Below are 72,089 nucleotides of genomic sequence, written 5' to 3' on the forward strand. Positions count from 1 at the left end.
TCCAGATGAGGATATAATGGTAGGGGAAAGAAGGCACAAAACAAGGTGAGAGCTCTCAGTAGGTACACAGCTCTCCACTGCCCTGGGGCCACATGCCCTAAAGGAATCCTTAACCAAGCTGTGCTTTGGGGTAACACAGATCAAATACTGCCTTGTTTTTTTCTCAGCACTTCAGACGAGTGATCCTGTGGAGCAAGATCCAGACCACACTATTTTGCAAAATTTAGGACTTTGGCAGAATTATCTGCAGCCCCAACAGTCATCTGTGCTAAGCCCTCTGATACCTCCTGTGGCTGTCCTGCAAAATACACCTGAGTCCCTAAAATAAAGCGCATCATGTCTAAAGGGTCCTAGTGAGGGAGGAGGAGGCTTCTTGCAGAGATAATTAGATAAACCTCAATATTAACAAGAGCAGTTGGAAACCAAAGCCTGCCTACACACTGAAAACACTTACTGCTACAGTACTGTCACTTGAAAGTTATCTACAACATTTTTCATGCAGAAAAAACATACCTTTGCTGGTGAAATGGTGCTCTTATGGCTGTAAAATATTTAGGAACTTTGTAGAGATGTGGCGATGAACTTTGCCCTTGAAATGTTGGAGACACTATGGCCTCAGGGTTGTTCCTACAGACAGAGCAGGGCTGCAGTGCCGAGGGTAGACATTTCAGGTGCTACTGCAAAGGAAAGAAACATTAAATCACATTAAATAAATATTTCCCAGATAAATACACCTTAAATAAGAAGGGTTTGTTTTTTTAAAATAAAAAAGCTAGTTGTATATACAAGGCTGTGCTGCCATCCAATGAGATCTAAACAGGCTAGAAAGCTGAGTGAAGGTGAACCTCATGAAGTTCAGTAAGGACAAGTGTAGAGTCTTGCATCTGGGGAGGAATAACACCAGGCACCAGTAAAGATTACAGGTCATCTTGCTGGAAAGCAGCTCCATAGAGAAGACCTTGGAGTCCTAGTGGACAGTAAGTTATCCATGGGACACTGGCATCCTGGGGTGCATTAAAAGTGTGTTCAGCAGGTCTAGGGAGAGTCTCCTTCCCCTCTACTCTGCCCTGGTAAGACCACACCTGGAATACTGTATCCAGTTTTGGGCTGTTCAAGAGAGACAGGGATCTACTGGAGAGGGTCCAACAGAGAGCTACAAGGATAATTAAGGGACTTGAATATCTCTACTGTGAAGAAAAGCTGAGAGATCTGGAGCTCTTTATTTAGTCTCGAGAAGGCTGAGAGGGCATCTTATGAATGTCTATAAATATCTGAGGGGTGGGTGTCAAGATGAAGGGGCCAGTCTCTTTTTGGTGGTGCCCAGTAATAGGACAAGGAACAATGGTTATAAGCTAGAACATAAGAAGTTCCACCTCAACATGAGGAGAAACTGTAAGGGTGACAGAGCACTGGGACAGGCTGCCCAGAAAAGACTCCTTCTCTGGAGAGGTTCAAAACCCACCTAGATGTGTTCCTGTGTGGCCTGACCTAGATGGTCTTGCTCTGGCAGCGGGTTGGACTCGATGATCTCTAGAGGTCCCTTCCAACCCCTAAGATTCTATGATTCTGTGATTAGTACTAACTTTAATTTATAATGATGCAAGTACAGCTACAGCTCCTAGTTAACAGAGCTGGCCCTCCACCAAAAAGTCCTTTTTGCTGGTAGACTATCACAGATCTTTACCTTTAAAGCCTTCTCAACTAAATTCACTCAAGCTGGCTTTTTGAGTGCAGAGGTCAGTGGTGTGGTGCAAGCCAGGTGTGATTAAGGTGTCCTGAAACCAGGCTCTATAATTCCAGTGCTAAAAATCACTGACAAGTAAAAAACCAAAAGCCAGAACCAAAATCACATCCAAAACATTTAATGTACCAGGTCATTAAAGTATTCACATTTGGTTGACAAGAACTGAACAGGATTAGGAGTGTCTGAGATTTTTTGTTTGCTTGTTTTTCTGAAATACCTAATGAAATATCAATAGCTGTGGAAAAACTCATCCCAGAATAGATTCAGGTTAAATTAACCAAACAAGAAGCCACTGAGCTTAGGAAAACAGCAATAATGCTAGGTTGGAGAAGAGAGAAATATTTTTCATATATATATAAAAGGTCCATCTGTAAGCAATTGTGCTTATGCTTTAAAGGTGATCAGCTCAGGCTTTTGGAATCAAACAGGAAAACAACCAAAATTCTTAACAGGAAATACATTTTTCAACCTGAAAACAGATTCTGTCAAAATGTCAAAAGGCCCAGATTTAGGTTCTGCTAAAAGAGACTTTTACAAGACCCTATTGGACTGGAAATGTTGAGTTCAATTACCTTTTCACCTCAAGCAGAGGGAAGGAGACAAGCAATACAAACCCAAATACAAAGCTGAAAGGAAATCAAACAGAAATTGAAAAGTGCCAAATCTCATCCTGATCCAACCTTGTGGAACACACAGAGTGACCACATGATGCCAACATTGAGAGGTGTGGTGGGAAGGTGTTGCACTTCAGGTGTTATTTGCACTAACACCAAAAAAATTGAGCCTGGAAAACATATGAGATAGACAATAAAAATAAGTGAAGTGCAGAGCCATTTCTCCTCATTTAACTGAGAACAGACACCTGTAAGCAGGTGTGTGAAATACCTGAGCTGCTGCTGAGAAGCTGGGCAGTTCCTGGAGGTTTGGGTGGAAAAACACAGGAGGAAAGAATGCAAGTTTGAAGAAAATGTATTTCTGATTTAATTCTAATTTCACTCAGTTGTTCTGACCTTCTCTTTTCCCATAACTATTTATGCTTAACTTTGACATTAAGATTTCATTTGGTTTGCTCAGAATTACTTTATTTAGCAATCTGTTGAGATTTTTGAGAACAGACATAAATGTATTTTAAAAAAATTCAGAAGTGTCCTAAACTGAAATAACACATTTCATGACAAAACCATGAAACTTTAAATATATATATATATGTAAATTTTTATATATATATATATATATATATATATATTTGCTAAGAGGCGACATTTTTTGCTTTAAGTTAAAACTATTTCCTGGTTTTCCAGAATTATTTAAAACCAAGCCTGTTGTCTCCCCAGCTGACACAGGTAACACAGCTCACCCTCTTCACCACTTCCTACTTGTTCAAATAAACCACCCCAAGGATAAAGGAATGAAATGGCAGAAAGGTTCTTTGCAAGTAATTATTCAACAAGACCAAAAAAAATCAGTAATTAGGTCATGACTTTCATAGAGGATTAATGAAAACATTTCATCAGAGTAAAGTGATTTTAAATACCAAAGTGTTCCATAATTATTTATTAGACCAGATTTGCTCATGCAAATAGTTCTGTACCCAAGATTCACTCAGAGGAACGTCTGTCTCATAGTGATGTGCCACATTATGAAATGCATCATTTAATTAATCATAAAATCTTGAGCAGTCAAAAATAATGGTAGCCAGCAGCCAAGCTGCACACTAAATCTGCTCTCTAGCAACACATTTCAGTAAATATTGATAGGGTGAGAAAAGACAATTGGAGATAATGTTTCTGTATCTGCAAATTTCCTTTGGTTCATCTCACACGTCTGTGGAGCTTCCTGGTTATAATATGATTTCTGCCACAGGGATTAATTAAAGAGGTCAACAACTTTCTGCAATTATAGTCCGTTTTGGGGCACCTCTGCGTTTGTTGTATTTTTATCTACTTTTATGCAATTGCTGCTTCATTTAGGAATCTAAAGTAAACTTGGGCTTGACACACAGTACCTTAGCACAGAGAGCTGTTCCCGGCGGCTCTTTTCCTTTTAGTTCGCTCCAGGCTGCTCTTCTTTGCTAACACTGCCATCTAATGCCCAAACACGCTCCAGGCTCTCCCTAGGAGGAGGAAACAGGAGGCTGTGATTGTTTTTTCTGCATCAAGCCACGCTGCTGAGAGCCACCCCTTTGTCCACCTTAGTGCTTCTACCATTCATAAGATCAAGCAAGTGGAGCAATGATGAAAGGTTTCAGGTGTTGCCCACCCAACAAACCATCTTACAGATGCTGATAGATATTTGTAGATAGATATTAAAACAACAGAAGTGATGAACTTCCAGAGGCTGCAGAGCCCAGCTCACCATGGAAGCTGACAGAGTGGGATTGCATGAAGGGACCAAGGGATAACCTCGGTGGAAACAAAGGGAGAAAACTAGCAGTGGGAGCAGTGCTACTGACATCCAGAGTTCTCCTGTTCCAGGCTCTGTTATCCTGCAGAAAGGGCCAGCCTGGGCCAGAGCTAAGGATGTTGCTTTGCTTTCATTCAAATACACTCAGAAGGAATATGAAGCTGCTGCATCTGTCCCAGGCAGATCGGGCTCCATGTGACTAGAGCCAACAATAAATCAAGAACATGTGGCCTGGGAAGGTACCACAGAGTGATTTAACTCTTTAAAGAGATGGCATACCTACAGATGAGTGATCAGAACAGAGGCCAACAAGAAAGTCTGAAGAGTGTTCAACAAGCCAGAATTGGTTTTGTAATACCAAGCTCAAGCCAGCAGCCTCCTGTCTCTGCAGTCATTCACCACCAGTTGCTGAGCTGTGCAGTATTTCACAGATGACCCAATGCTGGACTCAGAACCTGTCAATAACTCCAAACTAAATAAGACTGCATATCATGTAACTGACCCTGGTTACAGGTAAAACCCCATGTCAAAATGGGCACTCTTGTAATTAGCAGTAGTTGCTCAATCTGCATAATTACACATGGTAATCATGCTGCAGCATGTTTGAAAGTGCTAGATCCCCAGTAATCCTAAATCATGTGAATATCTTCTGTAGGAACCACTACTTTAGTTATGAATTAATAGTAATATGAAATTGAATTAAATGTACTGATTTTAATGTCATGAATGTGCTCATAACTATTTTTTCCCCTGAGAACCATCTGCAATTTAGAGACTTGCTAATCCTAATTAAATGCACTTTCCTTAAGTGTGTGCAAATGAACAGAGAAATCTGCTCAGTAACACACTTGCATATTTTCCTCTCTCACAAAGGAAAAGAAGAAACTGGTTATTTAATATTAGATCTTCCCCACAAGAGAAAATGAGTGTTACTTCTCCATAATTCCAAGACACACAGTAGTCTGGCTACATATCTCAACTGGTAAATCATTAAAAGCACAGGAGAAAGATCCCTCAAGTGTTTATAATGTTGATCTGAACAGTTACAGTCACTGTAGAGAAAAGTTGTATTTTAGTCATGCCTTGTAGACAGTCCTGGAAGTCTTCTGATGCTCTGCTTGGAGGCAGCAAACAGAACTCAAAACTCAAGTTGTTATGCAAACCAGTTACCCCAGGGCTTCTTCAGTGTGAGGGGGCAGAAACCAGAGCAGACCAGAGTCAGGAGCACATCTCCCCTACCCCTCAGCTAGAGCAGCTTTATCAACACTGAGTTAAAAGCCACCCTAGTTCTATCCACTGGCTCCATTTCTTCTTGGTTTTGGCCTTCCCCCCAGAATCTCTTCACATTTCAACTAACCTAATTTAGGCTGAGAATAGCATTTCTCTCAAAGGAATGGAGGGGGGAGTGGGGGAAGGTTTAACAGCACTAATGTAGCACACAACTGAGAAACCAATTATATGACAAAACAGACATGGTAGCACTGAAAAAATACACCTCCAAAATCCCACTGATGGAAGATGCAAGAGACTTGAGCCAAAAAGACTTTTCAACCTTCAGATGAATATCCTTGTACTTGTTCCATATTTTTAATACCTTCCTCTCAGTTAATGAGATCTGCTCTTTAACTTGTACTTTGACAGCTTGCAAAGCTGACAAATCCCTGCAGCAATGAAGGCATCTGATACCTGAAGTCACTGAAACACACATCTGTTGTCTCCAAGTCTACTAAAGGCAAAAAGAGGACCCTCAGCACCCCTGACAGGCACCAAAGGAAAGCCATGATTAATGGCAAAGATGGCCTGCAAAGCTCACTTATTTCTTACACCCTTATCCACCTTGTCACCCTGCACAGGAAGTTCTCAACAGCCATGTCACACCTTCAGCAGCAGGACTGCAAGCCCCCCTCACTTGCACACCACGGCTGCTGTAAGAACTTGCTCTTTGCAGAGCCACACAGTATTGTTCTTAAGCTCCCACTTTAAAAGCAGTGCTACAGGAGGATAAAAGCTTCACTCAAGTCGAGGAACTAGTCTGACCAAATTCTACAGACCTTATCACGGCAACAAGTGCCAGCCTAGCACAGGAATCCAAAGCTTAACCCGTGATGTCAATGAGGCTGTGGCCACTCATGGAAGTGCCCTTAAATGCAGTTGATTAATATTGAGGATCTCCTCTGATGAGCCTCCTTTCTCTCCAGGATGAGTTGCCTTTCACAAGGCTTTTCTAGCCATCTTCCAAGCCCATAATCTAGTTCTGAGATATGGTCAGAAGTGTTGGGTGAGGTCTCATACCTCAGTCAAGTTCCAAGAACCCATCAGATCTAGATTTTTTTTCAGAATGTAATTGATTTTAAAAATAGTTTAAGCCCATACAAGTTCTAAAGCCCTGCACACACACAAATTCATGCTCCCTTCATAATATTACCAGAAATAATGCATATAAATAACTTTATTTCCTTTCTAGTAAGAAAGTAACTGAAAGAAGAAACAAAAGATTTCTTCATCACTTTAGGAGTTTTCCTCTTAAGCCTCACGGACAGATTTATTGGAAAGTTCATATAAGCAACTGAACAGAGCATGAATATGATTTTGGTTATTGGCAAGTTCTCCTTCTCCCCATTCCCCCCCCAGAGTATGGCAGAAGTTGAGTGAACATGAAATTCCAAGACAACTCATTTTAACCTTTAAAAGCAAGACACAGAAACCAATTTTGCAAAACACCAAGTCTATATTTACATCCACATGTAATAATATACTCAACTAAAGTGAAATACATCATAAATTAAATGAGTAATGGGTGCCTACTGCTTGACAACTTCTGGTTTCAACAATTAAAACAAAATGGAATGAAATAAATAAACAAAAAAAAAATCAACAATTTGTACCTCTATATATGCACTGTTACTTGCAAAGAAACATAGAAAACCAGTAGTATCCCAATAGTTAATACTGATGGGCAAAGTGTGTTCTTAAGTACAGGGCTGTGCTGCCATGAAAGACTTTTCATGTCCGTTTTCATTCCAACCCCAAGATACCTACCCAAAAAAAAAAAAAAAAGCCTTGAGGAAACTGTACCAGCATGAAGGGAGATTAAAAACAAACAAATCTTAGGTCTGTTTGCTGAAACATCTTAAAAACCAGCCCCATCCATTTTAATCACAGAACCCCATAAGGTACACAGATGATAGTTACAGCATGCGTTCTATAAGACTCATTGAAAGGACACGCAAAAAAATAGATTAACCATTTTCCATGTGAATTCATCTTCAAAAAATAGGCTATAAAAGTGCAAAACTAGGAAAACAAAAATCTAGGTTATGTACATATGGCTCAGCTTATGAACAGGAAAAAAGGTAAATAGTGTACAATTTCCTGATACACAGCACTTCATCACGTCGCCAGTTTACAGAGACAGTAAGAATAGGTCCCATATACAGGAACTAAGACATACAACTGGAACATCTCAAGTTGCATAATGGAAAAACAGGAGTTTCTAGGTTTTGCTATTTTACATTTGCTGGATGAGGGAAGAGAGCAAAATGAACAGTGCAAAATTTTTCGGGTTTTTTGTTTTACTAAAATATATGGAAGTCAAAAGCAGGTACAGGAGAAATTAATTCTTAGCTATGGGCTTTATGAGAAGCAACTAGGAACACAAGTCAAGATATGCAACAATTCTGCTTTACTGGCTGGTAACTGGCCATCTTCCCTTTACAAAAATTAAACTGCATGTGCATTAGAAAAAACTTGTTGTCTTCACAAAAAAATAAAAGGAGATATTCTCCCATTGACAGGCTATTTCTCACTTATTTTAAACACCCAGTAGATGCTAAAATTCGACATCAAGAAGCTTCCAAGCACAGTCAAGCAGGCTACACCATAGCCACATCCCTTTTGAAGTCTGTAGATCCCATATTCATATTGCAAGTCTGTTTGTTTGTGACTTTACAGTTTGGACAAAGGTGCAAAGTAGGTTTCCTCTAAATGTAACTGTACTGAGTTTAGTACAAAGCTAAAACATTTGAAACATTCAGATTAGTATCATCTCTCATGCAAGTCCTAGGTACTTTCTGCTGTAAAAGTTTGTAGGTTGGTAGAGATGCTTAAGAGGCTTCTCTGAAGAACTGCAACCAATGCCAAGAGAAGAATCCAACCGTATTTCAGGAACACCATACTGAAATCCAAATGTCAAGTATTGCCTCATCCTTGCATTTAAAAATATGCTGGAAACAACCCCAGGGAAACAGATCCCTCCAACAAATTATGGTCCTAACATATACAAGGCAGATGAGCATAATGTCAGCACCATTGCTTAGATGTTCATAACATTTATAAACTGGACAGTTTCAGACAGTTTATTTGGAAGTTATTTTTAAAAACTAACATAGTTCAACAGAAAAAAAAAATATGAGAAACTTTCACACTTATGAAAAATGAGCATTAAGCCAACAGGATTTCAATTTCTGTATCTACAGTTTACCTGAGGTGCAATGTTTATATATTCTTTCAAAAAGAAAACTCTTCAGCAGCGCTCAAGTATGTAAAAATATAATTCCTACCTAATATTTGGTCAATTAATTCTAATGAAAAATACTTAAAAGTCAATGCCAAGATATACATTCTCCACACACCTTCATAACCCAATTGTTTAGACTACTCTTTATGGCTATTTGGTACAAAATGTTAACAGAACCAGTAATATAAAACTGTAGTGTTTTTATATACAGTACAATCACAGCTTAATTCAGTAGCTTTCACGAATTATTTTTCCTCAAGGGATGAACTGCAAGGTATAACTCCATAGAACATGCACTTGTGTCCTTAGACCTAAGGGAAAAGAGAAAAAAAAAGTTTTGTGGAATACAACTATAAAACAAAACATGTTTTTTTGTTGTGAGAAGTTTAAAACATGAAGGCAATTTCTTCTGCACCCTTGCATGTATATCTAGAAATTGATATTGCCACACAAGTTCTGTGTCTTCTATTTGCCAAATAAAAGCTGCCAATCAAGTCTAATTCTGAAAATTTTCAGGCCCCAAGTAGAAATACAGGCAGGAAACTGAGTTAGCTTAGAAGAGCAGAACTAGACAAAAATATGCTTAGTAGAGAGACAATAAAAGCAGAAAGATTAAAAGAATACCAAGAAATAAAGCAAAGTATTTCAAAAGCTGTCAACTGGATGTCAAATAGCTCTGCTCCCCACATATGTAAAATCTTTCCATAAAATAGTGCGTGCTGGTCTAGGTGCTATAGCATTCAAGACATATCTCTTTAAATATGAATGAGGAAAATTATCTGTAGCTCTGGGTTTGAAAAAAAAAAGATACAGATAATACTTACTTCAAGTCTTATAGAGTACTTATCTCCTTAGCAGCTAAAGATGTTGCAAACACAATGGGGTTGTTAAATTCTGAGATAGAACTACAGAACTGAAGAGATGAAGCTTAGGAATTCAGAACATTGGGCTGTCTTTTCACTTGACCCATTTCCTTAAGAGGCTACAGCCACCCCTCCATCAAAGGAAAAACTATGCGGATCAACCTCTCCAGTAGACAAAGAAACTGTCACAGAGCTATCAGGAAACCCTTACTTCCCTATGAAATAATTGACCAAGAAGAGTCATCTTGTTTGAAGCAATGCTTGCAATCTTCAGAAGTTGTAAAATGAGTAATGTCTACATTTTCAGGAAGGACTGACCAACAAACCTCTTGTAGGACTCATGAGCTGGGATAATGGGCACTTCCTCTCAGTTCTAGTTCTGCACATGATGTTCCCCCACTGCCATGTACGACTGAGGGGGAAAGCCCTTTGCTTGAATGCTTCCCACTGGTATTGTAGCTAATTAATACATTTATCTATTGTCACACTTCCAAGATTTTTAGAAAAGGTACTAGCTATTTTTGTTATGCAAGTGATTACCACTATTCAAAATAACCAATGCTGCTACACCAGTACTTGGTTGACTTCGTAAGAAAGGGGGAGGTCCTATTTTCAGCTGTTCTGGTTCAGACTTTCATAACCTCTCACCATGCTATGCAGCAACTTTTGATGTTATGAGTACATAATGCAACATTTAAGTTAAACAATTAGTTCAAAAGGTTCGTTTACCTTTTCTTGAAGTAAATGATTAAGTCTTCTTGTCACTTGGTCGAAAGTGTGCATTGCCAATGAAGCTTTCATAACTTCTCTTCTGTAGCACGCTGCTGGATAAGTGTTGGTATGACACTGATCTCTTTCCTGACAAAAATAAATGTAAAGGAGTTAGAATTACTTCCTCCTAATCTAACGGGTCAGACATTCAATTGTGAGCAGGTCTAGGTTAGCATCCAGAACCCCAAAATCTCACAGATCATCTCATGATGACTCAAGACAAGATATCCCTAGTCCTATTAAAAGATTATACACAATTCAGCATTCAGAACAAACACAAGAGGAATGGCAAACATTAACAGCTTTGTTCTGAGCTGCATACATGTGATGTCCATCTCTCCAGATTTTGCTCATTTTGTTTGCAAGAAATAAATATCTTTGCTTAACTCATCATACAGCAGGCTTCACTTGAAGGTTAAGTGATGAGGTACATTCTATAGAATGTTGCCTATATATGAGTTTCTGCATGTTTGAAAATTTAATTTTTCAATATGAGTACTTGAGAGGACAACCAGGTATACTACATTAACGCCATCATAGATTATATGGCAATTGTGACACTTAAGGGGTGTTAATATACATTTACTTGAAGACCTTTGTTAAGCAGTTCTCAGTCTAGTATGTAGGTAATCTTATGTTTATCTGAAACCATTAATTTAGATTTATATGTGTGAAATCAATGCCTGTTCCATATTAAGTCTTATTAGCTTAAACAAGCAGTCAAAAACACTTTATAAAACTAAGGAAAAAAAGTCAAGAATCATTACTCCCACAGGATGCAAAAAGCCCAACTGCCATCCATATTCCGTGAAAGCTTTAAATGCAGCATTGAAAAAAACGTAGCAAGCTTTAATTAAATTAAAATGGCAAAGCTAAATTAATATTTCAACAGAATCTACTAAGCCATTCGAGTGTGTCATGAGCAATTGTCTTTAATTTGCAACCTCTGCCAGATCAATCAGCCAACAGGTTATCTTTGATAGCACGTTGCTGTTGCAAAGGCAACTAATTTGAATCTAACACAAACTGAGTGGTTTCAGAATGTTTCTGTCTCTTCAGGGCAACACAGGATGGCAGAGCTTACAAGCAATAAGGGAAGGCATCATGCTTTAATCAAGTTTGCCAAGTGGAACATATTCTCATGACAACTTGATCCAGCATTTAACATGCAACAGAACATGTTCATAGGACCTAAATAATGTCGCCACAAGGCACACAGGCTCTGAAAAAAAGGGTTTGACATCATGTTTTATAATATCACCAGAGTTCAATAAAAAGACTACAGAAACTTGCAGGTCTACACCTGCAGTACATTGCATGTGATATCTTACAAAATATATCTCAGAGGAGTTGCAACTCTTAGACAAACAGTTCTACTTCTTAATAAGAAAAGAACTTGCAGAAGCTTTCATCTTCACTGTCTCCACCCAAATTCAAACTCTAATACTGAGAAGTTTGCCAGTCTGCTACCCTCCAACCTCTCCAGCAACTGTCAAGGTTTTAGTTGAGTACTTCTAGGTAGAATGGTTGGGAAAGTAGGAAATTGGCATCTAAAAACAGCAGCTTCTTGCACAGGATTTGACTGAAGTTACTAAGAAAACCCACAGAGGCAGTATTGCCAATGCAGGTAACAGCCATAGAAGTTGCTTTTCTTTTCCTGAGACAGCACTGTGAAATGAAATCTTTATTTCCGTGACAACAATACCATCAAATTAGATGCAGCCATAGTTTTCAGAGCTCTAAATAACAGGAAACAGTAGAAAGTTCTTGATTACAGGCTACTGTCTTCAGGTTTGTAGCAAAGAAGAGGAAGAAAAGCCTATCACTGAGATTTTTCTGGTAGACAGGTGAAGATTTCAAAAAAAGAACAAAGCGGATTCCAATGAAGTAATTGTTTAAAAATAGTTTTGCATCAGCTGCTACTTGAATAGGCTAACCTCACTAAGACTGCTGGCAAAATAAAATCTTTTCCTTATCCCCAACACACATTCATGCTAGAAAGGAGCAGGACACTGCCCACTATCTAGTCCTTGGGGTACAGACTGCTCTTGTCTAGCTGGTTGAAGCCCTCCCCTTCCTGTTTTCATGAAAATTCTTAGGGTTTTATACGGCATCAAGAGCATTCTCTCAAAATCCTGAATGTCCTATCTGTTCAACAGACAGCAATGTCATGGAGCACACATCCTTGGCCATTGCAAATTAATATACTTAAATCCTCAAGGACAGTCACGTCTTCCATCAGATGTTGAGATCACACATTAAGCTCTTAGCTATCAACCTTTTTTTTAAATAAGCTTGAAAAGCACTGTAAATTCCACAACTGCATAAATGACTTCTGTGCTCAGGGAAAAAAAAAAAAAAAAAAAAAAAAAAAAAAAAAAAAAAAAAAAACACCAAAATCTTAATTTCATTCTCTCAGATCACTAGGAATCAAAAGACAGCAACAGCATTTGTCCTTCTTTCTGCCCATCCCTCTGCCTTCTATGCATAACCTAGTGCCCATTTTATACTCCTCAGAGCAATTCATGGTACACTTTTCATGAAACTAGGAATTAGTAACTCAGTTTCACAGCCACTGCACTGAATCCACTGCAATGCTGTCTTCTCCTTTACTCACTCTCTACCCAGATTGGACACAGAACTTTCCTTCATCCTTCCCTAGCCCACTAGCAAGTCTAAATATTTATGAAGCCCACAACCTTAAAACAAATGAAGAAAAAACAGAACACAGTTGGCTAATACACTTTTTTGCCACACAACCAAATGCACATTTTGCAGTTTGCCCTGACCTAAGGAAACACACCCCTGCTTGTTATGAACCCAGACTACTTCAGAAGAATCATTTCCCTTCTTCCAGAGGATGGGAGTATTCACAGTTTAAGAACTTAGCATAGACTTTAAGACTACACAGCACAGACACACTATTCATTTTTATAATAGGATCTTCATTTCAAAATTTACAGTCCTATATTTATAGCTCAGTCCATACTGACCTCAGCTCAAAGTCATAAATACCATCTTCTACAAATAGACAACTGCTTGAATATCACCTAGTACCTTTTAATCTTGGCCTCCTGCTAAGTTTTGTAAGTGTTGACTAAGAACAAAACAAAAAAAACCCATGTATTTCATAAAAGCACCAAAGTTTTCCAAATACATCACAAAACATTTATCTCTACTAGTCCCAGAATTTTCCACAGAGCATTACTACTCAGTGCAAAGAGTACAAGGAGACACCTTAATTAGACTAGCAGAAATATGTTGTCCTAATTTAACAGAGTACTGTCTTCCTACTAAAAACTGAACTTCATAAAAACCCAGAACAGAAGTATAAGACTTAAATCATAGTTTTATGATTTGCAATATAACCTTTTCTGCAAGTGAAGGGAATAATTGTACATGACAGCTTTTTTGGGGTTTGTTTTGTTTTGTTGTTAGAAGTTTTATTAATATTCCAGATGGTACAAGACTTCTTGTAAATTAAGCAGAAAGACTCATTCCATATCCTGGATTAGCTGACATGTCTGGAGTGCTCTGATGAGCAAACAATACATGTTTGTTACCAGAAACCCATGGCAGGGGAGAGGAGGGAACTTGAGGAACTTTAAATCCCTCTCTGAAATTCAGATCTTCCATACCTAATTCCCCAAGCCAGAAGGAGTTTGCTGAACCTGGATTTTAAACTTAAAAATGGACTGGACTTGGTGAAATCCTAAGGATAGCTTTAGTTTCCCTATTTTGCAGTTGCACACACAACTATATTTCATTCACCTTCCTTTGTAATGGTGCAAGACATTTAACTAGGAAGGAGATACAGTACCTTCTACTGTAGAGCTGGTTACTTGGCCATTGCTAGATCCACAAGAACTGTAAAGTGGTCCAGAGCTATATGGCTCATAAGGTTTGAGAACAGTCAATACATGAGGAGGATCAACATCATCTGAATTCAGAAGCCCTTGTTTGGTTGGCAAAACAGAGGATGCAGGTTTGGTGCGAGAACATTCCTGAGGTAGCAGATTTGCATATCTGTTCACAGCCCGATATCTGCTCATGTCGTATCTTCTGTAATTAGCCATTGGAGAGTCAATATGTTCAATAGCTAATGGATTAGGTTTCATTCGTTTAGAAGACGTTTCACCATAGTCTAGATTTACACTGCTCACAGATTTACTACAAAAATAGTCTCTTCCTTGATGACAAGACCAGGCAGATTCATTTAGGTGAGAATCTAGAGTCCCGTTCATACTGCTGCTTACTAGACCAGACTGAGACACTGGGACACTTGCAGCCTTTAGTTTAGATTCAGATCTTTTTACTCTGTCCAATACTGGAGAGATACTGGAGTGCATGTCTTGCTGAGGTTGCCTATAGTTATTTGCCTGAGCTCCAACATTAGTTTGCTGTTTATGAAACTTGAGGTTACTTGGGGCTGTGCTGCTTGAGTCAGTCCCTGAAAAGAGAGGGGCTTTGTTCTGTGGTGGCTGACATTGTTTACCTTTCCCCGTTTGCAACAGTTTTTGCTGTGTAGATGGGGAAGTCTTACTTCTCTTAGAATTAAAAGACAGAGGAAGCACATCTTTACCAAGCAGAGCTGGAGGGCATCCAGTGCGTCTGGCTTTAGCTACAGCCTTGGTTCTACAGCCGTTTTTGTTAACAGTGTCGGGATTGTATTTGTGCGTCAGCCTCTGGTGCATCATTAGGACTTCTGGGTAAAAGGTTCTGTAAGTACAAAAAGGGCAGGTGCTGGGTGCTGGCAGGCCTCTAGTTGAAACAACTGAACATTCTTGTGAAGTCCCAAGAGATAAGTTTAAGGGCTTTTCTTGAGAGTCCACCACAGGTTTGCGTTTGTAGGTTGCAGTGCACTCTCTCACATCATTCACATATTTTCCATCCTTTAAAGCACAAATGTACTGTACGTCATCTTCCTCTGATGCCACAGAAACCTTTCTCTCTCTTTTATGACGAACTTTGGGCTGAGCTTCCTTTATTTCTTTCTCAGCCTTTAGTTTTTCCAGGTAAGGAGTGGACACATTCTCATATATTTGATTTGAATTGTTACAAACAGAACCTTTACTGAATTCCCTAGAATTATTTTTCATTTTTAAAGGGACTGTGCTGCCTATCACACTGTTCAAAGAGAGAACTTCCTTTTGCTGCTTGGTATGTGCACAGCCCTCAGCATCTTTGGCACAATCAAAAAGCCTCTTCAAATTTTTGGTTTCTTGAGCACCATCAGCAGCCAGCAGGAGCTCAGGCTCCTGACTCTGTAATGCAACTTTGCTGTCACTTTTCACATCAGCTGCACTATCAGCTTGCTTGTCGTCCTTGTGATGCCTCTCTAAGTGATACCTCAGTGAAGTTTTCTGTGCTGCTGCATACTCACAGAATTCACATTTGTACGGTTTTTCACCTGAAACACAGTTTTGTCAATAAGTAAGTGTAATAGAATTTGATTTTAAGTCTGGAATACCATGAAAAACAAGGGAATAGTGTAAACTGCAAAACAGTAAGAGGGATTTTTCTTTTCCCCTTCCACATAGTCATACTTGCCAAACTCATCTAAATCATTTAAACAGCTACCTCTTACTGCTTTTACTAACTGCAGTGACATCTTCTGGCTATGAAGAAGATATTTTCCACACATTGGCTATGTCTGGAGATGGTAGCTGACAATATGTTTGGCAGAGATAAGCAAGAAGTGTAGTTGTGGGTCAACTCCAGCAATTTTGTAGCCCTTGATCATACCACAAGTATGTTATTCAACAACACAAATGTTATAGTTAATTTATAAATAGAGCTGTTTCAAAAGAAACAGGGACATACATTAATAGAAGTTGAAAGAGTTTGCCTGGCTGTGGAAAACAAAAAGTTGAACTGAAAAACAGACACAGCTTTCTTCCCAGGTAGCAGCAACTGGCAGACAATCAACTTAATACTTGGGAAATGGGCTTAAAAAGAAACCAACAAAAACCCACACACAAACCCCAACACACCACATTACCACCAACTTTTTGCTACACAGCTAAAAGCAGGAAGTTTTAAATCTATTTTTAAAATTATTATTAACATTATATCTTTTAAAATTAGTTGCATTCTTAACAGTACTTAATGTAATAAGCTCTACTCAGAAAAGATTTACACTTATGAAAATATTTAATTCCTGTAAGAAATTTCAATTCCTTTTTTTTTTTTCCTCCAGCATTAGAGAAACATTGTTCTTAATAGAAATAATTTTGAAGGCAACTTCTGTTATTCTTAAGCAAAACAAAACATTTCATCCAACTGGATTCAGGAGACTTCCTTTCCCTCCCACAAAGCTGAAGCCCATTTACCTGTATGAGTTCTGAGATGAATATTGAGGTAATAATTTGAGCGAAAATACTTTCCACAATAGCTGCATTCTCTGGAGGCTCCAAGAGTTTTGACTTTTGCTCTTTCCAAAACTTCTTCATTTTTATCTTTGGGAGAAAATATAGCTATATTATGAAGGGCAAATGCAAATTTGGGGTCTCATTTGAAACTATAAGTAACTATCTTAACTGTCTTTTTTAAGGAAAAACACGGGATGATGAACTGTTGTCAACTCCTACAGTCTATGAGCACCTTTTGTTCAGTACTGCTGCACACTTGGCCACCAAAGAGCAAAAGAATTAAAAAGGTTTCTGTGTCAAGTAACACTGCAGTTAGTGACTGTTGTGAAGAAGCCCCAGAGAACAAAAAAAAATTCAAAACCAGGTCTCAGAGAAGAAAAAAAAAATATATATCTTTACTGACCTACAGGAACTTGATGGAGAATGGCCCATCTCAAAAATTCATACAGGTTATAAACTACATTTTTTTAATTAAAAGGGAGTGGTTGAATTACTAAGTGTGAGTGTGATGATTCAGATTGTAAACCTGCTCTGCACACCATGGCAAAGCAAAGGAAGGTGTTTTGGGGAAGGAAGGTAGGCAGGGAGGAAGATGGATTATTTTTTATTATTATTATTATTAATTGTAAAGATAATATTATTATTGCTAAGCTAATCAGTTGAGTGTTGTGTCTGTATGACAACATCCTTAGGTTTCATGAGCAAATTCTTTCACTAGAAGTATTAATGTTTTGACAGATACGAGAGCAGAAAGCGACAGTGGTTGCTATTCTGTGAAACGTGTGTTCCAGGAAGAAATTCACAGATGAAAACCCGGTTCCACTCCAGTGCAAGCAACAGCAGCTACCGCTGGAGGGCGGCAAGTACAGCCTAATGTCTAACAAGAGAAGGGGAGAAAACACACACAATGCAGCGTTCAAATCAATATGATTTCTTTGGCAGGTTGAACTGAAAAAACAACAACACACCTTCAGTGAAATATTCAAATCAAAGCTGACTAGAAAGCTACAGTGGGAAGAGAAGGAACGAGAAATGTTGCTCGACTTAAGATGTTAGATACATAATTGACAGCTGCACATAGTTCTCTCCAGTTCCTCTGTGTTTGAAAGCTTTTATGCTGGAAATGCTAACTGGCTGAGCTATGGCTAAGCCAAGCCATAGCTGCTTTAAACAAACAGATAATGTCTCAATAAGCATGACTCAGCATCTCACAATGAAAGCTGTTGTACTTTAGGATAAGACACTGTGAAACAAAACAAGCAAGTTAACATTAGGTAATAATTCCATTCCTTTGTTACTGGAGGTGAAATTAAGGGCTGCATATTACCAGAAATGGAAAAGTCAGTCATGTAAGCCAGGACATTCTGTACGTTGTGTCTTTCTTGAGATTATGCAAGTGCCTGTTCTTTAAATGCAGACTCAAAGTATGTCACACACAGGAGGGATAGATGAGCTAGAAGACTTTTTACTGTTCCTTTCAACTGATTTAAAATCACTGGTTCTACATTTAGGCTTTCAAGATTACTACCTTTCAAAAGAAACATACACTCTGCCATTTGATAGAAAAATTTTGAAATTATTCTTTACTTCTAAGGATCTTAAGTGCTGGTATTGAGCACCGGACATTTTCTGTCCTTTCACAATGAAAGGGAAAAAAATGAAATCTTAATGATCTCTTCAGAAATAGTATTTGTAAAAATGTGATAGACAGGATGGGATATGAAACATCTTAAAGCATCCAGTAAAACTCAGGTGCAAGAGACAGAGAAGGGATAAGTAGACAGTGACTTTTCCTAAACTGACTGCTATCAAAACTATTTAAATTACTCCAGTAACCCAAACTGTAACTGCAAGAAGGCCCAAAAAACTCCAAATAGTTCAAAACTGTAGTGTCAGAACTTTTCCTCTAATTTATTCTCTTTTCCCCTTCCCCCACTATAATATTTCATAATGATACCCCAGAGGTATAATATTTCATACCTCCAGCCAAGTTTTGAAAAGGTAATGGAGAAAGGAAAGATGCATTCTTTGGCTCTAAGGAGTTCCTAAACAATACAGTAACACCTATTTCAAACCTAGGTGCTCAAAATGCTACTCACCTAAATTAAGTGTTTCCGGAAGCCCATCTTCAGATCCATCTTCTGAGCCTCCTTCTATCCGTTCTCCTGCTCCATTTTCATCCAGATTTACAATTATATCAGCACAGCAGGCCCTAGAAGCAGCTGAAGTCTCTCCATCAGGCCGCCTGTCTCTCTTATGTACTCTGGAATGAAGGACTAGCTGGTGGTATGTTCTGAAGGCTTTTCCACACTCTGAACAGTGTGTTGGTTTCTCTTTGTTCTGAGACAATTTAGAATCCATCTCCATAGAAGGCACTTCACCACCGGGATGTTTCAGTTTGTCTTGGGATAAGTTACCATTCCCTGTGTAATTGCTGGTTTTATTTACTTTTGTCTTCCCTGTAGTTTCAGTCTGGCTACCTTTATTTGCATTCCAAATTTCACCCAGTTCTTCTTTATCAGAACACGAATCATCATTGTCTGTACTTCCTTCTTGCCCCGGTTCTTTAGTTTGGCCATGGCCTACTGCAACTTTACCTTTGGTAGCCAGCTGCCATGCTTGATATGTGTTGAAGGGATCTAGTTGAGCTATCCATTTTGCAGGTTTTAGCGATTTGTCATTTTCTGGACCCGATTTTGGTCTTAAGTTCAAGAGTTGCAAGAATTCCTCTTTTTGAGACCTTTCTTCTGCATTGGGATCACCAGTCACTTGGGGTCTTTCACTATTAGGTATTGATTCTTTGGTGTGCACTTTACTGTGCTCAATTAGAGTCTCTTTATTGAGAAATAGGAAACCACAAACCATACAGATTTTATAAGGCGATGTTACATTTTCAGTTACATGCTCCTGCACCACATCATTTATTGTTATGGGGCTTTCAGAACATTGTTGGTGCTTGTTTCTAGAACCAGGCTTTCCAGTATGAGTTCTCATGTGATTTTTGAGGAACCATGGCTCTTTAAATCTTCTTCCACATACATTACACCAATATGTGAAAGAATCTTTATGCTTTTTCATGTGTGCCTCAACATCAAATGCCTCATTAAACGTTTGTCCACAGACTTCACAACTTAGTTCTTCACGGTCCTTTTCGGTGTTTGGTGAAGGCAAATTTGTCCTTACTTGACATTTATCTAGAGGACTAAGATATTCTGCTTCAACACGCAGAACAGCTGGTTCACAAAGAGTGGGTCTATGCTGACTTAAAACATGCTTACCAAGTTCTTCAGGATGTTTAAAAGTCTCATCACAAAACATGCAGTCCAGAGGCATGCATCCCTCAGCTTGCATGAGAAACTTTTCTTGCAAGCTTTTGTAAGAAATCGTGTTTGTTCCTTTTATTGTCATTGAGGCATCATTATCCTCCATCTGTGCACCAACGGTACTGGCTATTCCATCCGGTCCATCCATGTATGCCAAGAGAGGCTGAGTTGGCATGTTTCCTACGTTCTGTTCCCTATTATGTGTTTTAATGTAAGGTTTCAGTTCTTTGGGGATGCTCACTGGTCACAATAAGGACACTTGTAAAGTTCTCCAACATATGCTTACAAGTCTGCTAAGCTAAAAGACCTCTGCCAGGAAAAATATTTTTTTTTCCACTAGCAAAAAAATATATTTTTTTTTGTTTTTATCTGTGCTCACACATGACTGAAACTGTATCCACTGGTTCTCTTTGTGAGAGAATGAAGTTCTTCTGAACTCTTTCTTTTGATTTATTCAAGTCGGTAGAAAAAGTCCATTGCACTTAGTTTTTTTGTACAAATATTTCAAATTGTTGCATTGGGCAAAATACACTCAAGGACAAGTACAGTGTGACAAAGAACTCCAGCACCTGCAGAAGAAGAAAACAGCCAGTCAGACTTTTCAAAAGGCAAGCAAGGTATTGTCCCCCAGATAATAAAAACATTAGGGGTAGAGAATCAGTGAATGCTCTTGAACACAGAAGGCATATTTCAAATGAGTAGCCAGTGAGGAGAGCTAGAAGACACTTTGGTTACTTTTCTAGCCACCCCAATTGAGATAGTATGGTCTTGAACACCCCTGTATTCCATTAGCTGGACTTCTGTATTAAGATAGCTATATAAAAGCAACACTGTCAGAATACAGACAGACAGACAGAATACTGTCTATTCTAAATCTACCCAGTTACACAAAGCTGCTGAAACCACACAAGTAACCTTTCCCTGAACCTGTGAAACCACTGTTTAGAGGTACAGTAAAACTTCACTTGCTTGTTCTTTAAAGGCTGTTAAGCAAGAAACTTCCCCCCTTCCTCCTCCCTCCTCTAAGACTAGACAGTTTGGAATAATTTTTCCTAGTTCTGGTACACAGCAAGCGTCAGTACAAATCTCTGTTTTGAGAGCTACTCTAAGCTCTTGAAGTTTAAGATCTCCATGACAATTTTGGGCTGCTACAGTGAGATCATCTTGAAGTTTGAAATAAACTCATGGTGCTGTTTCTTGAACAGTTGTTTAATATTTAACTTATGTCAGAGGCCAACTATTACACTTAAAAAGGAAATGCTTCCGATCTCAAACTGCGTGCAACAAAAAAAATCTGTATTATTGATGATACTAAAAAGGGAATGTTATGATTCAATGAGATTAACAAGAGTTATAAAATAACCACAATTCCAATGTAAAAGGCAATTAATGGCCTCCACTATTTGTGCTGTCAAATTATACTATTTGTTAGAGAGTTCAAGGCTCTGATTCACCAAATTTTTGGACAAAGGAAATGTCTACCAAACTAACACACAACCACATTAACTGAAGATGAATCATTCTGAGATGGTGCACATTTTCAAATACATTAATACCTAACGAAAAGAATGCATTCAAAATTAGACTCAAACTTTCACAAATTATTTCATAAAAGATAGCTGGGCAGTAATTCACACGACTTAATAGGCCTCAAAACACAATATGCTCTATAGCTCTTACAGAAGATGACAATATGGGCAAAGTAGGGTTTTAAAATTCAACAACTTCCACCTCAGGCTTATTTTTATTTAGAAAAAACAACTGGAAACATTTTGCTCCATTTCAGTCAAAGAAAGGGTAACATTTCAAACACAAGACTGTAATACTTCAGGCTACAGAGGTTTCTGTGACAAGTAGCTATAGAAGGTAAAGAAGTTGCTATCTGTGCATCCATGGTTAATTTCTCCAGCCTTTTCTGATCAGCAGTGCTGGTTGGACAGGAAAAAAAGGGTGGCCTTAAGCCCTTGAGCCATTTCAGTAGAAATCTGCCAGTAGAACCTGAACTATTCATAAAGTTCAGTGGCACAAATATGTTTACTCCTCTAAGGTTACTTGCTGGTAGACCCAGTATGCCTCACAGCCACGGGAGGTTAATGGACATTTAACCAGCTGAAGTAAAAAGGCAACTTTCTATAAACCCAAGGTTTGATATTGTGCCTTCAACTATGTTGGATACCTTTACCTACCACAGAACAGTCAACATCCAAGATCCAATATCTCAAACACTTTATCTACTTGCTGCACTATAGCCTTACCCTCAGAACAACCTCTGGTTTTAATCTGAAAAGTTAGCAGATCCTTTCCCACCATCATGCAGACAACAAGATACTGGAACCTAATGAATATGGGTAAACAAAACCTCCAGACTGCCAATACAAAATAAAATTCTTGTTGCCAGTTGTTTGTCTTCCGTTATATTTTCTTTATTGTCCAGTCCTCTAATCCAGGTCTAGACAATGATCAAATCTGACACCAAAAAGCTTCTAGCTTTTTTTAAACCCAAGTTGTTTCAGGTCTGGGCCAAAGACTCAGGAAATCAGCCACTGGCTGCCAGGTTGATAGCAACAAAAACTGGATTTTCTGTAGCCAGTCTCTTTTCTAACTACACCCTTTGTCCCCATTTTCAGTTTTATCACTGCCATGATTAACACTTCCTCTGCATAATGACTCAAAAATCTTTTGTAATGTGCAGGTTCAGGCCACGGTGGACACTTCTAAACTGCTTCTATTGCTGCTTTCTCCTTCTACCTTCCCAATTCAGTTCTGACCTCCTGGCTTTCACTCACCCCCTATCGGCAGGTGGAGAAGCTATAACAAAAGTTTGAAGCTGATGTATTCAAGCTTTCCCTTTTGTAAAACATAAGGAAAAACATATCAAAGGGTGCTTGTTCGCATGTTTTACTTCATGTTTCAACTTGCTGGTTTGTTCCACTTCTACTGTAGCTTTAAGAGGTATTTTTTACACAAGAGCATAACATGCTGCAGCAAAGCTCATGTGCATAAACAGTGACCATCTGCCTGAAAATATTTTATTTGCAAGCAAGAAATGAACTGCAACTTTGAAACACTATGCAGGAGAAATAAAAAAAAAAAATTTGAACAAACTGAAGAATTTAATGTGTTTATTTTCAGAGCCACAGGTAAGCACTCTGCAGTAACAGGTATAAGAACTATCCCTCAGAAAGGGCAGCATCATTTCTGGGGTATGAAGTCAGAGCCAAGTGCCTCGAGTCCCATGTACTGACCTGCTGAGATTCACCATCAACTATTTCCATGCTAGTGCCTATGTATACAGAAAAGGCAGATTATGCTTTATTATGCTTCCCACTTTGTGGAATTACAACATGCACACCATATAGCCACAACAACTTAGCCACTGTGAAGATAAAACAGATGAAAACCAACAGAAATCCACATTCAAATCTCTTAGCCTCCACAGCATTCTGGGATGAGGGTAGAAGAGACACCCTTGTAACATGGACCATCATGCACAGTTCTACTCAAAGCTAGCATAGAATAATGCAAATCTTTTGTAAAAAACACATGCTTCAAGATTTTTTATAATTTAAAGAACAGGCATAGATCAAATCTAGAGCAGGCCCCAGTTTGGTCACTGATATGTGAAAAATACATCTCAATCAATAACACTTTCTCTGGTGAGTCCTTTCAAAACATATCTGTTTCAATCTTCTCTTTTTTAAAAATATCAAAGCAGACATTACTCAGCTGTCTGACACACTAAACCTGTCCTCACAACTGCATTTATAAATACAGATCATATACCTTTAACACATGGATCATGACAGAAGTTTAACAGGAGTTTGGATCCAAATTTGTTAGGTATCAATAGGTTTGAACAAACCCACTGGAGATTTCTTCCATAACACTTCAAAGCACCTCATGCACCTTCACTAACTGCTGAATGTTTTTTTCAAGGTTTCACTCTTAATAGAAGGCTCTGAACACTTTTGAAGAACTAGCCACAGCTCATCCTCTAGGCAGCATTGCAAAGTAGAGCAAGATATTCCTGTTTTAGGAATCTGAAATGCTTACTTGCAGTTCAGGCAATTATTGGGTTTGGATATACCTTCATAGACAGCAGATAGTACCTATCCACTAAAAAAAAAAAAAAAAAGCACATAGTTTTTTTTAAGAACATTGCAAACTCAACATGACAAAATTATTTAAACTGAGAAGAAAAGGGATAATACTACCAGAGTCAGAAGGTGAGCTACAAAGCTTCAGTCTTACCCTTGTATCTGGCGATTATGCACTTCACTCTGATTAGATACCTGGCTTTTACAAGTAGGCATGATTTTAAGCTCTCACTGTTTAAGACAAGCTAACACATGCTAAAACTACAACCCAAATATCTACACAAGGATTTTATCCTTTATTAACAACACCCTTATTCCTGGGGAAGATGCTATTATGCCTTGTATTTGATGAGCAAATAAGCTGATTAATTGCATTCCTGTTATTCAAAACCCTGTAGGCAGCAGCAAAACCTTCAAGGGCTGCTTTAATTCTGTACTATTGCTGCTTCCTTGGGAAAGTGGACAACCTGCAGTTTTGAAGAGCATGGTAACTATATGTGGCTGAAGGTCTATACATTAGCTCAACCAAAAAAATAAAGGGTACCCGGCATTTCTTCTGTTGTTTTTCACTTTGAGAAGACAGAAGAACAGACCCAACCCACCAATATCAGTCAGAGATATTGAGTAAAGGAACAAAACAAAGCAGGAAACCTTTCCAATAGCTGAAAAGTTATTAATTTGCTACAGATTAACTCAAGGTTGAAAATAAAGGATTACTATCCCACCTCACATTAAAGGGAGTAAAAAAATCTTGACTCCTGACTCCCTATCCATTTGTAAATGTCAACATGCATCTTACACCAGTGTGAGGGCCTCATGTTCCAGTGGTTGCTGCAACTGCCTTGGGATGAATGAGCAGGGCAGGCGGAACCTGCCTTCCTCAGCACACCTGGACTTCTCCTGGAGTGGTACTGTCCAGAAGTGGCAAATCTTCTCCACTGCAGGATGCCACCCATTGTACTTTATTCTTCCAACAGACCAGACCCTGAGCATTTAGCAAACTTGAGTTCACAACTGAGTCCCTACTTGGCTATATGGCCTTTAGTCAAAGATTTCAACAGGTTTGCAGCAATAGACATATTTATAAACACTGCAAAACATATAAATAAAAATTGAACTGGACAGATGAGAACATCTTGTTTTCATTGCAGTTGCCACACAACCTAAGAACCACACCAAAAAGCTGGTGCATATAAATGGATAATTAAAGTTTTCTCTGTTTTAATAAAGTGCCTATAGAGAAGTTTCATTTATTTTTATGGAATTACACAACCAAAGACTACCTATTACAGTCTCAAAGATTTCTTTGGGAAATGACCTATCAGTAGTAATTTTATTGCATTTATACTTCCTGCATTTCAAAATTTCTATGAATATGTAATAAAAATTCTAGACACACCTTTCAGAGAACAGCAAAGTCTAACCATTGAAATTCCCATTTAAAACACTACAGAGCACTGGGAGTAAAAGTTCCCTGGCTAGTACCAAGAAAAACAACTATACCTTGCTCATTTTGTGCTAGCAAAACTTTTAAAACTGTAAAAAGCAAACTGGAACAATTACAGAAGTTAACCTAGTTGCTGCAACAGCTTCTTAAAAACAGAAGTGAGAAAACTAGGAGTTACAGCTAAGTATACAATGCTGAGTTTTCTGTATGCTAGGAGATATGTACTCAGACATGACTACCTCAACAAACTGTGAGCAGATCCTTAAATTCAAGGCCAATAGCAAGCTATCATTGTTTTACAGACACCCAGAGTTTCTTTCACTGCCCTACTATGGCTCCACAAGGTTTCAAGTCCTACACAATCCAGTGCCAGAGGAAAAAAAAAAACCACACACACCACGAAACAACAACAAACAAACCAAAAAAAGAGAGAAACCCACACTGAAGAACCCACCAGAGCCAGATGCTGTGGATTCAATGCCTTAATTTTTACTGTGTCTATTTGACTTGAGAAACTTTAATCTAATTTTCAATTCCACTTCTTTAAAAAACAAACAACAACAAAAAATCCACCACACACTTCAGTTTTCCTCATGTTTCAATAAGTTTTAGGATATTAAGGGTCACTTTGCATGAAACTTTCTTTTCCCTTAGTATGTTTATACCTCAAAACAAGTTGCTGCTCTTTGGCATTGCTAAGGAAAGATTTTATACTGATGATTGCTTATTTGAAACCACAAGTTATTAAACACATTTTTTATTTCAATCTAGAAGTTTTGTTTTTTTTCAGAATAGTTGCTTCAGTTCTATTTAATTAATATAAATAAAATTAACCAGTTATCAGCACTTTTTCCTCACTGAGACTACAAATAAAACTACCTTACAGATATTATCTACTTTGTCTGGGCACATTTATATTCAAGTAGAATATTGATCATAGGCAGAGTAGCTCAGCTTCAATTTCTCAAATTAAAGTCTGAGCTGAGGCTGAACTTAGCTTATTTAGAGCATCTTTATATCTATGTATACACAGAGATATCTCATTGCATAAAGTTAAGCCGGCTCCACCACACCTAGTACAAACACAGGATATTAAGCAGAAATACCATCCCCAAGTAGTTGCTAACAATATTCAAGGGCTCCAAACTTTCAAGGTAGTACCTATAGCATCCAAGGCTGTTCATGCAGTGTTTGCTACCAGTGACAGTGGCTCCATTGTATGAGCGGTACTGGTGTGCTGTGGCCTTTATAGGCTATGTTCAGTCAGAAGGGGAAGCAAAGTGTCATTGTGAGGCTCTCATTTCCCAGCTGCTCCAAAACATTAGTCGGATTTCCAAACACTCACAGCATGAAATCTCAAGTTTGTCTCTACAGATATTGGGGGGGTTTATGGCCACCCGATAACTTCCTTTCTTCATTTAAGAAGAAACACATACATGTCACACCTCAGGCAATAAGGTGTTCTCCTGTATTAGACAGAAATGTCTTTCCTACTCCAATTTGAGCAAAGGATAGTCCCTAAATCTAGGTAAGACAACAAACTATTTGCATAGACTGTGACCTTATTTCTTAAAGACTACCACTGCCCACCTGCCTATGACTTTAAACGCTAGAAAGCTATACAAGTCAGCACAGATAAAACATTATTTTGCAGAAGAGCAGAAGAGCCAGCTTTCTTCATAACAACACTACATGAAGCCAGTAACTTAACTCTTCACTACTGTGCATTCTGCTGCTTTCTAGGGAAGGGAAGAGGTACTCCCTTCTGTTTTTTAACAGTAAATCATTTTAACACACTTCCCAGTATATTTTTTTTTGTTAACGAAGGAGTACCTGAGCACACTTAACATTGTTTCTCATCCACACATTCTTATACTGAGTATTTAAATACAAAAGTGTTTTCAAACGAAGTTTCTTAACAGCTCAGTCTGATAAAGAACTAACATGAGTACTTTAAAGGAAATGGAGATTTAGGGGGAGGAAGGGAAGGAAGAGGGTTGTTTGTTTCATTTGCAGGAAAGATCAAAACGAAGACGTTCAGGTTGAAAAGAGAACATAAAAGATGACCCCAAATTGGAATTTCCACTCCCTAAACCTACAAACTTAAGTCCCCTTATTAGTCTTCATTCTTCAGGCTTGACATTTCAAAGTTATCCTAAACTCTCAAGAGGGGTTTTCATAGCTCATCTTTTTATCCTCTCTGAGAGAGGCTACCCTGCTTTCCTCAGTTATGACCCCTTCCAACAACACCTCAGAGCTTTCCAATGCAACAATACTAAGACAATTCATAAAAAAGAACTGAAGAAACAGACATGTACACCGGAACGTTAGAAGGTGACTACCCAGACATTTATCTACAAAGTTTAGAAAGAGTTTGTTTTGAAAGCTCTTTTGTAGTCAGATAAGACATATGTACATGCAGTTTCTCCCCCTGCCCCAAATCTAGCAAACAGGATTTTAATCACCAGTGGAAAATAACTAGTAGCTAATAATGAACAATATTAGGAAAACTCCCTCCCCCATTTCAGACATCCATACTAATAGAAACAAAGGATATCCTTTCTCTAAAAAACCTTTTCCTGTGGAGTCCCTTTTTCTTGAAGGCTATATGTCTAACAGTGTTTTGGCGGAGGATGGATGAGCTGAATGTGTCTCCTCAGTGAGGTGAATGCCTCTTCTATCAAAAGATGTAATTGTTCCTTTTAAAGCAGAGAACATATAAGCTTGCATCATTTTGCACAGGTTTTTCCTCCACTGAGCAAGAGCAAATATAAAGGAGACTAATTCTTGGCATTAAAGGAGGAAGTGCTACAAATAAGTATTGACTTCTAAACTTCAGAAGGAGTGCTCCAACAGCCAGATTTCTTTTCCCTTTTTCCCTCTGACTGGGAGAGAATTTCTCAGGAATCACAAACCCAAAGTGTACTTTAGACATTGTGAAGAGGCCAATACCTGTTGAAGAAAGGCTGAAAGACACAAGGGTGATGCAGTTTTAAATAAGTCTGGGACACATTTCACCATTGCTATAAGATGATGCAACTTCATTAAATCAAGAAGTTACATGCACTTAAACTGGCAATGACCCCTTACCTTACAAAACAGTTTATTGTTCTCTCCACAGCAGGTAAAGACTCTCTTGGTGGAGTGAGTGATACATTTTTATTGTTGAGTCAGTCTCACCTTACAGAGACTGCCTTATATGTTTAGTCTTGGTTTTCATTTGAAAGATCTTTTCAGAGACCTTAAAAGCCAATTTTGCTTTTTTACTTCTTGGCAAAAGGATGTTGGGTCTCTCCAGCGGCCACAACTACAAAGAAGTGGTAAATTCCGAGTTTACCAAATTAGATTTAATTCCTTATTACTCAAGATCCAGGAGTTCTTCCATAGCAATTACAGGCAAGTTGCATCCCTTTGGGCAGCACAGGTGAAATAACAGGAAAAGAGATTCTTATACTATTCCTGAATTTGAAAGTAGACACTTCCAAAAAGAGTTCACTTTGTTAAGGTCATTAATCTTCTCTAGTGCTCTCACCTGATTTCAACTCTGAATCTAAATCTTACCCAACAACTCAAAATCCTCTACCTTGGAACAAAAAGCTGCAACTTCTTATCCCTCTCTCTGCAGAGCACTGACTTTGAAGTTGTCACTTTCAAACACATCCACAATTACGTATTTGCAAAATCAGTCTTGAAAGATGGAAAAAGGTACACAGTCTGAGAGAAAGACATTTACTTCTACTTAAGTTATCCGCTGGACTAGCATCTGAAGATACTAAAATAGAAAAGTGCTAGAAATAGATACTTCAAATAGCTGCCTCTTTTCTTCCATGCAGGTGGGAGATCTTCCAGAGACCCACGTAGAATGATGGAGACTAAACCTTTTTAATTGCCTGGCATTACATTATCTCCTACTAGTGGACTGAAGTGATGGATGTGATGATGTAGTCGAACATAACAGACTTCACAGTGTCAAACTACCACAGAAAGGAGTGTTAGCATCCACAAGTAACTGACATTTCAAACAGGCAGTTTCACATACAATTTTTTTTTTTTTTCTTATGCTAGTAAAAGAAAGAAGCAAACATTAAAGTTCAACAGAAACTGACGCTTTTCTGGACCACCTTTACATCTGTTTCCATTACAATGTACTAAAGTTCATAATCTTAGGAGTACATCTAATTATCTTCTTCCTACCCTTGTACCAGAAGAGAGGCTCAAATAACTCCAAGGATTGCACCCAACCAGCTCTAAACTACCATGATAAAGTATAAGCACTCTACAAGGGCCTTTAATTTCTCCTATGCAGTTTATATCAGAGGTGAACTGCACTCCCTTTATTACATTGAAAAATGCAAGCGTACCCATTGCACATAAACAAACTCAGACTTTGATACTTTTAGTTACATAAAATCTTTTGCACATAGAAAATCACTATCCAGTCAATTATTCACTTCTACTTGGATGGGTTTCTGCTCAAATCTTTAAGTCACACTGATCTATGTAGATTTTCCTGCACATTCTAACCACATTTCCTCTTCTACCTTCCCTGCAAACTCTCAAGGCAGTCTGATAACCACTACCATTTTCTGCATTGAATCCAAAGACATTGTATTTTGAAAGAAACACGTCACCTATATTCTTTATTTGCAACTGACTTTTTCATGGTAGATACATTGTTTTACTTTGAAAGTCTGTTCTTATCATACCACTTAATTTGCTACCCCCTTAAAAAAAAAAAAAAAAAAAAAAGGAAAAAAGAAAAGAGAAGAAAAAAAAAAAGAGGAAGAATCAAAGGAGCTAGATTTATGATAAGCTATAAACTATGCTCTGACCAAAGTCATATGATTCTAACAGTAGAAGTTTTAATTATTTATTTTTCCCACCAACAGATACCCAGGTTTGGCCTAAAAAAAGTTTTTACCAGCAACAAAACAAGATTTGGGAATTACACTGAAAATAAGTAGATTTCTAAAAGCAAGTTGTTAAAAGACTAACTTTCTGTTTGGAGGTGCACAAAAACCTAGGTACATTGAGGCTGGAAAAGTGTGTTTGGTATTTTTAATCCTAGAATACAACACATACTGAGAATCTTGCATAGCTCGGTCATATCCTTTTCCTTACTTTTGTATTCAGTTGCAAATCTCTTGTGGTATGAGTCACATCTCTCTAAAAGCATGCATACAGTAGTCAGCAGAATCCCCTGATCGTATTAATGCACCAGAAAGAAAAACGTTTTTGTTCCTAAAGTCACCTTTAAAAAAGGGGGTCAAGGGTCATCAGAAATAACCCAAACAGTAGTTTGAATTTAATGTAGTGATGAGATGCAGTAAGAGTATTTGATAGGAATGCTGATGTTCTAAATCAAGAGTCTCAAAAATAAGAGGGCTGAGCTGGCAAATGGCAGCCCTGCTGTAACTGAAATGTACTGTCTTGCTATATTTAAAGACAATACCTCAACAGTTAAGTATTAGAACATTTTAAGTGAGATAAATAAGCATAAGACACAGGCAAATATCCTCGGTTATTTAATCATCCTGAAAGCAGTGTGGAAGTGTGAGGGCGAGTTCAAAGGTCAAACTCTTCTTTCAGCTTCTTGCAAAGAAAAGAAAGCTTAGCCCATTTTACCTTAGGGAAGGGGGGACTGTTCTTTCCATATGCCAGTGGTAGTTGCAGCATTTCATAACACAGGAAAGAGGGAGTGTATTTACTTATACAGTGTATGGAATCTTTTACTGGGACAATGAATTCCAAATCAAGATTCAGGTTAGAAAGTGTTGGGACAATAAAAGGTCCCAAAGAACAAAGGGAAGTTAAAATTTACTTAACATTTCCCCAGAGCTTCTTAATTACGAACTCTCAGGTTTCTGTAACTAAAAGTTTATTGTAATCACCATTTTGAAAGTCTAAGTGAAACCCACAGTTCCCTTTTAAAGTTATTTCCCTCTGATCACAGTAGTAACTTAGCACTTTGTTTATATAAAATCTGGTATTAATCTATCAATATAATTCTGAATGAAAATATGGTAGTAAGGAGAAGAAAGATTCTGAATATTAGAAATAAGTGCTTAAAAAGGAGTTTTTTGAGTGTGATCTAATGAAAGAGGGAACTAAAATGAAGTAACCTTTTGTGTAAGACAGTCTGATCAAAGGTGCTAAAGTTTACTATCTTCTCCTTTCTACCCTAAATCTTCTTTTCCCCACCCCTACCAAAAGAAAGCAAAACCAAAAAACATTATTTCCCTAAAATCAAAGGGGGCTAGGGGGGAGCGAGAGGGAAAAAAAAAAAGGAAAAACAAAAAAAAAGAAAATAAAAGAAAGAAGAAAACAAGAAAATCCTCTAATCCAAAGCCTGGCCTCCATTCTCCAAAGACTACTTAATATGAAACTTTGTTTACAAGGTACAAATATAGCCTTCTTACCACATTCAAAAACAGAAAACATCCACTTATTTAAAGACATGTTTTTTCTATTTTTATCTACAAGAAAGTAGGTATTAATTTTAAATTTAAATTCGGCCCCACTAGTGCCATGTGAATGTTTTAAATTCATATATGATATGCACTGTTTAAGAATGTTTAAACAAAGGAAGTAGAAAAAGCCTCAAAATACACAGCAAAACTTAATGGCTTCAATTTTAATATACATACTGATTGCAGCATGGCAAAATTATTCTCTTATGCTTACAGCCAGTCTTCAGAAAGAATAAGTGCAGTCAGTGTAGTAATTTGTCCCACTGGAAATTCTGTATAAAACATCTACCTAAAATAAACAAGGCTTCTCAGCAAGAATCGTCAGTTGCCATTAAGGACACACCTTAAAGTTCTTACCACACAGTAACTAAACAAGTACAAACTAGTGGTGACTGTTTGCTACTTTTGTCTTAAAAGTTAATGAGATCAATTCACTCCTCAGTATCAGATCTTTTAGATAATTTTCTTAAAAATGCAAGAGACAAACAATCCCAAAACACGAATATCCAGGATTTGAGTGTCTGATGTTTTATCAGAATGCCTATGGTTCTTGTAAACAGGAATAAAAATATTAAAATTTAAACCTGACACCACGTAATACTTAAAAGGTAAAATGCTTAACTGCTCAGAGCACTAGTGCTCTGGTACTGGAAGGCAGCTGTTGTTCCCCTGCCTTTTCTTTTGTTGTGCTTAATCTCATGTCAAGTCATTCAACCAACTCCAAAGCGATGAAGACATAATTGAACAACCTTAACTAAAAACTTATCTACTGTTCTTTAATAGCTATATACACTGTTTAACGATTCAGAAAGGCTAACATATAAAAAATAATCTATAGAATTTAGATCAGCAACTCTGCTGCATGCAGAAGAGTTGTTTGGCTGTAGGCCAAGACAATCAATAATCACTGTAATAACCACGTTTCTAAAGTTACTTCTTTTTCATATTTATCATCCTAAAAACTTAAAAGACAAAACTTGAAAACTCATACTGGTTTCAAAAACGAGCTGTGAGATATAAAATCAAAATAATTTTTTCAGAATTACAATATTGCTCATTAAAAAAAAAAAAAAACACGTTACAGAAAGATTAGTGATCACAAAGCCACATTCCTGCTACCGATCTTAAAATATTGACTCAGTTACAGAACTAGTAAAGGGGAAGAAAAAAAAAAAAAAAAGCCTCCTCCACCCTTTCCCTCTTCCCTCCCCCTCTGCCAAAGAATGCAGTTTATCCTAGTTATTTGAAACTGTCCTTTTATATTATCTAAGGAAACGCTTAAACCTTAGTGTGGACATCACAAATTAAAGTATTAGTTGTATTCCCAAACCTACAGTTAATAAGAGCTCCTAAGAGCAATAAAACATGGCGTTAAAGCATTTGCAAGCCATTGTCATAGCACTGTGCTCTGATACCTTTGCAGACATAAAATCAGCCCCCACCAACCAACAAGCATGTAAGCATTGGTCAGCAAGTCAATGCCTGCTATTCAACTTGTAGTTAGGCGTTTTATTTCTGTGTCTTCCAGATCATATCACTCCTGCATTTCAGGGCCTAATAAAATGTGAAGAATGATATGCTCCCTCTCTCTCCTTGCATCTGAAACCGCGTTATTTCCCTCTCTTCTTTTTCACACATTCTTACAAAAACTTCCCTTTTCACACACTTATATAAGAAAATATTTCACTGCATCTACTTCAGTTCCCATTTCTATTTTCGATTTTCACCAGATCCTCCTGCTACTGCCTCCCCCTCAAACCCACTGGCAGAAAACTGATGTAGTTTTAAAGCTTTCAAGGTCATTTCAGAAATTAAAAAAAAAAAGATATTGCCTAAAAAAATAAACCACCTTTAAACACACAAACCCCCAAACGAAACCCTTTTCAAATTCAAACGCCTTTCATCAGCAGATCAATAACCCAACATAAAGATTTTTGTTCAGCACCACTTCAAAACTATTACACTTCAATGCAAATACTTACTGGGAGACACACAGCACATTTTATGGGATGGCTCATTAAGAGCACATACAGACCTTACTCTGGCTGCAGGTTTTCTGTGTGGGAAACAAACAAGCAAACAAAAAAACCCCAAACACAGAAACAGAAGGTCCAGTGGGTATCGCGGAACAGGAATGAAATTTAATCTCTAGATATTCTAGAATTTTATTGTCCTCGCTTGGCAAGGTCTTTTGTTGCTTAAGAAGTCAGTTGAGGCTTATTTATTTATTTTCTAAACTTCCTATTCCTGTTTAAAAAAAAAAAAAAAAAAAAAAAAGAGAGAAACACGATACCAAAGAAGCTATCAGCAAGGGTTCCGTCTTGAGAAGACAAAGGTAAATGAAACAAAAACTGGTAAAACGGATCGATAAACTTTGCATTAACGCCCCCCCCCTCCGCCGCCCCATGAGCCACTTACTACAAATCCTTCTTCCAGGAACATCTTTGACTCACAAAGAAATAGTCTCTTCCCGCTCCACCCCCCCTACCCAGCCGGCAGCAAAGCACCCCCAAAACCCAGGCTCGACTCCTCGAGTATTTCCAAAGCAAACACCCAGGTATACAATGGAAGTTTGAGACACCTACTTGAGCGGGGGCGGGGGGTGAAGAAGAAGGGGAGGGGGAGACGATCCCGGGCAGGAGAAGGAAATCGGGGACAGGGAGAAGTTGGCTGTGGCAGGAGGGAGGGAGGGAAAGGTTTCTCTCTCTCTCTCTCTCTCTCCCTCCGCACCCGCCGCTGCCTCTCGCTGCCCTGCCCGCCCGCGGGCGCTGCGGCCCGGCCGGCCCCGGGGCGGGAGGGGCTCGTTACCTGCTGCCGCTCGGCCGCGGGAGGGGGCGAGGCTGAGCGGCCCGAGGTGGGCCGGCTGCCACACACCTGGCCCCCTCCCCGGCCCTTCCCACCTCCTCCCGGGAGCCGCGTCCCCCCCACACACCTGCCCTTCCTCCCCCAGGGGCGGTCAGTGTGCTTCCAGGCGACGGGACAGCACGATGATGGGCGGCCCTGCTGTGAGGGGAGGTGACCCTGTGAAGACTCCTCACAACGGGGGGTGTACCCCCTCGATCCCCTCAAAACGTCCTGGAGGGCAGCTGCTCTCTCTCCCCCCCCCCAACCTCCCCGCGGTCAGTCACTCAACCAGACCCTCACGGCAGGGACCGCCCCGCTGGAAGGGGCTGCGCCTCCCTCAGGTGTCCCCCGTGGGGGGGGAGGAGGCGGGGAGGGGAGCCAAAGCCCCCTGGAAGTTGACCCCCAGCCCTCCCTCACCTGTGCCTGAGCCGCCTCCCCGGCCGGCATCCTGAGGGGGGTAGAGGGAGGAGGGGAGTGGGGGCGGCCGCCCGCGGTGCCGCCGGAGCCCGGACTCGGCGGCGCTGGCGTTCGGGAACTGTTTGTAAACGGCTCCCGCGGCAGCTGTTGCTGGGGCAGCCCCTGCGCTCGGCCCCGCCCCCTCCGCCAGGAGGCCCCGCCCCCCGTGCGCACAGGCCCCGCCCCCCCCGGCGGGGCGGCCCGGCCGGGCCCTGCCGTTAAATAACGCGCCCCGGAGCGGGAGGGGGTGCGGGGGGTCCCGCTTCCCGTGGCACGGCCGGGACAAACGGCACGTCATGTCGGTAGTGCCTCGGTAAGGGCTGGGCCCGCGCCGTGACGCGGTTGTTCCCTTTGTGGCTCCGCGGTGTGAAGGGGAAGCGCGGGAGTCCCCGGCCGTGTGCCGCCCCGCAAGGGCGAGCTGGGACCCGGCCGCCTTTGTGTTCTGTGATGCAGGGAGATGGGGCGATGGTTATCTCCATGAATAACAAAACGCAGCAGCGAAGGGCAGTTATATAAAGCCTTATATCACCCTGACATAAAGCCTGCACCCGGCAGGGGCCATTACAGGCCGGATCGGTCTGGGCTGCTCCTATAGCCCCTTCTTTGCAAATGTAAATAAAACCAATGCGCTTCGTGAGTATTGTCATCGGTTTCCTTTGGTGGATCGTTGAGGGGGAAAATGGCCCGAGCTATCTCTCTCTGTCATGCTATTAGAGCCCCCGTGGCCTCGGGGTGCTGCGGGGCAGCTCAACAAACGCTTCCCGCCCAAGAGGCTGCCTCCCTGAGGAGGGAAAACAACACCGAGCGATGGCGATTTGCTGTAGACATCACCCAAAAGAGGCCAAGAATCCATATATTCTGCATTTCTTTTGACAGCTATAAGCGCTTAGCTGTTCCCTCTGGCGTAGCATTACTTCTTCAGGGGTACAGAGGCTAAAGTGGAATTGAGTGCAGCAGACAAAGATTTAAATATGTTTTCAAGTGTTCCACTTGGAACTGAGGAGCATTTTAGGAGTTAAATGTGATCTCTAATAGTGTTAGCGAGGTACTTAATCTCTGCGAGACTCTGAGTTTAGCACCTTCTTCAAGTAAATGGGATAAGAAAGAGGTGAGTTTCCATGCGGTCTTTCCTCTTGTTTTCCCCCCAAAGACACACTGAGACCTGTTAAAGCCAGTTTAGTTTACATCAGTAGGTTTAGATCACACCCAGGGGCTTATTTGCTTCAATATAAAAATTTTTTTTGCCGGAATGGAGGACATTTCTAAAATAATCGCAACTAAAATTACGGGGGACAGGAGGGTATGTGCTTTTTAAGGGTTTTCTTAAAATGCCTCCCAGTCTAAAATCAGCAAGACTACTTAGGTTGAAATTTAGGTCACTTATATGGCAAATAAAGATTAATCAAAAACATTACAGAATGTGGCAATATACTTACTCATCAGGTAATTCTGGAAGATGAAATATCTTTATTGGCAAAGTTGAATCTTGCCTCACACTAACTTGAAACAGAATTCTTTTCATGAAAAGGTCAAAACTGATAAGGTCAAAGTTTTTAAATACGTGTGTTTAAGATCTGGCACTTCAACTAGTCCTGTAGACAGACAGTGCACCCTGTCTTGTTTCCTGAAAGTTAAAAAACTTCTGTGTGAATCAGACCGCGGGGTTTTGCCTTAGTCTGCTGCTTCACAGGTTTTCAGACATTAGGTCTGGGTCCTCCAGCTGCTCCTAATAGTCTAAGAGTTTTGAATTGATACAGGAGCAAAATGATGTAGGACCTGCTGCACAAAGAGCAACTTCATTTGGCTGGTTTTTTTAAGTATAAATTTTTTTTTAATTTTTTTTTTTTTTTTCCAGTGGGATGCATCTGAGCGTTTATACACTCAGGTAAAATATTCCACAGTATTGCAAGAGCTTCGAATTTTTTTGTAACTTCCTGCACACTAATTTGTACTATGTGACCAAACCTGATCCCACAAACACTCCCAAGTTTATGCATAGGAGGAGGCCACTTCGCTTCAGTGGGCCTTGCTACTTAAGTATCTACAAACGGCAGCAGGGCAAGAACAAAGTAGAATTTAGCTGGAAATGGGTGGGAGTTACCAGTTTTGCTACACCCAAAGTTCTGAGTCACATGACTTTGAAATAAAGAGTGTTTTAAAATTCGTCTTTTTATTTCCTTCTGATTTAGCATTTTAAAAGTCGTTATATTTAAGACTTACAAACTTCAGGGCCCACAAACTTTTAAAAATGTTAAACTTGTGCTTCTGCTCCTATGTCTCCTAAAAGACTCAGAATTAGGTTTTGCAATATTTCTTGTTCTGCTGACATACCAAAACCCATTACTTCCCCCTCTTCATCTTTACCTCTTTTTAAAGACTGTACTTTTTCAGGTGAAATACACTCACCTTCCTCATCATAAGGGGTGTTTCTCTGGAACCAGTTCTCTGGACGACTGTAAACATGAGTTAACAGAACACAGAAGCCGTATGTCCATTATCCACTGAAATATGGTACCTCTGTGCAAAACATAAGAAAACAGAATTACTGTTGCAGGAAAGAGTGAGAGTCTCAGACTATCTTAGAACTTTTCTCCTTTTTTTTTTTTTTTTTTTTTTTTTCCCCTCAAAATATATCATATAATCTCACATTACATGACTGAAATTAAAACATCCGATTTATTTTTACAGATTAGCCACGATGACCTCCGTGATTCATGCTCATGGTGCTGGAAATGTTTGATATGAGGCAAGGGCCAACTTGTAAAAACAAATCTTGTATTTTCTTCTCCCTTTGTTTTGCCTTGTGTTTAGGACATTTGCTGCTTTTCTGGAGAAGCTTCAGCAATCTGTGTTATGTATGAAATAAAAACTTCTGCACCAACTGCACAGGAAAGACTGACAGACCTGTGTTTACTGTTCTGTACTATATGTTACTACACAGTCTTGCAATATTAAACCTAGCCCCAAACTAGACTTTGGAACCAGGCAGCATGCCCGAAATCGTGATAATCTCCTCCATAACAACAGACAAAAATAAAATAACATTGCCAAAAGCTGAAAAGTTTCATTTCAGTTCCCAAACTCCTAATGTACTTAAAGTTATAATTTCTTTTAAATTACATTGTGGGCATTTACATTTTGTAAAAATCCATACTAAAAGCCTTGCAAACTGGTTCAAATCCAGCTCTTCTGCATAGTGCACATGAGAAAACCCTTGATGTCAGAGAGAATGAAAACAGAGCTGATCAGGCAACAGGAAGCCTTTACCTAAATTTAAAGTCTTTCGAGGGTTAACGTGGATGTTTGCCTTGAAAAACTGACCTGAGCAGCAAAATACCCTGTCTATACCTGGCAGCAGGAGATCAGCCAAGTTTCATTCTTTTGCACAGGGACTTTCTCATTTTAGATTCATATTTAGACAGCTATTAAATCTGGTCCGTCGTGTGGTTAAGGCACAAATGGGATTTAGGGGATCTGGGCTCAGTCCCAGCTCTGCCACAGACTTCCTGCGTGATCTTGGGCAAGGCTTCTCACAGGGCTCACAACATTTGGCAGTTTCTTGTGTTTTGTTTTGTTTTTTTTCAAGCCCCTGCTCTAGCAGTCAAGTCATTACATGAAATTCTCCGTTCGCTGGCATGAATAGATAAATAAAGTGAATACACAGTGTTTTAGCTTCTAAGGAGATAAGCTTGAAACCACAATCAGAGTGTAACCCTAATGGCTCAAAGTTAGGGAAGAAATTTTAGAAGTGCTTTTTAAAAAGAGTGTCTGGAGCCATGAGATGGAATATAAGGTTCTACAGACTTCATTTCTGCACAACAATTTCGATTTGTAAAGTCAGGATCATTTTGCTTCTTTCCTTACAAAATTGTTCATAAATTGTTTGTGAGATGTTCCGATGAGACTGACTAGAAAATAGAGTCTCTTATGACAAGGCTTTATCAGTGTTTTGTGGCTTGTTTTTTAACCTCTCCTTTGCACAAATTACTTCTTTCAGCATTATTTCAGCAACAAGTAAAAGAAAATCCCATGTCAGATGATTCTTCTGTTTTTGCCTCTGCAGAAGCACCCACAGTAGTGTGTTTACAGGAAACGCCTGCTGCAGAGGCACTCTGTTAGTTAGACACGGTCTCAGATTTGACTAACAAGCTCACATGATTTGATTTACTAAACGAAGACACAGATGAGACGGTGATGAGAAAGCTGCAAGCAATCAGGTTCTTGCAACATCAGATAATCCATGAAGCGACTTTGTGCAGTAACCATGCAGAAGGCTCCCGCGCCCTCCCCCCCCCAAGAATGTGCCTGGCTGTTGCATTAGTAACTATCTCCTCAGCCCATATTCAGTTACCAGGCTCCCTCTCATCAACAGCAGCTCTTCCACCCCCCCACCCCACACCCCCCTTTACATTCTAGACCAAAGTGCTGCATTCTTTAAAAATGCATTCATAGGTATTTTTATGCTCAGCTAAAATGTGAAGGTTTAGTTACTTTCTAAACACCACATTTAATGTAGAACAGTTTATTTTTATAATGAGAAAGAAATTGCAGGGTTTTTCTTTCACTATTTTATACATCCTCCCTGTATAAACTCATAGATTTCAAATCCTGTGAGACACGATGACAGTACAGCTTTTAAAGATTTTCTATTTGACCTTGATTTTGTTTTGGTTTTGCTGTGTATGAACTTTAACAGATTTGAAGCATGACACGTCGTTTCTTTCTACTTAGTACATGTAGTGTAGGAAAAGATATGTAAACAGAAGCTTGTTCAATAGCACGTCGATTTTTCAAAAAAAATATATCACTTTCTCAAAGCTCATTTTGCTCAACCCACAATTTTCTTCCTGTACTTTGTTCTGCAAATGGATCCTTTTCAAAATGACGGCACACCAAGATGTGCATGTTCTCTTTTCTTGTAACTCGTGGGGTGGAAGATCTGTAGGAACTTACTGTTATTTATTTAAGCACACGTTAATTGTTTGATAAGGTATGCAACAATAGCAATAACAGCAGCATTGCTGCTACTGCGGTGAGAGAGAATAAAGATTTGCATGGAGAAGTAATAGAATAATTAGAAGTAGCTGGAAGAGAGAAGAGCTTTCAGACACAAAAGGCCTTTCTCAGGACTGCAAACAGAAACAAACTTGCAGCGTGCATGTGTTTGTGCTGAGCAGGGAGCACAGACAAATACATCGGTGACATAGAAATGATGTGAAAAAGGCTGCTCGAGAAGATAAACAAACTGGAGATAATGAAGTCATACCCCCTGCCCAGAATGGCTCAGTTATCAGCACCAGAGGCCCTAAATTTTTGTTGTAACTTTCCAAATAGTCCTTCCTGGTATCACATAGCTTTTACTCCAAATATCGGGAGTTGGATCTAGAGACTGGCTGTTAATCCTCTCTGTTCCTTGATTAGTTTGAGCTTCCAGTCTTCTCACTCTCAGTCTATAAACTACTTCTTTCCATTGCTTGGATATGGTACAAAATAAGAGCATATTCACCCATGTTAATTAGCATCTGACACCATTCTTCAATTAAAAAGGAAGTCTAATATTAAATGCCCAACCCTGGGATGACACCTCACACACAGAGAGGTAGGTGTACACTGAACTGGTTCCAAAACTGAAGCCTAAATGCATTATTTTGTATGATTACATGCTTAAATTCTGTATTCATTAACACAACTTTCCTCACTCAGTTCATGAGCTCAGTTCACAGTTATAAAATAAATTGATCTGCACCAGAAGTCCAAGACCTTACAGAGCTCACAAGTCTGTAAAACTAGAGTTTTACAGCCACATTTCAATTCTGACACTTCTGCTATGCTCTAGGTGTAATTCAAATGTCACATTTTTCTCCACTTCTCCTTTTGGGGCTCATTTTCAATTTTGTCTTCTATTACAGAAGTTTGCCTTCTCTTTGTTTTAATCTTCAATAAATTGAATTGAAATTTCAGGCAGACCAATAATAATTGCAACAGAGAGCGTCATCAAAATAATGGGAGTAGCCTCTTAGAGTTTCACAAGATGTTCCCAGACTGAAAAAGGCATATCTAGATTAATTCCTTTACTTTCTAAGGCATATTCCAAGTGCATTCAAAGAGAAAACCACCCTAAAGGATGGCAGTTACTGATGCTTGCAATTGTGATGTGGCAGCAGATCCCTAAGAACTGACCCATAGGCAAGGAAACAAAATTAGTTGCCTTAAGATAGAAGAGAGATTGAAGACATATATGCATATCAATTATTAATTTTGTAAAGGTTTTTAGGTAAGATTACCCCAGAGTCAGTCAGGTGTGATCCCTAGGAACAACGTGGTCAGTTCAGTTAATTTTTTGAGACACACTTTTGCAGAAGTATTTACCTCAGAGTATATCCTCCTGCTCAGCTATAGTGCTACTACAAAAGCCTGGAGCGTAGTGCAGAGGCAATGGGATACAAAAAGCAATTTTGTGATTCTTTCCAAAACTTTCACAGCATTAAAAATAATAATTGTTTCTCATAAACTGAAAGTGCCAGTGCATTAATAATGGATGATGGGATTCTTGCACTTGTTTATTAATTTATAAACACTGCACAGCCTCAGAATGAAAGGTGCTCTATAAATAGAAAGCTAATATTGATCAATCCTGAAGGGGTATTACCATTCTTGGAGGGTCGCAACGTTTTTTCTTCTTCCTAATCTGATAACAGAGAGAATTCCCTGAGCTTGGCTCTTTGTTATCATTATTTGTTTCTTCCTATTGTACCTTCATCAACACTTCCTCTTTGTATCAGAAATGCAGGAAGAAAAATCTCAGGCTTCTTAACTGCTGTGAATGCCATAGAGCTGGTATGACAAAAATGTGCATTTGAAAGGTTATGAAAAAAAGACAAGCAATTGTTTAAAATGAGGTATTAGCATGACAGTTGACAAAGGCATGGTATGCTGCCAGATCTCACTGGTTTCTGATGCTAGTTAATGAGAACAAGTATTCCTTGATCTGAAAGAGAGAGTTGCCCCACGTGTCCTTACACACACAGGGAATGTTCTTCCCCATTTTGAGAATTATTGCTCCAACACCACAAGAAGATATCGTCTTACTTCAAAACACATTAGCTGCCCCCCCCTCCCCCTTTCACAACTGACTAGTAACCTGATCCCTGGCCTTACATTTGTTATGTTTATTTGATTTACATTTCTCTGCTTCCCTCTTCTTGCAAAAATAACGTTCTTGCAACTGTGTGAGACGAGGCAGTCGGTGTTCTGATAAACAGGTGATGAACATTTGCCATCTATGATCTGGGTTAAAGGGGGAGGGGGAACAGAAAAACCCACACTTCCCAGATCTAAGAAGCTTTCAAGTAACTTCTGAAACCAAGCCCAAAGTGCAGCCTCTTTGTACAGCTTCCACAACTCCTGCCATGCTGAGTCGTGCCAAAATTTCCCAAACAATCCCACGGGGGAAGTTTTGTCAATATGTTGCCAATAGCTTGTCTCAGGTACAACCAACAGTCGAGAGCCAGCCAGCAGGAGAAAACTTGCAAATTATAATATATGCAAGACAATACTGAGTGCCTGCTTACCTAGGGTACCTCCCATACCAGTCGTCTTTCAGCTACTGGGATAGAGTTAGCTGAGGACGGGGCCGGGCAGCACGGAGCAGGGCTTCATCAGCTGGTGTGTATCAGTATCACACTGTTGCCTTTAATGGAGCTACAATAATGTCCAGCAGCTGTGAATTCACTGCAGCATTTTAGTGTGCTTAAGAGGAGTTTTGATTTTAAAACCTGCACTTCTGTGAGGCCTAATCCTGCAGTGATGGGCAGGCTGTTGAATGGACACTGCAGTCCTCTGAGGTCTGCCCGTCAACATGCAGGATTTCCACTCACCTGTGGAAATTCAGAATTTGACATTGGTATTTTGCTGCAATGGAAGCATTGTATATGAGACAGAGTAAAACCTTCCCTGTGGTCTGATTGTGCCAGGATATTCAAACTAAATCATCCCATTTTGCTTCATTTTTGCCATTATTACACTATTTCCTGTATGACTTTTTTTCTTCCTCTAAAGAAATTAGCTATTACTTCAAATGGAAGTTTCTGAGAGGACTTTTTAAAAAGAAATTAGCATAACTGGAACTGTTTCCACAGTTAAAAAGCTTGTTTTCAAACAAGACCCCGTGAAGCCTCACAGTAACATGTGCAACTGAGAATATTTGACGCTTAAATTACTCACATTAGACAAAGAGGATGGTGACTTGTTCTGTAGAAGCAAATGTAAAAGCTAAACCAGCAGAAATTAAATTATGGGTAGAATGAAAATGTAAACCCCTTTCAGTTTATTCATCTGAGATGGTGTTACTGCAGACTAAACAGAAAATTTTATATGGGGGTTTTTTAATATGAGAGTGTTCTTCCAAAGTTACAGGATTTTCTATTTTTATAATACTGAAGTTTCTATTAACACTGTTTGAGAGAATACAGCTCATTTCTGTGGTTAAGAAAGGAGGACATTCAATACAGGCTGTTTATAATAATTGGAAAATACATGTACACGCACACTTACAGGGAAAAAGTATGTTAGTCTGAAGTACACAGCAGTAGCTGGCTATTAACATCGTACAGAAGCAGAGCTCTTTCCCAGGTCTCCTAAAAACAGCTTCTGATGCAGACAAAATCTTTGCCCAACAGATGCAACCATAGCTGTATCAAGGACTTCTGGTGACAATATAAACCATGAGAGTGAAAAAATGCTTCCTGCTGCAGACTTCCTGCTTCTGCTGCAGGAACAGCACAAACCAGTTTGTTTCAGATGTTATATCTTTATCAGGCTGCGTGGTGAATGAAAGCCCTTAATGCAGCACACAGAAGTTTAGAAAAATGTGCAAACTGAAAGTGTTGTGTCCTCTCGTGTTGTATATGTAGGTTTAGATATATACTTTTAGCAAATGTTGAAAGGTAATAGTAAACGTGATAATTTTATATAGTTTCGGAAAAGCTCAAGAATCTATTCTGATGAGTTAGAGACCAAAATTATTTTAGACAATCAAAATCAAATGTGGATTTCCAAGAGAAAATAGAAACTCAAAGGAGTATTGCAAATGTGCATGAAGCTGGATGGATGCTTTAGGCATGTTGTTATTTTAATACAGGTATGTAAACCAGATAATTATGCATGGAAACAACTAATTGGGCAAATTTTCATTTCCTTTTACCTGTACAGACACTGAGGAGAAATCGGAAGAGCTCGCTGTGAATACGTGTCCTCTGCATTTTCTACCTGCACCAACACCAAGAAGCTCTAAGGCTCTGTCCCCTGCTATAGTTCCCCATACAGAACCATCTTTGAAGTAATGAGACCGTATAGTTTTCAGTGCCCCCGGCCATGTCAGTTGCTGCCCGCCCCCCTCCTTTCCTGCTGCCCCCCGGGAGCTCAGCTTTGCTGCTCTCTTCCTCCACCCCAGGACTCCGTTCTGACTTTTTTGTAGACTCGGTTTCTGTGCTGCCCTTCATTCTGTTACTTTTTAGACCTGTGCACCAAGGAAGGTCTAAAGGAAAGAAGAAAGGAAATACAGGATGTGTCTTTCTGCTCGTCAAGAAGAGGGTTTTTTGGTGTTTGGTTTTGTTTTGTTTTGTTTTTGTAAGAAGTTGCAGTGCAGATAGACAGACAAGGGAAAGAGCGAGTGTGCGTATGTACCATGAGATACAGGAATATCTCAATAGGCATTTTACTATACTCTCAGTTTCCCTACCCCTAGCAACATGCTGACAAATCAAGAACTGCCATCCTATATACAGTACTCCAGCTGTCAGCCTTGAGCAGTGTGTCTCCTTGCCAGAGTACAGCCTTTCCTTTGTTTCAGCCTGGAAAATAAAATCACGATTTGTAAAATAAAGGGAAAAGGATTCTTTTCTAAGGCAGGAAAGTCACTAATCCTTTTTAAAGGTTCATAACTGCATTAACTGCTTTGAACAAGAAGCCACACACTGAATGATAATGGATTTGTAGTAACAGTATGCCTTGTATTTAATATAATAACCAGTTACACAAAGTCAACAGACTCACTATACTCACCTATTACTTAATTTTATTTATTGTCAATGATTTAAATTATTGTCAGTAAGAAACTTTGGTCATCTGAACAGCCTTTGTCCTACTTGATAATTTTTCAAAGGAGAAAAAAGACTTATTGAAAGTAACTATGACTATATAAAATGTTTGAAGCTAGCTAGGAGAGGGTTGTGCACTATGTTAATGTCCCAGACTTTCATGTCTTGTGTCTTAGAAATAGGAACAGGTTGAAGGTAACTTGAGTTTTGTGAGGCTTTAAAAAAACGCACCGTGTAGGAGTGAGTGACTTGCAGAGGCACAATCTGCATAGGTAGCACAAGTCTTACTGAAAACTATCCACAAGTTAATTAAGTCATAAACGGCCATAAGATGAAAAGAACTGCTGCTGTGTACTGGTAAAAGTACTTTACAAATGGTGGAAGGCATCATTGTGCCCATTTGATAGATGGAGAAACTGAAGCTTGGAGAGGCACAGTATTTTCCTTAAGATACTAAAGTAAGAGACAAAGCTGCTGGTCCAAGTGTATAAATCCTTTAACGAATTCTATGAAATACCCAGATGACATTATCTAACAAACCAAAACCATGCCTCTGTCAGTAATTAGTCAAAGGAGGAACAGAACAGGAAGATGCAATACAGTGGGATTAGCTGGGGCTACTCTCTGCTTAGATATTTGCACACACATCCTTTTGTTGTCACCAAGATGAGGAAAAAAAATATTTTTTGTCCTTTTCCTCTTTGTTCAAGAAAAATTCAAGAGCTGGATTTGCCCTTCATCTGAGATTTCAGGCCAAAAGGACAGAACAGTTAGAATTTCTGTGTACTAGCTTCAGGTGAATTTTCATACATCCCAGATTCCAGGGATCTGTGTAGAGAATGCATAGATTTTGTCCTGCTTTTCTCAGAAATGTTGGATTCATCGAGCAGGCGATGTGTGGTTAATACACATATGTGATAATTTTGATGCATCCTGGATACATTAGGTTTATTCTACATGCCATTACACAGTACATGTGCACATATTTCTGTCCAGGAAATCCCAGACAGAAATGTACCAGCCCCAGATTAGCTCTTCATAGCCAAGGAAGGGCTGAGTGGATTAGGGAATTAGGGAGCTGCTGGCTGTGAGAAATATATTGACGCATGGCTTCGGAGACAACACCTGTCATCCCCAGTGCAAAATCCCACAGGGAAATATAGGAAATTTCCATTAACAAGTCAGCTTCATTCAGTAGATTTCTTAGGACTGAATCTATCCAAACCCCCTTTCATCTGCAATATTTAGGAAGTATCAGCCAGGCTCTGTTTTCTTGAGAAAGGCTGCACAGTGTCACTGGGCCAGTGCAGTCAGATGTGGAGGACCTCAATCCAAGTTTTCTTAAAAAAGGAAACTAAGGAATCCTAATTAGTCATAATCTTAGAGACTCATCTGACACACTCTCACTGTTTGCAACCCAAAGGTTTTTAGAAAAAGTCCATTATTAAGAAAACAAATCCCTGAAACTGCTCCTTAAGTTTGCAGGAGCCACTCATTTAACTGGACAATATAGTGTGTAGTATTTCCAAAGTCTGCTAAAAGGGTGGTGTCTTGAACTGAAATGTTTGCTCATACAAGAGTAAAGCCAGTTTGCACATGAAATGAATCCCAATGAAATGAAGAAACTCAAGTATTATTAATACAATACCATGCAAAGCAATAAAAATAGTAAGTGCTGCAAAAGCAGGAAATCACTAGGGAAGATATTTGTTGTCTTAAGACTTAAGTTGGAACGAATTCCTAGAATCCTAAACACTAATTTAAAACTACTTCATTGCAGATTTATTTGGAATATCATATCTTGTCGATAGAGAAAGGGTAAGCTACACTGAAGTGCTGTGTTAAAAGCAGTCCTAGTAATTGAGGTCAGATGTCTCCATAAGATGAGAAGTATTCAGATACACAGCATTTCTCCGGTTCACTTGTAGAATTTTCTTCCCCCGTATCATTTAATTTGCTAAATGATTCAAGAGAAACCAAACCACCTACATTTAATTAGCTTTATAAATCAAAGGTGACAATTCTTTAGTAACCTGAATTATTTCCCAGCGTGGCAAGCTAGAAAAATGCTGACAAATTTATTTATTGACCTGTTGTGTTTTGCAAGGACAGCCAATGTTATATTGATCCAGCTATCCAAAATACTGTAGCAGGGGCAATAACATTGAAGTGCCAGTGTCTCCACATAATCACTATTCTGTACGTTCTCTTCCCGAGTGATATCCCCCACCTCTTTACTAAAATGCAAATGCACCCATCCCCCAGACCTACCATCCTTGCTTTCAGGAAGGATCCTCATTGTTAGAAATTAAACCAAAAAGAGAGCAGAGACCTTCAAATTTACTTGGCATGTAGTTTGCTTCTTTCATCGGAAGTGATCATTAGTAACTACTGTTGCAACTTTAATTATATCTTTAGTAACAGCTCCCCCACCCCCAGCACTTTCTGTAAACCTCCCTTTGTATCACCCAGGAATCCGATCCTGCAATCCTTCATGGGAAAACCTCTATTGAAGTCAACGGGGTTGACTTCTGATTTCCTTAGGTCTCACTTCTGCAAAGTATATATTCAAGGTGTAGGCTTTTCTTTCTGAGGCCTAAAAGTATGAATGCACAGAAGTCTTTGGGAGATCAGGATTTCCATTTTTAGTTCATGATAAAGTGGAAAAATAAATGAAGACTTCAGTATTTGACTTATTGGGATACCTCACTTGACAATCACTCAAGAGTTAGGGTGACAAGGTCACGTTCTTTATTCTTTATTCATTTAACCGTTTTATAATTATAAGTAGCAAAGGAAAGCAAGCAATCTTCACAGTTAATAATCTTCCCAGACCCCAGGGTAAAGGTCTGGAAAATGGAACAAACAACGGGGAAAAGTTAAAAATTGTTTTCCATAATTTGTTACCATCAGGTAAAGAAAAAAAGTGTATCTTTGGAAATACATGTTCATTTACATTTCTAGCAAAATCCACCCTGAACGTAGCAGTCAGCTAAAAAGATACAGAAGACACGGAAAATGGGCCTGAAGTATTATTATTATTATTATCCAGTTGATGTTCTCTTTTTTCCCATGTGCATTTTTATGCAAATACTGTTAGTTTCACCACCTCCAATGATCCTTAATTCCCAGTGAAGCCTCTGAGAGCTGAAGGTCTTCATCATCACACAATTATTGTATATATTAAAACATGACTGAGGACAGGAGGTTAGGCTGTGGTAATTGCCGTGTGCAGCTGGCGTTCTCCGTGCATATTTGGGTGTTGCAATGACAAAGGCCACAAGTCAAGAAATCACTTTCTCACATGCTCAAATCCTGCCCTACTCAAGACCACATTTAAGTGCGTGACCGAGTTGAAGTATTACCTTGTGCGTGTTGTTAACCACATGCTTAAGTGTGGGCTCAAATAAGGATGCATTCCTGAATCCAAATCAATCTATCAAAATAGCTGCAGGTGAAAATTCTTCATACGTGCTTTCTGGGTAGGTAATGAAATATGCGTGGTCATACAAGTACAGGCCTGTATTGCTGTTTATTTCAGGAAAAAAAAAAAAAAAAGTATTCAGCTTTTTGTGCTATGCAGTTTAAAAGCTGCCTCTGGAAAATCAGGATATTTTCCTGAGTGTTATATTGATTAGGTACTTAATGCTCAGAAAGGGCAGCAATTAAAAACACAACAACAAAAACCACCATCACAAATAAAGCCCAGCACTCAAAAAATATACATAGCTTTTGTATTTTAGACTCTGATATTTTTTCTGGAACATTTCCTTATAAAGACTGTTTCAGACTAATATGTACATTTTTAAAAGTAAAATGTTTGTATTGTAGTTTGAAAATAATCAAAGTGGTGCAAGATACATGCTGGGTACCCAGATGGATAATATTTTGTTTTTTGTGAACGTCTTTTGTCTTAAAGCTAGTGTGAAAATCTAGAAGAGGGCCCCACATGATTGATCACCACAAGCATCAGAAGGAAATGATTCACCACAACACTGTAACTGAAACTGCTTCAACACCTGATTGCAAACTTCACACCAGGGGACTAATTAACTGCTGTACCTGCTCAGGGACCCAGTAACACACAGGACACCTCATCTAGAATAGTTCCAGCTGTGAATACCCACTGCTCTGACTGATTATTACTGGTGGAAAGGTACATTGCACTCAGAAGTGCATGGAGAAGTTAAAAATCTATTTTTTAAAGTATAAGACACTACATTTTAATTCCATTAAGAAATGGTTAATTAAGAAAAGTGTAGCAGGACTTCAATATATACCTAAAGTGAAGTATACACAGATCTTTTTGTCTCAGGATAGCTTTCAGCTTCAGGGCTTTCCTGCTTTTTCTATGAACTTCCTTTCAGGTATAACATTAACATTTGTGAAACATTTTCAGAATTGGCAACATGAGGAACATAAGGGTCATATTGTCTGAATTTAGGTATAAAACAGTACATGCAATATTGTCCAGCTACCCATGCACTGTGCTCATAACTAAGCCAATCTCTCAGCAGATTTATCATCAGAAATACAAGTTTGCAGTCTGCAAATGGAGATAATGTATTTCTAGGAAAGCACTTATACATAGTGATTAGAAATAATGGAAGAATATCTGGCTGTGGGTTAGGGGTTTTTTAGGGGGTGAAAAAAACCCAACACAATAAATTCTATTTAATAGAGGGGGTTTGGCCTGACAATAGTTATATGGCTGCAAATTAGTCTACTAAAATACAAGTTTTATAACCAGTGTCCTGAAATGTGTTGCTCTTTTTCACTACATGGACAATGTCAGTTGTTTTGACAAATAAAATATTTCTTCCTTTTCCCTCTTGTCTCCCTCGATTTACATTAATCACTCGATTTACATTAAACATTTTTTCAATAGTGTTCCAAGAAAAATAAATAAAAAAGAAGTCCTACAATTTGGCAAGTGTAGAATGATTTGGCAAGAGCAGAGAATGATTTCTCCTTTGCTCTCGTTTTCTAAATGATTCTAATAGTTTGTCTTGATGAGATGAAGAAACTGGTGAGCTCTTCAGGAAAGCAAGATAAGAAGCGGTGTCACAGTGACATCAATTTGACGCTCCTAAAAATAACCATGCACAAATCTCCACCACATTCACAGATCTCACCGGGAGCAAAGTTCACTAAGCACCTCCCCTAACAGGTACCCCTTGTGCTCATCAAATGTTAATTTCCCTCTAAAAGCCTGCAAACTGCTTGTAGAGAGTCCCAATCACTTACATCTAGTATGCCTCTGAGGGAAAATGTAGGTAACATATTTTTTAACCTGCCCTATAAAGAGATCATGGATACCAACTCCGTAGGCCCGATGTCTGTACAGGATTTGCAAAAAAGAGGTGCTCGTTTGCCCACATGCAGCTGTGCCCGCAGACACGCAGGGCTTTCCCGTGGGTCTTCCCAGGATCTGGTCTTACCCACACCTTACCAAGTGAGGAGGAAAGGCTGGCAGGAAGAGTTGGAGAACGGTCAGTTCCCAGCTGCAGCTTGGAACGTCTGGTGGCCAGGCATCTCGCAGCCTTGCTAAAGATAAATTACATATTGCCTTGCAAATTGCCCTAAACTGCCGACTTCTGAAGCTGGTTCCCGACAGGCATGCATATGCATATTTTAAATGTAAATGAGAGTTTGAGGACTAAACCAAGTTTGCTGTGTATTTTGCCTTCTGAATTCACAGCAAGCCTGAGCTCAGCAGCACACTGCTCATTTCATACTTAGCTAATTCATTCTATGTGTGTAGACAGTTGGTAATTTCATCTATACGTGTTTCCAATAATAATCACAAAAACACTTCCTGCTCACAGTGTTTCAAGAGAGACAAAGTGTACAGCTGGGGGAGGACTCCTCCAAATTTCTCTGGCAATCAAGCTTAAGATTTTGGGTCACACTTCCCAGTTATCTGTAATCAGATATTAAATTACTACTTCAGATAACTCCATTCCTCTGGAAATAAAAGAAAAAAATCCCAACAACGAGCATTTATTAAGCATCACAACCCTAAGAAATAAGTTCTTCTTCCTCTAAAAACAGAGCAAGCAGGAAATGTCTCCTAAAATGCCCTGACCATTCAAACCCAGCGCAGAAGTTCAGCTTTGACATGAAAACAAGAGCTCTGGACGTAAGAGAAGACTAATTCACCATGTCCCCCTGGGTCAGCTGGCTGAGGTTCCCTCACCAGGCACTGCCACAGGGATGGCTTTCAGGTGAAGGGACATGTGTAGCTGTGGCCACTAAATTAATAGGCCAATTTCATCAATAGGTAACAACTTTCAATCAAAATTCATCTGAGTTGGATTCATATGCAATTGTTTTTCACTCGTAGGCTCTGCTGATATTATTGCATAAATGTCATGACTCAGATTTAAAGAAAAAAATCAAATACAACATTCACTAGCTTAGTAGTTAATAAAACTAAGCAAATAGGATATTTGGAAAAAAGTTTTATGAAAAGCTCTCAGAATGTTATTTTCCTGATTATTTGCCTGGGGGGAAAAACAAACAAACAAACAAAACCACCAAAGAACACAACCTTGTTTTTAATAGCTGTGCAACTACAGAGAGGTGATTGTCCCCCTGTCCTCAGCACTGGTGATGCCACACCTGGAGTATTGTGTCCAGTTTTGGGCACCTCAGTTCAAGAGAGATATCACAGTGCTGGAGTGAGGACAGAGGAAGGCAATGAAGCTGATGAAGGGCCTAGAGAACCAATCTTGAAGGAGCTGGGAATATTTCATTTGAGGAAGAGGAGGCTGAGGGGAGACCTCATCAGTCTCTACAACTACCTGAAAGGTCATTGAGAGAGGTTGGTGCTGGTCTCTTCTCACAGGTAATTAGTGACAGAATAAGAGGGAAGGGCTTCAAGGTGCAACAGGGCAGGGTTAGACTGGACATTAGAAAAAATTTTCACAGCAAGAGTGGTCAGACACTGGAACAGGCTGCCCAGGGAGGTGGTTGAGTCACCATCCCTGGGTGTGTTTAAGGGTCGTTTGGATGTGGTGTTGGTGGAGATGGTTTAGGGGAGGACTTTGTAGAGTAGGGATGGTTGGACTCGGTGATCCCAAGGGGCTTTTCCAGCCTGAATAGTTCTATGATTCTATGATTCTATATAGTAAAAAAAAAAAATAATGTTACTAATTATTAATCTTCCTTACAATAAATTGCAAGTTCATAGAAACAAAGAAAAAACTACTCACTGCTCTGATTTGACCCCTATGGAGTCAACGGGGGTAAAGGACCCAGGTTAAACATGGTGTCAGTATTAAGAGTGGGATTTTGGTGCCTGTTTCACTGGGAATTTTACTATATTTTGAAAGTCCTGAAATCAATGTATAAAATCTATGGCTTCTGACAGAAGAGCAATTTGAAAATGGGGTTTTTTGGTGTGTGGAGCTGAGAACATTGAATCTCTCACCTGGGAAGCAGAGCTGGTTGTGTCAATAACTATTGGCAGAGCGGGTCCACGGAACAGAAGAGTTGCTCTGAGCACTGTGAAACCTCAGGGAGAGGACAGGTGACTGGCAAGGTAGAGACCAGCATGCCCAGCATGAGCCTGGGCAACATGGAGAGGACCAAGCTGGGGCTGCATGTGGTCCATAAGCAAGCAAGGGGAATATTTATAAAGCACTAAAACTTTATAGCCAAGTGAGGGAGAAGATTTGGCCTGCAGAACAGAAGCAGGCTGATGGAGAGAAAGAAGCCTGTGTCTTTTCATATTGCCAGCTTCCTCAGAAACCTCCAGCAATGCCACCAGCCACCTCTTGACTCCCTCCTGGCTTCATGTGGAGCAGGAGCTGCCTTGCCTCCTGCCAGCACAGTGCTCCATCCCCAGCCAGAAACACCTATGGACTCTTCATTTAGCCATCAGGTCATTCTTCTCACCCATGGTACATTCCCCCTGTGCCAGTCATGTTTCACACTTTCCCCCCAGTGGCTCTCTAGGACACATGATTGTATATGAACCAACAGGCATCACCACAAAGAGTTTTTTTGCTGTTTACACAGGCATTTTTCTTGACAAAGGAACTCTTTACACCTTGCAGGTATTGGGCTTGCTCTTCAGTTCCTCACTTATTTTTTACACCCAAACTCTGAGCAAAGATTCAATTAAACGTGAGCTAACTTGACAAGTTTTTCCAAACTGTACAGTACATTTTTCATTGAGAGAAGTGCAGCCACTTCTGGAGTTGCATGCAACAGCTCATAAATAACATGCAAAAAATCAGTGCGATAGCAGAGGAAATTTCAGGTGAATGCAATGTAATTTGTCACTTCTGGGGATTGGGTTGTTGGCTGTTGCTTTTCTGCCTGTGTTTGAATGAGCATCTTTGTTTCGCATGCATCCTCTTGTCTAAAATTACTGTATGCTGTAATACAGGGTGACCACAGGAAAAAAGAAAAAAGAAATTACAAAAAGAAACCCACAAAAGGACACTACTCCATGTAAGAACATTGATCCAAATAGACACAGGCAAAATGAAGAAAGACAGAACAAAACTGCAAAAAGAGGATGGAGCAACTAGATGTAAAATTACTTGTGCTGCTTAGCTGATAGGTATTCCAGGGTCTATATTATTTTTTTTAATAAAGAATAATTTTATCAGTTCATTTATCATATGAATATTTCATTGATACTTATGTTTTACTATGATTACCAGGTCTTAAACACTCAACATTTCCCAAATCAGAAGAAAAGCATTTTCAGAAGGGACAGGAGGAATTAGAATTACCTATTTATTTTTGAGCAAATTCTCAAGCACTGGAGATAATTTATGCTCTATGAGAAAATAAATCAGTGGCACAGTTAGAAATAATTCCCCTGCTGAGGACATGACTGTTATAGTGCATACACACTGTCCAGTTCTGTTTCCAAATTCTAACTATACATGCTTCTTCATCATAGCATTTATCATAGGGATTAATAGTCTACACATGCATGTGACCTCCACCCAAGAATTTTAGAGCACATTTTTAAGGAATCATTTAGTAAGGATTAAAAGTCACCCTCATATATGCAGAAAGGAAAAATGCAAAGAACTGATAAAATGGAGTAACATGGAAACCCAGTGGCTGAGCTAGTAACAGAGGCAGGTGTCCTAATTCTCAGTGCAAGTTTTCCTGTAAAATATTTTAAATATTTTGAACATAATTTTTAATATTTTCATTGCACAACTGTTATAAATCTATTTTATAAATAAATTCAAAGGTAATAGAGGTGAAATTCTGCACAGTATTTTAATTCTGGCAACATCACTAGCCTTACAATATTGCGGGTTTTTTTAAAAGATTCAGTTCTGGGAGGCAGAAATGTTCTCCTGTGTTTCCATGAGAACTGTAACTACTTTCCAGAAGTGATTTTTTAATTTCTTGTAGTCTTTCTGAATGAAATAAAAAGCTTGAAAATATGAGCTGGGAATACCTAGAGACTCAAAAATCACAAATAAATAAAATGGAGACAGTATTTTTAAAAGCTAAGGCTTTGGAAAGTCACTCCTACGACTTTATTTTTAATACTGTTGTTTGGCAACACAGTTTTAGTAGCATTGTACAAAATAGTGCAGCTAGACAGTGACATTTTAAAATCTTCCCACTTCTGTTTTTCAGTTACAGAGCTGGCAGGTGTAGATTTTAACAGAGGAGAAACTCATCTCCTGGAAACTCATGTTTTCAGAATATTAGGTTGGGTAATCAAAGATGGAGCCTTTTCCTTTAGAACAGACAAACATACAGCTGAAAAGAGCTTTGATGTGAGGATTTTTTGTTGTTGGTTTTTTTGTTGTTTTATTTTTTTCACTGTCCACATGTAATTATCCACTGGAAAACCGAATGTAACAAAATAGCTTATGTAGATGAGTTTGCAGCACATCTGTTCCTTTTGATCTAAATAAACCAGCAAGAATCTTACTTGGTATCTTGATATAACACACTTCATCTTTGTATATGTAGCAAGATCTTTCCTCTTACAAACAACCTCTTCCTGTCTCCTTCATTTTCTTCTGGTATCATCTATAGATCAGCATATTTATATTGCACACTTTTGAATTTTCTTTTCCTCCTCTGCAATATGCTCTGCTGACCTCAAATTGAAAAGAACTGAAGTGCTTGTAGATGACACATTAGTAGCAGCTGAGGCTGGTTTAGATCATCCACAATAGATTTTATGGACATAGGTAGATGACTCCTTACAGGTATGCTTCTGGATGTACACTGCAACCTTATTGAGTAAAAGCAGGTGCCATTAAGGCCCATAAACAGTTGTAAATTTTCAATTTACTTCAGTGGGGTTTGGATTGCATCCATGTTATTCAAGGAATGAAAAAACTCACTAGCAAGGCCAAACCTAAGAGCTACTGCCTGCTTTAGATGCAAGGGTAAGCACATACAAAAAGGCAGACAATTAAGCACAAGCTTATTTAAGGGTAGTCCAGAGCTGTAATGAGAACAAGTGGAGATAAAAATTATCACAATGAGTACACTTAAGAAAAAATAAAGAGGTTTGTAGACACTAGGGCTACCTGGAACACCCTGCCAAGGGAAGCTGTGAAGTGACTTCATATGACCTGGTGCCTGTGGATGCACAATATGGACACACTGCTTGGGGTGAGGCTCTGCTGGTCTGGTCTGTAACGAGATCTTTCAGACCCTGATAAAAGTCTACCCTGCCCAGGGACTTCTGGACCTCTACAGAAGTGCAGCCAGAGCTCAGCACTACCCTTTACCTTTCCTATAAACTGGTCCTCTCTGAGCCCAGGTGGCAATAGCAGTGTTCATGCTCATCCCAAAAAGAGTGAACAGAAGAACCATCACCTTGGTCGTATTATGTAGGAGAGGCAAAGGCCTCACCTTCCCTCGGCTCCTGTTACTCTGACATAGACTTTTACTTCTTTCATATAGCAGAACTTCTCTCTTATAGGGAGGAGGCTTCAGGCCACTGTAATTAGATTCCACGGATTTAATCCCCTGGGAATGCAGCAATTACCATATACCTGACAAGTGCTAAATGCTGCATTCCGAGGGGATTATCACCTCCGGCTGAACAGAGAGAAAAGGGGAGGGGAAGAGAAATTTCCTCTTCCCCGTGGGGTGGGGAGTATAAGGAAAACTGCCTGATCTGCTGCAGCTGCTGGCTCGCCATAGGACAGGGGGAGAGCTGGGCATCTAGGAAAAGGCATTCCTGGGAAGGACTAGAGAAAATGTTTATCTCTAATAAAAAGAATATGGATAATGCTGCACACATGGGCCACCCTTCTCAGTTCTTGTGGTGCTTGCTCCAGCTGGTGTGTGTTTATAGAGGGATTTTCATTAATACTGTTGCTACACCCAGCAAATACACTGCAGAATAAGTGAGATTAAGACAATTGGTTTAAAAGACTTTAGAAATCAGTTAGATTAAAATCATATGCACAAAATATAGCATTGCCAAAGAACAGGCATTTATATAGTGGTTTTGCACCCTGTGATACACAATTTATTACAGCTTGTTAAAAAACACAGAGTTAGTATAAAGCTCCTACTATTCTTTTGCACTATCTTATCTCAGTTATTTGCAAGATTCTCAGTGATGTTTTGAGGGCATCGTTCCTTGTTGATAAACTGCTCGGGATCGTCAGATAAAAGGCATAATTTAAGGCATAATAAAAGGCATGATAATAGTAGCACTTATATATACCAACATTCAGTCTGGCTGCTTCTGAAGTGTTTAGCAAACTACAATGAAGGGACAGCTTCTCTGCTGGTCTAACCAATGCTGCTTCTTGTGAGATTCTGTCAGGTCAGATCCAACTAGAGGTAAAGGTTGTCAAAGTAAAATAATTGTATTTTGATACGAACTGAACACCCTGCTGTTGCAAAAACTGCTGCTGAGACTGATGAGCAGAGTGTGGCAGGATCAGCTGTATGTTTCATGGCAATGACAACACTCTGTCCCCACGAGCATGCTGTATGCTGGCTGGATGCAGCTGGGGAGGGAGAGACACGCTGAACTGAGGCTTCCTGTCATACCTCAGCCAAGGCCACAGCACAGAGACACTCTGCCCTGGCTCTGTGCTGCTCCAGGGAATCCCCTCCCGACATACACATCGCTTCTCTGGGCAGAACCACACTCTTCTTCTCTCAGAAGTGAAAAAGTTCTGCTGTGTTTAAACATATTATATATATAATATACATGTATATATATTGTTGTGGAGAAGTGAGAACAAAGAAAGAAAAATAAAGCCAGAAACATTTTAACAATGGATGAGAGTCGATCATGTCAGAGGGTGAGAGATTCCTGGAGCCCTTACACAAGCTGAACAGGAGAAGCTGGACTGCCTGTGAAACCAGGCTTGCATTACATCAATTCATGACACTGTAATATATAGAAGTATATAGATACTTCTAGCAAGGTTTCACCTATTTTATTACATGAAGTGAAATTCTTTAACATAGTTGTATTAAACCTATACTAGTATTTAATTTTATGCACACTACTGCAATGCACACCTCTGACATGGAGGCACAGGGGTGGCTGACACCAGCACAACCAACCTGTTCTGCTTGGGTTTGCAATGGTATCAGTGACAATTGTGATCTTTGCCCCTCTGCTGCACTAGCAAGAGCCCTGCCATGTAGACAGCAATACTGGGAAGACCGTGACATCCTGCTATAATATTTTTATGCTATATGGGAGAAAATCCAGCTCTGCATAGAGAGGTTTGTATGCCAAGAACATATGTGGATACTGAAATGGTACTTTGAAGATTTTGGGATAATAAGCCAAGCTTTTTGTTGGTGTTTCATGAGGCCAAGGTCACATATATATCCATTTAATGCAAGCTAGACCCATAAAGGGTTTGTCATATGACACCATCTGTGTTCTTCATCACATACAAATCCATTGTTTGACTGAAATAAAGCAAGTGCAGGGTGTGGTGTTTCTGCATTTCCTAACTCATTAGCAAGACTTTAGAGATTACTTCTGTCTTTCAGTAGCATTGGTAAACCCGTTTAAACAAACAAAAATAAAATAACTATTAATTGGCTAATAATAATAGGTCACTCAGATTTCTTGAAAATCTCACCTACTAGGACAAATCCCTTGACAGCAAGAGCAGTCTGTGCTTCTAGTTTTCACAGCGCTTCCGAAAACTGCATTCAGAGGTGCTAATACAATTCCTGTTAATGTTCCCAATGATGTCTCTCTGTTCCATATGCTCTGGGACACAACCTGCTAGTCCTTCTCTCTCTTAGAGAAATAGACCCTAACCAAGTGACTCTGCTTAGGAGCGGTACCAGCATGGATACAACACGCGGTTACCAAAGGCGATAGGAAGGAATGGGATGCAAGGAGGGAAAACAGCAGGATTACACCTGTGTCAGACCAAAGGGAAGGCACATTGACACTACTCCACCCCAGTTCCTCCTGGGGTGTGAATGTGTTGATGTTTCTGCTGGCAGTGTCATTCCTACCTGTTCAGGCACACAGAAATAGCAAGCCAAATAATTAATGGCTCTCCCTTTGTTACCTCCATCCAGTTCCACCTTTATTTGCCAGAAAAGTGTCCTGGCCTTGGCCAAAATTTGGTCCTTTAGTCCTGGAGCAACAAATTTCAAGGTGGCCCATGACACTGAACAGCTTTGAGATAATTCTGGTTCATTTGGATTTTCATAGTTATCCCACAAGCAGAAACCTGAGAGTTATCTACCTATGTACCCAAGAGGGCACAGTCCCCATCCCCACATCACCTCCCTGTAATCATAGAATCCTAGAAACCTAGAATCAGGGTATGTCAGACCCCTCTGCCCTTCTAAATCCTCAGCTGTGTCTCTAACTGCATGTGAAATCTTGTCCCTATTGAAATCAGTCTTGAACCTTCCACTGACATCAATAAAGCGAGGATTCACTTCTTAGCTAAGAGAAAATTACAAAAAAATAAAGGTTGGAGAGACTATTGACAAGTTAATTCTCTCAGTGGCTCTGGGCTGAGATTAAATATGTTGCAACCAAACCCAACCAGCTAATGACACCAAGTCAAAAACTTGTTCTTGTCTTTGCAAGCTGTTACAGGGCTTTGTCTTCAAATGGGAGGAATAAACTATATGGTCTGCAAATGAATGAGACACATGCATGTGATCAGGATGATCAGAGCATGCAAAACACATTAGAACAAAACATACGCTGAGGTCAAAGCAACATAAAACTGAAAGCATTTTGTGTTCCTTATTTGCTTGACTCGTTGAATACATGGTTATGTACGTGCCTGAACCAGATTTGGCTTATGTGCCTTACATACTATGAAGTTGCATGTAATTACCTATACTGCTCCAATCGGCACCTGTTCTGCAGTAATTCTGAATTAATGTATTAGCCAAAGCCTCAAAGGGATGAACAAGAATGTTAGCTGAAAACTAGTTGCTTCTAATTGTCATGAAAACAAATGTCAAATGAACATGTGTTTCTACTTAGCTAACTCTGCTTACTAGGTTTGAAGCTGTTTTGTGTTAGTTTCTACCATTTAAATTAAATGTTTTGTCTCTAACATACTTGATGTGGCTTTAAGAAGCTGTGCTCCCCCCCCATCCCCCTTATGAATCTTAATGTTTGGCTGGATTTGTTTGTAACATCAGACAAAAGCCTGGCAGGCTGAGCCAGAGTGACATAGATTTTATGCTGAAACAAAGCAAAGCCAAAAAAAAAATCAATTAGGGGTCATTAAAACCCAAACTTTTCAATGAAAGAAATACTGTAATAGAATAGTAATACTTTGGGGTTTAGGAGTTCTTCTAATTCCTGAAAGAGCTATTTTGCACTGCCCCTCCTCCACTTCATCTCTGTGAATCTGCTGTGTTGCAGAATGAGTCAGCTCTGGAATATCCAAACTCCACAGCTGTGCATTAGCATTTGGGAAGAGTATCACTGGGAGTTCATATTTTACATGTGGAAGCAGAGATGCTCTTTCAAGCGATGGAGAAAGAATAGTTGAGAACATCACATGTATAGATACAGCTCTTGCCCTTCAGCAACACTAAAGCAACTTTCTAATAGGAGTTTTCTACAGATTTCCTTGGGGCAACAATATGACCCAATATGGAGATGGAACAAGCATAGCAGGGGCTGTTAAAAGATTTTCTGTACAGCATGATTTAATGTTTTATGTCTTAAAAAGTGGAGGTCTGGTTGGTTTAACTTCTTTTTTTCCCTATTACTTTTTTCCTTGAGGCCATCTCATTACTAAAGGAACACTGCATCTTTGTTTCCTAAGGAATGGAAGACCAACTTCAGTTTTTTCCATAACAAATGTATTGTTAGAAAAGAAATACAAATCCTGTTAATCACAGAACTTCATTGGAGCTCAGCAATGGAGCCACTATGACATGTTAAAATGGAAGTTCCCAAAGATGAGCTTGTGACTCGGCTGGGTTCATGACCTGGAAGTGTAGATGCAAATTCGCACACAGGCCTGGAACAGGAATCACAAGCTGAAAGTTTGGAAACTACTGTTTTGCATAAAAACCCCAGTGGTGACAATTACACTCTTGAGGAGGATTCAGTCACTAGCATGGACCTGGGAACGGAAGCAAAGTAAGAACACATTTGGAACATGAGGGGACAGAACAACTTCAGTACAAGCTACAGTAATTGTATTGGGGAATAAGTCATAAAAACTGCCTGATACCACCATCCTTTAAGGACCAGCACGATTCTGTTTTGCACAATATTTCTGCTGCATTGGAGATTTTAGTTTAGAAGCAGTTTCAAACCTTTAATTGGAGCCATGGTATGTGTTCATTAGGAGTGCAAAACTGAATACAGAACACTTCATGTACTGGATAACCACACTGTAAACATGTTTTGTTGGGATTGTGATAGATGATAAGATCTATTCACAACATTATTTACAACAGGATGCCCAGTGAATAATCCTTACTCTAAAAGCTGTAACATTGTGCACAGAGCCAAGGTAAGTCAATTAAGCTAACAAATTTTGCATACATAATTTTAGAGAATGGCAAATGAAAAGGGAAGACTTGGTGTCTGAGGACGCAGAAAAGCTGCATTCTATTAAATTACACAGGTGAGAAGAGCAATTTTCTATACACCTTAGATGGCATGAGTAATACAGCAAATGTCATTTGGATTTATTGAGATCTGCAGAGAATGTATTTGTCTTACAAAGTGAAGAGGATTTAACTTATACATTTAATTTTTCATGAGGGTTTGGAAGCCATTTTAAAAGTGGATTAAGTACCTCTGTAGTCTTTTTTTTCAGTCTCTTGTTTTTATACTCCTCCTCCCTCCTTGAATCTGGCACGTATCCCAAAATACACGCCATGTTCAAGAGAGGGAAAACACTAACCCTGTATAATCTGAATAAATGAGCTCTACATATATTGCCACTTTAGGTTCAAATTATGCAAAAATCCAAGATAAATGAGGTTGAGCATAAAAGCCCCTTAGTGTGTAATTATAAATACTAAAATGGTGTATATTTCCAAAACAAGAACCTTTTTTTTTTTTTTTCATTTGCATACTCTGTCGACTTTTGACCTGCAATAAAAATGTAACACAAGTTGGTAAGTGACTGAGTCAGAACAGGACCTTCTGTTTGCATCTTTCCTCCTGCCTTCTGGAGTTTCAGACTTTAGCAATTTGCTTAGATTTATAGTCACCTACTGAGGAGCTACAGTGTATAAGCAAAAGCTCTTGTCTTCAAACATGTAAACTGCTAGATTAAAATTCCAGGGCTTCAGCATATACAGAAATTCCATTGGTCAAATTATAGATAATAAGTATGGATCTAATCCTGAGATCATTTTGGCTGGAATGTGTTTTTCAAGCACAGCTGCAATAAACAAGCAGAACGCCTCCTGCAGCACTCAGCTTCCAGATGTGTGCCCAGTGCTGTATCTGTTGGGATGAAGCTTGCTTACAGTTCTGATGAGCAGCATGAGGAAAGAGAAAACAATAACAGGATAAAATCAGGACTGAAGTTTTCACTCAGCCTCTCTCCAAGCTAATTTCTATTCCCTGCTATTTCTGTTTCTATTCTAATTTCTAAACCACATGGATTATCATTAGAGAAATGAGATCCAGATATGTCAGTGTTTAAGGGTAGATGATTGGGATACAGACTTCTCCAGTTATTAATCTGCACAGACAATAACGCTAAATTGTTAGTTTTCAAAGCCTAATTCAACTATTTAGAACTTTTCTAGGCATTAAGTTAGGAAATACTTTTAAGATCAAACCCCAGTTCTTTCTGCCTGAATTTTGTTTGTTAACAATCACTGAAATTATCAACCTAGTGTTGACATTGAAGAGTCCCTACACTTGACTTTGCAGACAAGCAGGGAGGACTTAGCCTGGACTGGCAGGTCCAGCATTGCTCCCAGCCATGTGCCTGGCCACAGCCATGTGGAAATCTCAGTGCCTGATAACTCCTGAGCCACCCTGCTGTTCACAAGTGTGTTTTAAGGAATGTCGTATTTTCTAATGAAAATAGTGTGGTGAGTTCAGCAATCAGAGCAGACAGGAGGTGGTAAAGTCTGACTGGATCTGAAGGCAACATGTATTTTATCTCTTCATATCAAAAAGAAACAGCAGCAGTGTCGGGAATGGAGCTATTGCAGAACTGTCTCCCATCTCACTGTTCTGTAATCATCCAGCTAATTTCAACACATTTACCCAACTCCTGACACATTTATCCACATTAATGCCGAAATATAAAGGCTACAGGTAACACAAAAATTAAACAGGCAGTTGTCCTTACATTTCCCCAGTCTCTCTCCCTTTTTCCAGTAGCCTCCTAGTCATGCAAAGAGCTTTGGCTATTGACCTCAGTGGGACTGTTTCAACAGTAAAATTCCCCGCAGGCCCAAATGTAGCAATACTGGAGCTGCTTCTCGTTCATGTTTTAAGAGAAAAAGAACATATGTCTCATTCGGACAGATCCTAGGAAACACAGAAATGAAAGGGGGAAGGGGAAATGCTGCTACAGCAGCAGCTGATCACTGCTTAGCATATTTTCAGTCCAGCCACCACCGAGTCAATACTGTTTCAACCCTAACAAGACCATTTTGCTTGCCCAGGCTGAGTTTAGCTTTTGGGCCACAGAGCTGTCCCAACGGATCTGCTTCAAGGATTTTGCCTTTGAGCAGCCTTCACTCAGTAAGTTACTGGTCCTGAAGCCAAAAATCCCTGCTACAACTTGGGCAAGCTTCCCAACCTGCCATGTCTACCTCTCTGATGTGTCTGTCCCCTCTGAAAACGTGGGACAAAGCGTGGCAAAAAGCAAGGAGTCTGTTGTGCTCTACAGCCAGGTGTGTGTCAGCTTCTTCTCCCCATGTAGATAAAACACAGTGAAGCAGAAACCAGCACTTGGTGCCTTCACTCTGCTGCAAGATCAGACTCCTTGATAAGGCAAATGTAATGTGGAGCAACCCTTGAAGTTATTGGACTAATCATATTTCTGGTTCATTTCCATAATTACAGAAGAGGTCAAGTGGATCCTTCATTTTAATGAGTTGACTAAAATCTGGCAGCATGCTGTTATGAGGCAGATAATTTGTAAAAGCAATGTGTGTTTTAGATCACATCTTCATTTCACGTTGAATGGTAATAAACAAATACCTTTCTGTGGAAATGCTGTTCCTTATTAAATGTCTGTTAATTTAACTCCTATTATTATGCATTCTGGTTGTTGTCTGTACACTGGTTTCATTCTCTGTATTCTAATTTTAACTGATTATAACTAAGTGGGAAAGTGCAAATCCTCTACTTGAAATTAAAAAGAAAATAAATTGATTTTTTATGGCCTGAAGAATCTATTCATTACTAAATCATTTATCTTTGTAGGAAGAGTGCCTCTATTCGTTATGCCTTCCTATTTCCTGAATTTTGCTTCTCTGTAAGTACTCTCTGTGCTTACAAATAACTCTCCACTGAACTTCCACTGATAGGCTTTGCTTTTGAGAGACAGAACAATAGCATAATTAACAATGTTAAACATATGTCAAAGGTTGTATACAAAGCTTGGACACTGCCGTGTCTTCCCCCAAAATGAAACTTGGATGAACATGTAAAACAACAGTGCATACTCCTGGGATTATCAAACGCCCGTTGCACCAAGGGGAAGCAGAGCAGATACACACATGACCTTTAAACAGACTCACTCGTGCTTTTTGGCTTACTTCAAAGATTTCTTAAGCGGACGAGAGAGTCATTATGAAGAAGAGGAGGGAGGAGAGGCATTAAGATTCTTTAAATTGCTTTTTCTTAATTCCAAAAAGTTTTTCTCTAGTGAATCTTAACTTTATTACTTGTATTGCATTTCACTTAGTGTCATTACATTCTTACCTTGAACAAAGAATGAACTTTGGACAGCATTTTAGAGGGTTTACAAATAAAGTAAACAGCCCTATTGCATAAAACATATGCATCTGAGGCAGAACTTCCTTCTTCCTAGATTAGAGACATTCACAAAATTCATTTGTAAGCTTCTTCAGCTGCTATTTGAAAACTTTTTTTTCTGTTTGCAATAAATAGGAGGTTAAAATTCACAAGCATACCCCACACAATTGTTAAACTTTTGTGATCCTGTTAAACTTAGATTGAATGCTGTCTTTACCAGTTCCTATATTAAATGTGGGTTTTCAGTTTCAACTTAAACTGTTGTCTTTCAGGATGGACTAAATCCAGATAGGTTATCTAGTTTAGTTATTACTGTATTGTTTAAGTGGTGCTTAACTGTGTGTTTTACAATCAAGTGTAGAAATGGAGGGGGAGGCTTGCTAATTTTACATCTTCGTTTTTGAAATTCAGAACATTTTTACATAGCCAGGTTAAAAATTAACAAATCAGAATGTTGGACTTTTAACTCACTAGTCAGAGACAACACAAAGTTAGAATATATTTTAGTTACAATATTGAAAATGTATGTGTAAATGGTAGCCACTTCCAGATGTAATACTTCAAAGATGCCATATTTATTATAGTTGACTTACATCCTGCCACAAACACCAGTGAGATATCTGTCACCTCCACATCCCTGTGGATGGCACAAGCCTCACAGAGCTAATGCAATCTCCAAAGTAGGATTTGCAAACAATTTGCAAAGAACATTTGGTTTTTACATTCAATGTTGTGCCCCATTTCATTTGCTATTGTGAGCACTGGCATGAATGAGTTTTTATTAGCAGGGATGTTAGAGGGATGGAGAGTGAGGGTGGTTGTGTCTATAGCTGACTGCTGCCAAGTAACTTTGGTATTTACTATTTATCATACTTTCACACTTTAATTATCCAAACAGGCCCCAAAAAAGAGACATGTCATATGACCTAGGGCCTCAGGGACTGATTGTACATGCTAAATAATGAATAGTGAAGGGGAAAGCTTGGGAACAATTAGTTGGTTGAATTTGGTTTGAATAAATAGTTGGTTAATGTCTAGATGGTGATTTGGATTCTGCATCTGCGTATGAGCAAAGGAAAGAAGCAAGAACAGCAGTCTTGTGTGATGCACCCTCTGGGAGCAGAGGCAGAGGACTAAACAACCTCCTGCCTTATGTTTTAATGTGCCCTATCTGTACTAGTCTAAACAATTGGGGATGCCATTCCCAAGTGCTCACAAGTCAGGACATCCTTCACCCTCACCCCCCCAGCTGGCTTAAGAGTCATAAGGATAAGGTTCTTAGAAAATACAGTAATTCTTAATTTGTTTTTAAGCTCTTTGGCTGCATAGAAATATCAATTTTAACTTCCTTCTGAAATAACAAATACAGAAAACCTTTTTTTATTAGGGATGTAAAATTTGACACTTAATCATGAGACTGATAGATGGAGCTCGAAAAAATAAAAATAAAAATCCAGGAATTCATCAAGCGCTGTAAAACTGACAGGTAGAGGGAGAGCATCTCCCAGCAGCTGCCCCAGACCTGTGCCAGGCCAGAGCTGGACGCCTGCTGACCCTGCCTGTGCCACAGCCAGTCAGCACGATGTTATCTGTGTTGTACAAGGTAAGCAAACTGAGTCACTGAGTTAAGATCAGAATCCAGGAGCTTTGGCTTACTGCTAAGTCTGCAGTCTCCTAGACTATGCTAGGCTATCTACTGCTTTCTGTAACTACATATACAAATAATATTAGACTTTGGCACAAATCTAAACCACCTCTGAACTTACTGCTAGGGTCTGGATGTGAATTTTACAATTTGTCCTTATTCCTGTACCAAGTTGAAAGAAACCCCTGTGCCTGATCACATTAGAGGCTGGACAAATGTCCAAGTGGTAAAATTCTTGTGCTGTGATGCCAAACTTCTCCAAAATGTGCTGAGTTCTCTTCCCAGAGATTTCTCAGAGCTGGAACTTTTACAGAAGTCAGCTGTTGATGTCATAGTGACAGGTACTATATAAAAACCCAAGAGAGTCAGAAGAGGACACAGGATTTTAGGGAACTGTTAAACCTCACAATTCAATAGTTTATGCATCTGGTAGAAATAGTAGTGTGGTGTGCAGAGGGCAAACCAGAATGTTGGCCAGCATTAATGCTATTTTTAGGTAGATTAAGGCCCGATCGTTTGCCACCAAAATTAGTGGGAGACTCATCCTGAGTGCCCGAGTGCCCCACCGTGCTCAGACATCAAAAGCAGCTCTGGGTTTGCTTCAGAAAGGTCCACCCTTTCTCCCTCCCCCAAAGTCATAATTAGGTTTCTCTCTTTCTCCTCCAGTTGCGGTTGTTCCGAAATTTGCTGACCTCATGTAATTCCTAATTTGACAAGCTGGCACGCTTTTTTTGGCTATTTTTGTCATAACAAGTTCAAAACAGAACAGCCTGTCTTTAGAAGCCTCCATTCACAGGAATGTTGGGACATTTCACGCAACACAACACCCGCCACAGAGGAAACCCAGCTTTGTCTCCACAAAAATAAATGCTTGCAAAGGCAGCAAAACAACAGGAGGGGAAGCTGCTTTCTTTTTGTTCCAAACAATTTTGCTAAGAGCACACACACACAAAAGTACCTTGGGGAAACAAAAGATGAACTTGTTAGTAAGAGATAAGTTATTGGCCTTGCATTTCAGAGGAAAAAAAATAATTCTTGGATGCTTTTTATTTATGTAGCTCAAATATTTCCTTCTAAAATATGTGCCTTTTAAGAGTCAAACATTCAATGGCAGGAATTACTAAAATGCTGATGTGTTGGTTTTGGATTTTTGAAGTGAAAAGTTGTTTGTTTTGGAATTTGTTTAGATGTGTTGGGTTTTGGGGGTTTTTTGTTTGTTTGTTTGTTTTGTTTGTTTTTTTAACAACCAGAACTAGCTGACATCCTGATTTTTTTATACTTTTGCTTTATTTGGCTAATATCCTTGTTTTCCTACTAACATTTATCCTCTTCCCTAAGTTAGTTGCTTGGTGACTGGTATTACTCTCCATGTAGCTCAGAGCTCAATAGCATTTTTGCTACCACCCAATTACAGGTACAAAACTAGTCTGAAAATCTCTAGGAACCCCTTTTCTTTCCTTCTTTCTTTCCCAATTCCCACTCCCCACTTTATTAAGATTAATCAAAATGCCTGACTCAGCCAACAAATTTTATGGCAGGAGACCCAGCCCTGCCTGGGCAAGGACTACCAGTGAAATACTCTGTTTTTCTTGCTAAAACCCATACAGAAAAAACATGCAAGTCATACTCAGAGACAGACCTTGTTGACTAGAAGAAACTGCATCCATCTTGCTGTCTGTCAGCACGGCTACGTCACTGATGAGTCAGTAACTATTGCAGCTATATTAGCAAAAGTCAGCAGTTGTAGCAGCAAAAACTTAAGATAGTGACAACTCAGCCTTGCTTCAGCTCCCGGCAGCTCAGCAGGAAGGAGGGTGCAGAGGCAGGAGTGATGCCCAGCACCTTCACCCCAGCACAGCTGCCCATGAGAGCTGACAGCCGCCCAGGCAAAGCAAACTGGTAAACTGATACACTTGCGCTGGTATGAAAGCTTCACGTGAGGCAGAAGTGATCCCATCAAAGTCAATACATATGCTAATTAAAAAATAAATAAATAAAATTAGTAGGAACTTCAGGTAGATTCTGGGAACTGGGAAGTAATATTTGAGCTCAGCAAGGTTTGTGCAGCCAGTACTTTTATTATCAGCTCTTTACTTCTGCATCTAGAGTCCCTGCCAGGCATTAGGAGGGAACCAGTGACCATTACACTGAGAAATGCAACAGTTTGGATTGTTTTCCATGCCTGAGAGAATGGACTGCAATGTTTAACTGTATTTATTGTACTGCTAAGGATCATGAATGGCATGATTGGAACGCAAGGCAAACCTGAAAACACAACATTTTCCTTCAATAAATACTGCAGGATCTGCTGGATGGCCCTGAAGTTTCCATGGGAATTTTATTGGAACTAGAAAGGATGATTCATAGGAAGAAAAATGTAGTTTTCTCTCATTCAGTGTCTCTTCCATGCAGAATAGCTCCAGCTTAACACTGGCAAGCAAGAGCATTTGGACCTTGTAATTGCTTATGTTCTGGCTATTTTTTCCCTTATCCACTTGTACAGGAAGATAAGAACAATAAATAGAAAATGAATGACAGGAGAGGAATGCTGATTTAATCTTAACCACTTAAGTAATACCAATCTGCTCTGATTTAATGACCAGTGAATAAATGACAACTGGTTGCATCTTTGCAGCACTACAAACCCAAATAAGTTTTGTATTGTTTTGACTTTGAAATCATGCCCAGTTTCTGTTAACATTCTTCTAGTAAAATGAACAGATTTTTGTATTATATCCAATGTGCTTAGATTTATTTGCAAAAACTTTTTTTAATTCCAAAATGTAAGCACACTATATTTTACAGTTCTGTGAGTCTGCAAATTGCAAACAATGCAACCCATTGGTGTCATAAAGCCACAAAACACTAAATCCTCTGAAATAAGACTGCACAATACTATAGTATTCTTACACTGTAACAGCAAGCTTCTCCCAGTTTTTCATCTAACATTGTTCCAGAACCTGCTAAAACTCATAAATCAATGTCCAAAATAGCTCTGAAACTCACTGAAACTGAGGCATGGTTTTTGTTTGTTTATTTGGGTTTTTTTTTTTCCTGCTCCTGAGGAAAATATTTCATTAATGTTTTTAACAAATAAATAAATAGTATGATGGCTGATCCTTCCTTTTTCAGTCACAGAACTGGAACTACTTGTAGCAATACAGTTTATTCTCACCAGCCAGAATTACAGTTTTGGCCTCTTGGAATATACCTAAAACCTGAGGCTATTTTATAACAAGCAGATAGCTTAATCAGGAACTTTATGACCTTCTGAATGGAACATAAGATGCATCTACTTGATTGGCAGCATTTTTTAATTGGTTTCTGGAAACAGCAAGGATATGTTCAAGTCTATCAAAAGTCCCCGACTGCCATCACTGGATCTGCACTTAACACAGACCCAAGGATGCTCAGGTTTCTCCTGTGGATTGGCTGCACCTAATGCAGTTTCTATCACACAGACCATTCTCCATTTCCACGGTCATTCCGTTAAACAGAAGCAGACTAAAACTACAGACAACCTGAACTTGAGCAGCTTTAGGTGATGTGGACATCCTTCAATCACAGAATCGTTCTGATTTTAAAGACCTTTAAGACCATCGAGTCCAACCCAACGTTAACCCAACTCTATCAAGTCCAGTGCTAAACCATGTCCCTCAGCACCACATCCACATGTATTTTAAACACTTCCAGGGATGGTGATTCAACCACCGAAGGTGAAGCAACTGAAGCTCAACGCATGTGAAGGAAATTATACAGGTTGTTGGTGAGGTGGATGCTCTGTGCCTCCTTGATCTCTAGGTCAGCCTTCTAGAAAAAGCACTGTCACATCCTTCAGATCAGGAGTTTTAAGGGTAAAAACAGATGCAAAATCCCAAATCACAGCTGCACGTCAGATAAAGCTGTATAAAGTGATACTGCCCTGATGGCTGTACAGTCTAGCTATGCAAAGCCAAATTTTGTCTTTATTATAGCTACCAGTGTCCAATTCTGAAGGCAATCCTGCAACAATGCGAGTGTGTTTTGTGCTGGCACATATAAAAACTGGGCTCAGGGGTGAGACTGTATTGGATAGATATTTTAGCTAGCCCAAGTAAACAGCAAAGCATAAAATTCAGAGGATTTACCAGTCTGCATGTAGGAACACCGTGGATACTTATTTAAGCACTTTCATATCACACCTCCCAGCTGCAGGGCAAAGAATATCCTTGAATCTAAACATAAATTCCTATTAACCTCTCTGTTTCCTGGCAGAATACTCATTTGGAGTCAAGTTTTCCTACAATGTTTTGATTTCCTAGTTGCATATGATTTACTAAAGTGTTTTGGAAAACTTGCATGAAAAAAACAAGATTTTTTCCAAATGCAGCATTTGATATTTGAAATACACTTAGCTGTTATTTTGCTACATTACCAACATTTTATAAAAAATGATGTGGCAGTTAATAACTTTGGTAAGCCCCGAACTCCAGGAGCCACAGGATCACTTAGAATTTCAATTTCCCTGTATAATATAAAACAAGTCACTAGCCCTCATAGCAGGGCAGCTGGAAAATATGAACCGTATAGATTCAAGACATAAAAAGACAATAAAAAGATCCCAAATTCATAATTTAAGAAATATTTTTTTCCCCAATTCTGCAGGCTCTGACTTACAGATTTGAATCCTTGAGTTTACAGTACTGGAACAAAGTCACATAAAACCTTTCTGTTTACTCTCTGGGAGCCTTATCCAAAGTCCATTAAAATCCAGAGGGACTGATTTCCTTCACTTTTCTAGGCTTTGTGGGAGGATTAAAACCCCAAATGCACACAAACGTTTCAGGGCCATGGGAAAAATCCTGTCCCCATCCTTGGGCTTTAGTGCAGCCAGGGTTTTACCTGCTGTGCTAGCACTGTCCTGCACTGGAAAGGTTTTTCTGAGTTGAGGTTAAAGTGCACCAGTCTCTCTGACACAAATACAAATGTGTGCCAGTTTTAGAAACTTTGAACTTTTTCTCCAAACATTTGTTCCCCAACTCCATCCCACATATGTTCTCAGAAAGCAAAAGAGAGATGGGATACAAGTAGAGCCAAGGGGAATGTGTTCAAAAAATTCAGCAAATATTAACAGAACATATTTATTTATTTGCAGTTCCTGTCTATCTCGAGCTTTAGCAGTAATAGTCAAGAGAAATTTCAAGCACAGCCAGCTCCTGATATCATATCTACTTATCATATTGTTTATCTTTTCCCATCCTTTTCAGCTTAGATTAATCATTCTAGCATATAGATTCAAAATGGACTTTAAATTATGCTTTGCCAACAACATCATTATTTAAGGCAGTTCTACTACCTGTGCTCCATTTTATCCTACTTTGAGTGAAAAGAAACTATAAGAATAATCAACCCTTTTAAAAATCACCCTGCATAATAATGAGAAGTTATCTTAGCAGTTCTAGCACATAACTTTCATGCTTTTATAACTGGGTGTTTTGCATACTCTCAGCATTTCAAATACATTTTTGAGTTTGAAGAGTGTTGGTATTTTTTAATCTTCCTGCCATGTTTGGTGCACAATCGCCTCTAAACACAGGTTATATTGATTGGTCATATTGCTGCTTTCAAACTTATTGTGTAGTCACATCTGTTATT

The 72,089-nt window shown here is 39.3% G+C and overlaps 1 protein-coding gene across 2 annotated transcripts; it reads right to left on the reverse strand.

The window, feature by feature from the left end:
- Positions 1-6,855: 6,855 nt before the first annotated feature.
- ZNF217 (zinc finger protein 217) lies at positions 6,856-35,414 on the reverse strand. 2 transcript variants are annotated; one of them, XM_051633062.1, is made up of 6 exons: positions 35,267-35,414; positions 18,768-20,560; positions 16,630-16,755; positions 14,118-15,707; positions 10,256-10,384; positions 6,856-8,974 (listed from the first exon to the last, which is right to left on the reverse strand). In XM_051633062.1, the coding sequence occupies exons 2-5, from the start codon at positions 20,164-20,166 to the stop codon at positions 10,275-10,277; spliced, it is 3,225 nt and encodes a 1,074-aa protein (XP_051489022.1). In that variant the 5' UTR covers positions 20,167-20,560; positions 35,267-35,414; the 3' UTR covers positions 6,856-8,974; positions 10,256-10,274. The 2 variants fall into 2 exon arrangements, with proteins under 2 accessions (XP_051489022.1, XP_051489023.1); XM_051633063.1 differs by lacking the exon at positions 35,267-35,414 and adding an exon at positions 34,591-34,608.
- Between the last annotated feature and the right edge of the window lie 36,675 nt (positions 35,415-72,089).

Source organism: Apus apus, chromosome 15, assembly GCF_020740795.1.
Source record: "Apus apus isolate bApuApu2 chromosome 15, bApuApu2.pri.cur, whole genome shotgun sequence".
NCBI lineage: Eukaryota > Metazoa > Chordata > Aves > Apodiformes > Apodidae > Apus > Apus apus.

Bases quoted from the DNA above. Each gene is read 5' to 3' on its own strand.
- ZNF217 (XM_051633062.1), bottom strand. From the start codon at position 20,166: ATGCCAACTCAGCCTCTCTTGGCATACATGGATGGACCGGATGGAATA. The intron at 16,756-18,767 runs GTGAGTAGCATT...TTTCTCCCAAAG, and splicing joins TCCGGAAACACTTAATTTAG to ATAAAAATGAAGAAGTTTTG. The intron at 15,708-16,629 runs GTAAATGGGCTT...ACTGTGTTTCAG, and splicing joins TCATCTCAGAACTCATACAG to GTGAAAAACCGTACAAATGT.